The sequence below is a fragment of the Moschus berezovskii genome, chromosome 14 (assembly GCF_049115385.1).
Source record: "Moschus berezovskii isolate FMDL1 chromosome 14, NW_MosBer_1.0, whole genome shotgun sequence".
In the NCBI taxonomy this organism is placed as follows: Eukaryota; Metazoa; Chordata; class Mammalia; order Artiodactyla; family Moschidae; genus Moschus; species Moschus berezovskii.
The window spans coordinates 82,771,078-82,832,025 of record NC_142473.1 but is presented as its reverse complement, the minus strand read 5'-3'; the positions used below and the strand labels follow the sequence as shown (position 1 = coordinate 82,832,025).

The 60,948-nt window shown below is 38.8% G+C and overlaps 3 protein-coding genes and 3 pseudogenes across 3 annotated transcripts; 1 reads left to right on the top strand and 5 right to left on the bottom strand.

Annotated features, from left to right (window-relative positions):
• Nucleotides 1-687: 687 nt before the first annotated feature.
• LOC129554087 (olfactory receptor 5J3-like) lies at nucleotides 688-1,618 on the top strand (annotated as a pseudogene).
• Nucleotides 1,619-7,707: 6,089 nt separating this feature from the next.
• Nucleotides 7,708-8,606, bottom strand: LOC129554086 (olfactory receptor 8K3-like; annotated as a pseudogene).
• Nucleotides 8,607-18,199: 9,593 nt separating this feature from the next.
• On the bottom strand, nucleotides 18,200-19,386 carry LOC148775682 (olfactory receptor 8K3-like). The gene is made up of 2 exons (XM_088843524.1): nucleotides 18,777-19,386; nucleotides 18,200-18,531 (listed from the first exon to the last, which is right to left on the bottom strand). The coding sequence occupies exons 1-2, from the start codon at nucleotides 19,384-19,386 to the stop codon at nucleotides 18,200-18,202; spliced, it is 942 nt and encodes a 313-aa protein (XP_088699650.1).
• Nucleotides 19,387-33,129: 13,743 nt separating this feature from the next.
• On the bottom strand, nucleotides 33,130-34,071 carry LOC129554083 (olfactory receptor 8K3-like). The gene has a single exon (XM_055422728.1). It carries the CDS (start codon nucleotides 34,069-34,071, stop codon nucleotides 33,130-33,132), a length of 942 nt encoding a protein of 313 aa, XP_055278703.1.
• Nucleotides 34,072-42,188: 8,117 nt separating this feature from the next.
• LOC129554082 (olfactory receptor 8K3-like) lies at nucleotides 42,189-43,130 on the bottom strand. The gene has a single exon (XM_055422727.2). The coding sequence runs from the start codon at nucleotides 43,128-43,130 to the stop codon at nucleotides 42,189-42,191; it is 942 nt and encodes a 313-aa protein (XP_055278702.2).
• A 15,050-nt stretch (nucleotides 43,131-58,180) lies between these two features.
• LOC129554081 (olfactory receptor 8K3-like) lies at nucleotides 58,181-59,123 on the bottom strand (annotated as a pseudogene).
• Between the last annotated feature and the right edge of the window lie 1,825 nt (nucleotides 59,124-60,948).

Below are 60,948 nucleotides of genomic sequence, written 5' to 3'. Positions count from 1 at the left end.
TTGTATACAGGGTTATCATTATCATCTTTCTAAATTCCATATATATGCATTAGTATACTGTATTGGTGTTTTTCTTTCTGGCTTACTTCACTCTGTATAGTAGGCTCCAGTTTCATCCACCTCATTAGAACTGATTCCGATGCATTCTTTTTAATGGCTGAGTAATACTCCATGTGTATATGTACCAAAGCTTTCTTATCCATTCATCTGCAGATGGACATTTAGGTTGCTTTGCTTTTATCTGGTTATATCATAGTGCTTTTATAGATTAACAACAGAGCTAATAGTACAGCCGACTAAAGATCTTCTAATTTTCTTCTTCTTCAAAAATGAAGAGTTTTACAAAAGGATTAAGTTTAATTTTGTGAATTCCTTATGTTTTCCATCAGTATACCTCAAGTCAGCATCACTTTCTCATAGAGGCAGGCACTTGGAAACAGAATTAATTATTGAGAGCCAAAATGAATTTTCATATATTTGCTTATGGAGTAGAATTATAACTATCACTAAATGAAAAAATAAATTAAAGTCTAATCAAGCTTGGTTCAGCAAAATAATTTATTTTTCCAAGGACAGAAGCCTATACATATGTTTCTGAGTCTTTAATATTAAACACCAGATTCTCCTGTGTACATTCTTATCCCCACATCTTTTTTACTTACAGATTTCAAGATAAGGAATTAGCAAATGGCTGCAAAGAATTTTCCGGTTGTTACTGAATTTATGCTTTTGGGACTGACAGACAATGCTGAGCTGAAAGTTGTTCTTTTGTATTGTTCCTGGTGATATATGCTATTACTTTGGTGGGGAATCTGGGCATGATCTTCTTAATCCGAACCACCCCCAAGCTCTACACCCCCATGTATTTTCCCTCAGCTGCCTTTCACATGCGGATGTCTGCTCTTCATCTGCTGTTGCACCAGAACTGCGGATCAGCCTCCTAGTTGTGAGCAAACCATCTCCTTCTCCGCCTGCATAGTGCAGCACTTATTTCAGGGGTGTTCATCACCGCAGAAGGCTTCTTGCTGTCTGTGATGGCTTATGACCGTTACGCGGCCATTGTCCACCCTTTGCTTTATGCTGTAGCCGTGTCTAAGACGAAGTGTGTAGGACTGGTCACTGGATCACTCATTGGTGGAACAATTAATGCACTGACCCATACCATAAGCTTTGGGAGATTGTCTTTCTGCAGGTCCAATGTCATCAGTAACTTCTGTGATGTTCCCCCCCTGCTGAAGTTGTCATGTTCTGATACCTCCAAAAACGAGCTGTTGCTCCTAACCTTCTCTGGAGTCATTGCCAGGACACCTTCTTGATTGTGATCATTTCCTACACTTTCATTGCTGTTGCTATCCTGAGGATCCGCTCAGCAGCAGGCAGACAGAAAGCCTTCTCCAGCTGTGCCTCTCACCTGACCGCTGTGACCATATTCTATGGCACCTTGAGTTTTAATTGCGTTCAGCCACGTTCCCAGTATTCTGTAGAACAAGAGAAGGTGGTTTCAGTGTTCTATGCACTAGTGATTCCCGCGTTAAACCCACTGATTTACAGTCTGAGAAACAAAGAGGTAAAGGGTGCTGTGAGAAGGGTCATAGAAATAAAACATCTGTCATGCTAATTTCATGTTATTTAGCCCTATAGCAGTCAGTCAATTCTTCCCTTATCAACATCCACATGACTACAATGAATTCTAGAGATTCTAAGTATAGGACAGATTATTTCATTCTATATAGTCCTTTTCACATGAGAAACTCAGACTAGAAATCAGAAGTGATTTCATGCGTAAGTGAATTTTTAAAAAGCCAAACTAAAAACTCAGGTTATTAATATCTGTACTAATCACTTTTAATAAAATGATTTTAATAAATTTATTTTATCAATTCATAGAACTACATGCAACTTCTCTGAAATTCGGAAAATAAATTTTGTGAATGTGTGTATACTATTGGAGATATAAAGAATTAAATATTTTTATAAAATACTTAAATGTATTGAGTCAGAAAATTAAAATAATTTTATACTTGGCATTTTCTTTTCCTCTTAAAGCTTGTATTAAAATTTTAAATATTGGCTAATCCCTATATTAGCAAAAAAGGAGAATATGATTCCAAATGAGATTTTATAACTAGTAGTGATTTTCTTACTTTTCTTCCTGTTCTTGGACATCCATGACCTCAACAAAAGAGTTAGGTTGTTAGAAAATGACACTATTGTAATTTTCAGTTTGCAGTAATGTTCTCTTCCTAAAAAAAAAGTTTAGTATAAAGATAGATACATATTTGGAATTTGAGAGTAGATATAATTCAACACCCTTTCACCACACCTTTCCCATTCAACTCTGATTTTTAGAACCTACTTCATATTCTTTCAAGATTTAAAAAAAAAATAAGAAAGGAAAAACTCTAGCAATCTTTAAATCACGTGATGGGTGTTACTGCTGGATGAGAGTTTCTATTCTTTAATGATGGTTTACTTGATTATGTAACTTCAAAACTCCCCATCATTTTAGAAAGGATTATCTGTTACCAAAGGTCCTGTGAATAATATTGTAGTTTTTAAAATAAAAATTAGTTACACTATGGACAATTCTCTGTATTTTTAGAGTCTTTATTAGCTACTGATATCAGAAAGATACAGATTGGGATTTTTAAAGCAAATGAGAAAGCGTTTAAAGTAGTTAAACCAGCTTACATTCGCTATTTCATACTTGACAGTGAAGACATAGTCAACCGGCTAGCAAGGACAACAGGACCTAAAACAGGGAAAGCAATTTTTACCCTTCCTATGAAAAATAGTAACGAAATACTGCAAAAGTAGTTGTCTTTGCACATACATTGTGCAGGGGGCATGCCATCCTTCCACTATCAGGGTCTTTTCAAATGAGTCAGCTCTTCACATCTGGATTGATTTCCTTTAGGATTCACTGGTTTGATCTCCTTGCTATCCAAGGAACTCTCACGAGTCTTCTCCAGCAACACCAGTTATTCAGCACCCAGCCTTCTTTATGGTCCAACTCTCACATTTGTACATGACTACTGGAAAAACTGGGAGGGATTGGGGGCTGGAGGAGACGGGGACGACAGAGAAGGAGATGGCTGGATGGCGTCACCGACTCTGTGGACATGAGTTTGAGTGAACTCCAGGAGTTGGTGATGGACAGGGAGGCCTGGTGTGCTGTGATTCATGGGATCGCAAAGAGTCAGTTGACTGAGCGACTGAACTGAACTGAATATGACTTAATGCATATGCTAATTATGTAACATTATATCGTGCAGTTAAATAATAATAAAACCATAAAACTGGGTACTTAAAAATCTTTTACTATCCAGTTAATTCTTTCCACATCTCAATCTGTGTTGGAAACCCATTTTGCCTCATCAAGGGATCTGGAAAGAATTGTACATTTACTGGGGCTTCCCTGATAATTCAGTTGGTAAAGAATCGGCCTGAAATGCAGGAGACTCTGGTTCAATTCCTGGGTGGGGAAGATCCGCTGGAGAAGTGATAGGCTACCCACTCCAGTATGCTTGGGCTTCTGTCGTGGATCAACTGGTAAAGAACCCGCCTGCAATGCGGAAGACCTGGTTTCCATCTCTGGGTTGGGAAGATCCCTTGGCGTAGGGAAAGGCTACCCATTCCAATAGAGTGGCCTGGAGAATTCCATGTCACAAAGAGTCAGACCCAACTGAACAACTTTCACTTTCACTTTGGACCTGAGAGATACCAAGGGAACATTTCATGCAAGGATGGGCACAATGAATGACAAAAATAGTATGGACCTAATGGAAGCAGAAGATATTAAGAAGAGGTGGCAAAAAATACACAGAAAAACCATACCAAAAAAGCGATCTTCATGATCCAGATGGCCACAGTGGTGTGATCACTCACCTAGAGCCAGACATCCTGGAATGTAAAGTCAAGCAGGCCTCAGAAAGCATCACTACGAATAAAACTAATGGTGGTGATGGAATTCCAGTTGAGCTATTTCAAATCCTAAAAGATGATGCTACGAAAGTGCTGAACTCAATATGCCAGCAAATTTGGAAAACTCAGCAGTGGCCATGGGACTGGAAAAGGTCAATTTTCATTCCAATTAATTGCACTCATCTCACAAGGTAGCAAAGTAATACTCAAAATCCTTCAAGTCAGGCTTCAACAGTATGTGAACCATGAATTTCCAGATGTTCAGGCCAGGTTTAGCAAAGGCAGAGGAACCAGAGATCAAATTGTCAACATCCGTTGGATCATAGAAAGAACAAGAGAATTCCAGAAAAACCATCTATTTCTGCTTTATTGATTCATCAAAGACTTTTGACTGAGTAGATCAGAACAAACTGTGGAAAATATCAAGATGGGAGTAGCAGACCACCTGACCTGCTTAGTGAGAAATCTGGATGCAGGTAAAGAAGCAACAATTAGAACTGGACATGAAACAACAGACTGGTTCCAAATCGGGAAAGGAGTATATCACCCTGCTTATTTAACTTATATGCAGAGTACATCATGCAAAATGCCCGGCTGGAAGAAGTACAAGCTGGAATCAAGATGGCCAGGACAAATATTGATAACCTCAGATGCGGAGATGACATGACCCTTATGGCAGAAAGTTTAGAGGAACTAAAGAGCCTCATGATGAAAATGAAAGAGGAGGGTGAAAAAGCTTACTTAAAACTCAACATTCAGAAAACTAAGATCATGGCATCCAGTCCCATCACTCATGGAAAATAGATGGAGAAACAATGGAAACAGTGAGAGACTTTATTTTCTTGGGCTCTAAAGTCACTGCTGATGACGACTGCAGCCAAGAAATTAAAAGACGCTTGCTTCTTTGACGAAAAGCTGTAACCAACCTAGACAGCATATTAAAAAGCAAAGACATTACTTTGCCAACAATGTACTTCTAGTTATACCCATAGTTTTTCCAGTGGTCATGTATGGATGTGAGTGTTGGACTATAAAGAAAACTGAGCACTGAAGAATTCATGTATTTGAACTGTGGTCTTGGAAAAAACTCTTGAAAGTCCATTGAACTGCAAGATCAAACCAGCCAATCTTAAAGGAAATCAATCTTAAATATTCATTGGAAGGACTGATGCTGAAGCTGAAAGTCCAATACTTTGGCCACCTGATGTGAAGAACTGACTCATTGGAAAAGACTGTGATGCTGGGTAAGATTGAAGGCAGGAGGAGAAGGAGACGACAGAAAATGAGATGGTTGGATGGCATCATTGACTCAATGGACATGAGCTTGAGTGAGCTCCAGGAGTTGGTGATGGATAGGGAAGCCTGCTGTGCTGCAGTCCATGGGGTCACAAAGAGCTGGACATGACTGAGTGACTGAACTGAACTGAACTGAACAATCCCTAAGTCCATTCATGTTCCTGCAAATGGCTTTATTTGATCTTTTTAATGACTGAGTAATATTCCATTGCATATATGTGATATATCTTTATTCGTTCCTCTCTTTTTGGACATTTATGTTGCTTCCATGTCCTGACTACTGTAAACAGTGCCACAATGACATTGGTTGTGTATATACTTTGGATCATATTTTTCTCCATATATATGCCCAGGAATGGGATTCTAGGGTCATATGGTAGCTCTGTTCTTATCTTTTATGTAACCTCCATACTGTCCTCCATAGTTTCTGTACCAATTTATATTCCCACCAATATTTTAGGAGGGTTCCTTTCTCTTCACACCCTTTCCAACATTTATTGTTTGTGGATATTTTGAGGATAGCCATTCAGGCTGATGTGAGATAAAATCTCATTGAAGTTTTTATTTGCATTTTTTAATAATCAGCAACACTGAACATATTTTCATGTGTCTCTTGACCATCTGTATGCCTTATTTTGAGAAATGACTAGGTCGTCTGATCATTTTTTTATTGGATTATCTAGACTATGTTTTGATGTCATACAAACTTTTCACTAGCCCTTGGTCTTGGATATAGATTTTCCCTTATTGCTTTATCTGAATGTTTTATGGTTTAGCATTTTACATGTAAGTTTTTTTTTTTTCATTTTGAGTGCATCTTTATAAGGTTCGAGTCAGCATTATTTGTAATTTGTTTATTTTTGCCTCTGTACTCCCAATAATGGCAGCACATGTTTTTAAAAGGCTATCATCCATTTTCTGGATATACCATCTTTTCTAATCTATACGCATATTAAAGGAGATCTTGGTTGTTTTGTGTCATGTTGTTTAAAAATTGTATTCCATTGAAGATTTTTTATTAAAGCTTCAGGGCTAAAAAAATTTTATTGCAAGATACTAAACAAAGCATATACTATAGACTAATAGCCTCAGTAAAGTTGCAGGATTACTAAGTAGGGGAAAAGGTAGCACACGGGAAAATGTAGAAGCCATTTATAAAAAGCAAGATGACTACATCCCTGCCATGCGTCAAGCCTCAGAAATATGGCACAGTGCCACCAGTGAGATTGTTTCCCTTTGCTTCCCACAAGTAGAATCATGAATTGTGTAGTTAAATACTGAAAGTCAGCAAAACCAACCAATATAATATTGTAAAATAATTAGCCTCCAATAAAAAAAAACACTGCATAAACAGTGTTGATAAAAATTGGAAACATAAACCCAAGGAAAGAGAGCCAACACAATTAATTCATCAGTACTTTTCTTAGTCAAGAAAGCAAAAAGTAGAACATTACTTTTAAACATGGATAAATATTTTTATTTAAAAAGAAAAAATTATTTTACTGTCCTTTCAATCAAACTACCAGTTATGAAGAAAGAATTACCACTTGAGAGAACAAGAAGTGCCAATCTGGGAGCTACTGAGGGATCCCAAAGTTTATATTGATTTAAATGTCCTCTGATTTCAACAAAATGTAAGAATTGAGACAAAATCAGGCTTCAGTTGGACCTATGAACTGCTGAATTGCAACATATTTTCAGTTAATAGGTGAATAGATTCTTATAAGGAATTAGAGGAATTGATGATAAAAAATGTGGGATCTCAGTGTAAAGAATAAGGGTATTTTAGAAAACAAATGTGATTGATGACTTCAAATACACAGATGAAACACACTGGGGAAAAGTATGAAGGCAAAAACAAAGGAAAATATAGAACTCACAGACACACACAACATGCCACAATTTTATTCTAAAAGATGAGAACACATTCAGGACCCTGGACAGTCATTTCTTTGTCTATATCCACCTAATACATTCTCCTAACATTTACTTAATTTATATACAAACTTGGTTTTTTGTGCTCAAGGCAATTTTTTTTTTTTTTACTATTTTGTTCTTTCATCTCTTTGCAGCAGTTGGAAGTGCCTAATATATATAATATAATCTAAAAATAATTGTTGAACATATTTATCAGTTCAGTTCAGTTCATTTCAGTTCAGTCGCTCAGTCATGTCCGACTCTCCACGACCCCATGAATCACAGCACGCCAGGCCTCCCTGTCCATCACCAACTCCCGGAGTTCACTCAAACTCATGTCCACAGAGTCGGTGATGCCATCCAGCCATCTCATTCTCTGTCGTCCCCTTCTCCTCCCGCCCCCAACCTTTCCCAGCATCAGAGTCTTTTCCAGTGAGTCAGCTCGTCGCATGAGGTGGCCAAAGTATTATACTCACTACTTAATTTGGAGGCAATACTCACTACTTAATTTGGAGGCACATAGAATAAAATTTAGAGCCTATAACCAGTTTATAGAAATTGTATTGCATGTTAATTAAAAAGGTTGCATGGTTTTTTCCACACCCTATGTAGTGCACATTTTACATCTTTATTCTTTAAGCTATAGATTAAGGGATTCAACATAGGGATAATGAAAGCATAAAATATGGAAGCCACTTTATCAGTGTCAAAGAAATGCCTGGACTCTGTTTGCACATACATAAATAGTAAAGTCCCATAGAACACGGTGACCACAGTCAAGTGGGATCCACAGGTAGAAAAAGCCTTGTGCCTGCCTTCAGCAGAGCTCATCCCGAGAATGGATGCGAGAATAAGAAGGTAAGACACAGAACTATCAGAAGAGAGAAAATCAAATCAAACCCAGCTAAAATCAGAATAACCATTGCCTTTGTCACAGTAGAAATGACTGATGGCTCCGTAGCCACAGAAAGGTAAATTGAATAATTTTATGGTGACGAGAAGAGACACAAATGTGCTGCAGACATAGGGGATTGCTACTAGCACCCAGCACACTCTGTGACGTGATGACTGGGTAGAGCAGAGGGCTACAGATGGCCACATAGCGGTCATAAGACATCGCTGACAGAATAAAAATTTCACTAACAATAAACACAAGAAAGAAAGCTAGCTGTGTGTAGCACAAGAGTAATAGGAGATTATATTTTGATCCTCAACAAAATTTGCTAACATTTTGGGTCCCACAGTTGTTGAATATCCAAGATCTGTAAAAGCGAGGTGTCTGAGAAAGAAGTACATGGGCGTCTGCAGCCTGGAGTCCACCTTGGTGAGGATGACCATGCCCAAGTTGCCCACCACGGAGTCACAGAGATGATGAGGAAGAGCCCAAACAATGGAGCCCACAGCTCAGGGTGGTCCGTGATTCCCATAAGGATGAATTCACTCAGCACTGTCCCATTGTGTGTTTCCATTCAGGTTTATTAAAGAACCTGTTCTGGGTAGAAATGTCAACATAGTCAGTAGGTTCTGTGTGCCATCATCTGGGAGAGTTTCACTATGCAAAGCTAATATAAACAGATTAAACTTTCCAGTTTAGGATATTTGAAAATAAACTCAGTTGGTGGCTCAGATAGTAAAGAATCTGCCTGCAGTTCAGGAGATCTGGGTTCAACCCTGAATCAGGAAAATCCCCTGGAGAAGGGAATAGCAACCCACTCCAGTATTCTGGCCCAGAGAATCCCAAGGACAGAGGATCCTGGCAGGCTACAGTCCATGGGGTTGCAAAGAGTCAAACATGACAAAGCAACTAACACTTTCATTTTCCTACATATAATAAAATATATAAATAGTGATAGAGACAGAGATAGTTGCTGGTTCTCAACTGAAAATTATTTTACCAGCCAAAGGACGTTTGTCAAAATTGAGAAGACATGTTAATTGTTACAGCTGGACTGTAGAAGCTACTGGCATATGATGGGTAGAGGTCAGTGATGCCTCTCAACACCCTATACGCACCATATCTGTCTAAACTCTCCATAGTACCAAGGTTGAAAAGCCAGGATGTTATAGACAGATAGACGATTGATAAATGGGCAGATGCAAATATGCATACATGGAAGCATAGATACAGACAAGAAATACAATAGATACAGACACACATATGACAAGAAAAAACACACACGTTTGAAGGCTACATATATAAACCATCACTGTGCTGTTCTTGCAAACTTTCTATAATGTCTATCTAGTGATTTATATAATTGCAGTTACATAGTGACATGTATAAATTAAATTTAATAATATGACAATACATATGCCAATTATATAATAAATTATGATACAATTAAATACTATCCACATAGGATAAATGCTATCCTATTCCTGCTCAGGAATTATGGAGTAGAGGAAAACAGACAAAACGGTAACAGAAATGGTCTCATTTTGCTTGGGGTTTGCCATTGAGCTCCACTGGAGCTTTGAATATGTCACTGAAACATTGCTGATATTGAAAACAAGGCATCACTTGTAATATCCCGTCACTTTACCTGTAATGAAGCATCTCTCGTGACTCTCACCTGTATTTCTGGCATGGCTAAGTGAGAAGAATTTATGGATTTCTTTCACTTTTTGAGATTCTCCCTAATAACTTTCCTTTTGTAACACACAAGATTCTTGATAAAATCTTTCATCTATAGGGCATCCCCAGCAGAGTCAGTATTTCTACAGGTTCTCCTCAAATGTGTGACTGTGGAGAAATTTTCAACATTGTTATATTACAGTATTTAATATATTTAGGAAGTTAAAATAATACATTATTCTGATATGAAGTGCCACCCCCTTGCTTTGTTGCCCATGTGATTGTTTTTACTTATCTCTCAGAGAAAGAAATTACTTACTGTTATTTCTTATTTCATCATGAATTTCTATCACATGGCTGTTTACACCTTCTGCTTTCTTTTTTCTTTACTGCATAAGCTACCATTTTAGTTATCCCAGTCTGCTTCCCAATTCCAATAAGCACCTGTTTCATCACTTGCTTCCTGTGCCTGACTTTTATAACCCCACCTCTTTCCTCCTCTGCCACCATTCTCAGTCCTCGGCCATCACTAATCTTTTCCATCACTACTCTTTTTCATATAGAGAACAGGGATTGGAATTTTCTCTCAACATAAATCTCTTGAGATTCTTTGGCACTTTTTTGTGTGTAGATCATCTGTTCCCTACATTGCTGAGTAATATTCTATGATATTGATGATAATTTGTTTAAATATTCACTTACTGAGAGATTTGTGGGTTCTCTCCACTTTTCTAGTATGACAAATACAGCTACCATGAACTTTCACTTAAAAGTGATTGCATTTGTGGTGTTGAAAGTTTTCCTCTACTCTTCTAGGTTCTTTTGACCTCAAATGGATGGATATTTCAGCTGTTTCTGGGCTTTGGCCCCCACACATAAAAATAAATAAATCAATAGCTCAAGGGGAAGAAAATGTCTTCTTTAGACACTTAGTGGCTCTTGCTTGGCTTAATAATTAGATTGACATGAGATTAACAGGCCCAAACCATATATATTTTATTGAGTAATTGTACATGTAGATGGGAGTCATCACCAGACTAATTAAGGTCTAAGAAATGGGTAGGCTTACTTACTTATATGGGCTTCTCAGGTGGCTGAGTGGTAAAGAATCTGCCTGCCAGTGCGGAAGACCAAAGAGAACTGGGTTCGATTCCTGGGTCTGAGAGATCCCATGGAGTAGGAAATGGCAACTCACTGCAGTATTCTTTCCTGGAGAATTCCATATATAGAGTAGCCTGGTGGGCTAGTCTTTGGGGTCGCAAAGAGTCAGACACAACTGAGCAACTGATCACACAAATGTTTATATGCTAGGCTGAACCAATAACAACAATTGTAGGCAAATCACTAAATATATATGGGAAGTCTAAAGACAAAGGAACTTAATTCTGAAAATTCATTAAAAGGACTGATGCTGAAGTTGAAGCTCCAATACTTTGGCTACCTGATACAAAGAGCCGACTCATTGGAAAAGATCTTAATGCTGGGAAAGATTAAGGGCAGGAGGAGAAGAGGGTGACAGAGGATGAGATGGTTTGATGGCATCACAGACTCAATGGACATGAACTTGAACAAACTCCAAGAGATAGTGAAGGACAGGGAAGCCTGACGTGCTGTAGTTCACGGGTCACAAAGAGTCAGACATGACTTAGTGACTGAAGAACAACAACATTTAAAATGGAAAAAATTGTTAGCAAACTTTGTAAATCTCTACACATTTTGTTCTCTTTCTGGTTCATCTTTTGAGAAACTATACAATGCACGGCAAGATTTATTTTAGAGATGGGGATATATATAGTCACAATTTATTTATTTATTTATTTTTCCCCAGGCTTTTTTTATTTTTTACTTTACATTACTGTATTGGTTTTGCCATACATTGACATGAATCCACCCTTGGTGTACATGTGTTCCCCATCTTGAACCTCCTCCCATCTCCCTCCGCATCCCATCCCTCTGGTTCATCCCAGTACACCAGCCCTGAGCATCCTGTATCATGCATCGAACCTGGACTGGTGATTCATTTCACATTCTTCTACTTTTTTCTGTTATAAAAGTCACACTTATTCACTGAAAATAATTTAGAAAAGTACAATTCCAAAAATATTAATTTAAACATTTTCATGTTCTCAGAAGCTATCAGTATGTAATCATCTCTACTGTATCTTTGTCCAACATACATTTTCCAAAAACCAAAATTTTTTAGCACTTATATTTGGAATGTTTATATTCAGTACATATTTTTCTTAGTAATTTTAAAAAATCAGCTATATAAATTCCCTACATTTTACCTCACTTGAAAGAGTACTGACAATTATTTTTTATTCCAATAAATTATTTTAATTTGAATTAATTTAATTTGAATTTGATTGACAACATAAAGAATTTAATCTGTGATGGTGAAAAAATATTTAATCTATGATGCAAATAAAGTTTCATGAGTGTTAAAATTACTAAATATACCAAAGAAAGTGGAAATTTAGAAGGGTTAAGAAAGTTCACAAGACATAATATTTATATAATGGTACTTACACATATTACCCCATGAACAGTAACAAAGGGCAAAATGATAGGATACTGAATGAGGAATTCCCCAGGTCAGTAGGTGCCCAGTATGCTACTGGAGCTCAGTGGAGAAATAACTATAGAAGGAATAAAGGGATGGAGCAAAAGCAAAACCAATACCCAGTTGTGGATGTGACCAGTGATAGAAGCAAGGTCTGATGCTGTAAAGAGCAGTATTGCATAGGAACCTGGAATGTTAGGTCCATGAATCAAGGCAAATTGGAAGTGGTCAAACAGGAGATGGCAAGAGTGAACGTAGACATTCTAGGAATCAGTGAACTAAAATGGACTGGAATGGGGGAATTTAACTCAGATGATCATTATATCTACTACTGTGGGCAGGAATCCCTTAGAAGAAATGGAGTAGCCATCATGGTCAACAAAAGAGTCCGAAATGCAGTACTTGGATGCAATCTTAAAAATGACAGGATGATTTCTGTTCATTTCCAAGGCAAACTATTCAATATTACAGTAATCCAGGCCTATGCCCCAACAAGTAATGCTGAAGAAGCCGAAGTTAATCGGTTCTATGAAGACCTACAAGACCTTTTAGAACTAACACCCAAAAAAGATGTCCTTTTCATTATAGGGGACTGGAATACAAAAGTAGGAAGTCAAGAAACACCTGGAGTAACTGGCAAATTTGGCCTTGGAGCACGGAATGAAGCAGGGCAAAGGCTAATAGAGTTTTGTCAAGAGAATGCACTGGTCATAGCAAACACCCTCTTCAAACAGCACAAGAGAAGACTCTACACATGGACATCACCAGATGGTCAACACCGAAATCAGATTGATTATATTCTTTGCAACCAAAGATGGAGAAGCTGTATACAGTTAGCGAAAACAAGACCAGGAGCTGACTGTGGCTCAGATCATGAACTCCTATTGCGAAGTTCAGACTTAAATTGAAGAAAGTAGGGAAAACCACTAGACCATTCAGATATGACCTAAATCAAATCCCTTATGATTATACAGTGGAAGTGAGAAATAGATTTAAGGGACTAGATCTGATTGATAGAGTGCCTGATGAACTCTGGACGGAGGTTCGTGACATTGTACAGGAGACAGGGACCAAGACCATCCCCATGGAAAAGAAATGCAAAAGAGCGAAATGGCTGTCTGAGGAGGCCTTACAAATAGCTGTGAAAAGAAGAGAGGCGAAAAGCAAAGGAGAAAAGGAAAGATATAAGCATCTGAATGCAGAGTTCCAAAGAATAGCAAGGAGAGATAAGAAAGACTTCCTCAGTGATCAATGCAAAGAAATAGAGGAAAACAACAGAATAGGAAAAACAAGAGATCTCTTCAAGAAAATTAGAGATTCCAAGGGAACATTTCATGCAAAGATGGGCTCGATAAAGGACAGAAATGGTATGGACCTAACAGAAGCAGAAGATATTAAGAAGAGGTGGCAGGAATACACAGAAGAACTGTACAAAAAAGATCTTCATGACCAAGATAGTCACGATAACGTGATCACTGACCTAGAGCCAGACATCTTGGAATGTGAAGTCCAGTGGGCCTTAGAAAGCATCACTACGAACAAAGCTAGTGGTGGTGATGGAATTCCAGTTGAGCTATTTCAAGTCTTGAAAGATGATGCTGTGAAAGTGCTGCACTCAATATGCCAGCAGATTTGGAAAACTCAGCAGTGGCCACAGGACTGGAAGAGGTCAGTCTTCATTCCAATCCCAAAGAAAGGCAATGCCAAAGAATGCTCAAACTACCGCACGATTGCACTCATCTCACACGCTAGTAAAGTCATGCTCACAATTCTCCAAGCCAGGCTTCAGCAGTATGTAAACCGTGAACTCCCAGATGTTCAAGCAGGTTTTAGAAAAGGCAGAGGCACCAGAGATCCAATTGCCAACATCCGCTGGATCATGGAGAAAGCAAGAGAGTTTCAGAAAAACATCTATTTCTGCTTTATTGACTATGCCAAAGCCTTTGACTGTGTGGATCACAATAAACTGTGGAACATTCTGAAAGAGATGGGAATCCCAGACCACCTGACCTGCCTCTTGAGAAACCTGTATGCAGGTCAGGAAGCAACAGTTAGAACTGGACATGGAACAACAGACTGGTTCCAAATAGGAAAAGGTGTACGTCAAGGTTGTATATTGTCACCTTGCTTATTTAACTTATATGCAGAGTACATCATGAGGAACGCTGGGCTGGAAGAAGCACAAGCTGGAATCAAGATTGCCGGGAGAAATATCAATAACCTCAGATATGCAGATGAGACTACCCTTATGGCAGAAAGTGAAGAGGAACTCAAAAGCCTCTTGATGAAAGTGAAAGAGGAGAGTGAAAAGATTGGCTTGAAGCTCAACATTCAGAAAACAAAGATCATGGCATCTGGTCCCATCACTTCATGGGAAATAGATGGAAAAACAGTGGAAACAGTGTCAGACTTTGTTTTTTTGGGATCCAAAATCACTGCAGATGCTGATTGCAGCCATGAAATTAAAAGACGCTTGCTCCTTGGAAGGAAAGTTATGACCAACCTTGATAGTATATTAAAAAGCAGAGACATTACTTTGCCAACCAAGGTCCGTCTAGTCAAGGCAATGGTTTTTCCCGTGGTCATGTATGGATGTGAGAGTTGGACTGTGAAGAAGGCTGACCGCCGAAGAATCGATGCTTTTGAACTGTGGTGTTGGAGAAGACTCTTGAGAGTCCCTTATACTGCAAGGAAATCCAACCAGTCCATCCTAAAGGAGATCAATCCTGGATGTTCATTGGAGGGACTGATGCTAAAGCTGAAACTCCAATACTTTGGCCACCTCATGCGACGAGTTGACTCACTGGAAAAGACTCTGATGCTGGGAAAGGTTGGGGGCGGGAGGAGAAGGGGACGACGGAGAATGAGATGGCTGGATGGCATCACCGACTCTGTGGACATGAGTTTGAGTGAACTCCGGGAGTTGGTGATGGACAGGGAGGCCTGGCGTGCTGTGATTCATGGGGTCGCGGAGAGTCGGACACGACTGAGCGACTGAACTGAACTCAACTGAACTGAACACATATTATAGAACAAATCATGGAATTGACTTCTTTTGCTTCTTATAAGAAGAATTTTCAAATTGATCTTAATAAAAATATATCATAAACTCTTATGAACCAATATTGAGAAAAGTCACCCCATGAAAGGGACAGCAAGCCTAATTCAGTATAGAATATACCACTTATGTAAAGATCCACAAATATTAAACAAGAAATATTCTTGATCTTCACAGAGGTCAGCAGAAGTAAAAACCTCATGAAACAAAAGTTCATATAGTCAAAGCTATAGATTTTCCAGTAGTCATGTACGGATGTAAGAGTTGTACCGTAGGAAGGCTTAGCGCTGAAGAATTTATGCTTTCATATGATAGTGCTGGAGAAGACTCGAGAGTCCCTTGCAGTGCCAGGATATCAAACGAGTCAATCCTAAAGGAAGTCAACCCTAAATATTCATTGAAAGGATTGATGCTGAAGCTGAAGCTCCATTACTTTGCCCCCCTAATGGGAAGAGCAATCTCCCTGGAAAAGACCCTGATCCTGGGAAAGATTGACGGCAAGAAGAGAAAGGGGTGGCAGAGAATGAGGTGGTTCAGTTTAGTTCAGTCGCTCAGTCGTGTCTGACTCTCCGCGACCCCATGAATTACAGCATGCCAGGCCTCCCTGTCCATCACCAACTCCCGGAGTTCACTCAAACTCATGTCCACAGAGTCGGTGATGCCATCCAGCCATCTCATTCTCCGTTGTCCCCTTCTCCTCCCGCCCCCAACCTTTCCCAGCATCAGAGTCTTTTCCAGTGAGTCAACTCGTCGCATGAGGTGGCCAAAGTATTGCAGTTTCAGCTTTAGCATCAGTCCCTCCAATGAACATCCAGGATTGATCTCCTTTAGAATGGACTGGTTGGATCTCCTTGCAGTATAAGGGACTCTCAAGAGTCTTCTCCAACACCACAGTTCAAAAGCATCGATTCTTCGGCGATCAGCTTTCTTCACAGTCCAACTCTCACATCCATACATGACCATGGGAAAAACCATTGCCTTGACTAGACGGACCTTGGTTGGCAAAGAACATCAATGACTCAAAGGATATGAGTCTGCTCAAACTCAGGGGGATGGCAAAGGACAGGGAAGCTTGGCATGCAACAGTCCATTGGGTCTCAAAGAGCAGGACATGACTGACCAACTGAACAACAACATTAAACAAAAGAAGCAGTTAGGAATCAAAATCTCTAAAAACCATAAACACAAAATTGAAAGTGTCCATGGGAGACCTCAAGAGATTTATTTTTTCTGCACCACTGAGATATAATTGACTTAGAGTATTGTGTAAGTTTGTGGTGTACAATGTGTTATTTGATACCCTTACACACTGCAGCATGATTACAATTTAACATGAGGTAATACCTCCATCGGTAGAAGGAGAAGGGGGTGGCAGAGGATAAGATGATTAGATAGCATCACTGATTCAATGGGCATGAATTTGAGCAAACTCTGGGATTCCCTGGTGGCTCAGTGGTAAAGAATCTCCCTGCCAATACAGGAGATGCAGCTTCCATCCCTGGGTCAGGAATATCCCCTGGAAAAGGAAGTGGCAACCCACTCCAGTATTCTTGCCTTTAAAATCCCATGGAGTGGAGCCTGGCTGGCCACAGTCCATGGGGTCGCAAATAGTCAGACATGACTTACCAGCTAAACAATAAAGATGGGATATGGTGGTGGACAGAGAAGCCTAGGGTGCTGCGATTTATGGGGTTGCAAAGACTTGAACAAGACTTAGCGATTGAACACCGTGACCAACAATACCTCCATTATATTACCTTTTCTTTTTTAAAAAATTTTATTTATTTTAATTGAATGTGAATTACTTTACATTATTGTATTGGTTTTGCCATACATTGACATGAATCTGCCCCAGGTGTACATGTGTTCCCCATCTTGAACCCCCCTCCCACCTTCCTCCCCATCCCATCCCTCTGGGTCAACCCAGTGCACCAGCCCCGAGCATCCTGTATCATGCATTGAACCTGGACTGGCGATTTGTTTCACATATTACCTTCTTTTGTGATTAAAGCATTTAAATAGCGTTCTCTTAACCTTCAGGTATTCAGTAGAGATTGCTAACTATAATCAAGGAAATTGATCTTAATTGGAATGTCCACTGGTACAGAGAATGAACTGATTGAAATAAAATATTGTGCTGCTTTTTAGGTTACTGAATTGCAAAGTGTGCTGAGTTAATAGGCTTCCTAGGGCTCATGTATGAGAGTGACTTCACTGATGAGTACAGAGCAGGACACTAACCTCCTCCATATGGTGTGGAAGCATCTGGGGAAGTTCAGACATTTGCTGAGGTCAAATCATTACGTTACACTGAGCCTCCTTGAAACCACAATAAGTTTAATTTTTGTGTTGTGTTCTCAGTCATGTCCAATTCTTTGTGACCCCATGGAGTGTAGCCCACAGGGCTCCTCTGTCCATGGAATTTTCTGGGAAGAATACTGGAGTGGGTCGCCATGTCCTTTTCCAGGGAAGTTTAATTTTTCATATGCCTTAGAAGTGTACAGAGGCTCAAACAGACAGATGTTCCTACACAAAAACATATGCACATGCCCACACACACACACAGTCATGGGAAGTTTATTCTAGTAGTTGAGAAAAGCAATAATCACTTAAACTCACCGAATGCTCTGTAGTGTCCTAATCAATTCCCCTGTCTAATAACATTTACTTAATTATATTTATGATTAATCTCTCTTACTCAAAGAACTCAGATATTTTCTTGCTTGGTGTGCTAATGTAAGTACGGGCACATGGAAGGCTGTCTCTAAAAGCATATTGAACTTATTTGTGTTCACTACTCCATTTAAAGACACATAGAGAAATGTTTGAAGCCCAGAATCTGAATGATAGGACCCGTACGTCGGCTTTAAGAGGAAATGTTACAAAGCTTATTCCACACCCTTTGTAGTGCACACTTTACATCTTTGTTCCTCAAACTGTAGATCAAGGGATTCAACATGGGGATCACAAGGGTGTAAAATATAGATGCCATTTTATCAGTGTCAAAGGAGTGTCTGGACTCTGGTTGTGCATACATAAATGTCAAAGCCCCAAAGAACACGGTGACCACTGTCAGGTGGGACCCACAGGTAGAAAAAGCCTTGTGCCTGCCTTCAGCAGAGCTCATCCTGAGAATGGCTACAAGGATGAGCAGATAAGACATAAGAATTATTGGGAAGGAGAAGATCACATTAACACCTGCAAAGATCAGAATGATCAGTTCAATTTCTTGCGTATTTGAACAGAGCAAAGATATCAAAGGGAGACAGTCACAGTAGAAATGTTTGATGACATTGTACCCACAGAAGGACAAATTAAAAATCTTTACAGTGATTGTAAGAGACACGAATGTGCTATAGAGGTAGGGGATTGCCACCGATATCCAACACACCCTTTGTGACATGATGACTGTGTAGAGCAGAAGGAGAAGATCACATTAACACCTGCAAAGATCAGAATGATCAGTTCAATTTCTTGCGTATTTGAACAGAGCAAAGATATCAAAGGGAGACAGTCACAGTAGAAATGTTTGATGACATTGTACCCACAGAAGGACAAATTAAAAATCTTTACAGTGATTGTAAGAGACACGAATGTGCTATAGAGGTAGGGGATTGCCACCGATATCCAACACACCCTTTGTGACATGATGACTGTGTAGAGCAGGGGGTGACAGATGGCCACATAGCGGTCATAGGACATTGCGGCCAGAATAAAAAGCTCACTAATCATGAACACGATGAAGAAAGCCAGCTGCGTGGCACACATATAATAGGAGATTGAATTTTGACTCACAATAAAAGTTGCCAACATTTTGGGTCCTACAGCTGTTGAATAGCCAAGATCAGTAAGAGCCAGGTGTCTGAGAAAGAAGTACATGGGTGTCTGTAGCCTGGAGTCCACCTTGGTGAGGATGACCATGCCCAAGTTGCCCACCGCTGAGATCACGTAGACGATGAGGAAGAGCCCAAACAATGGAGCCTGCAGCTCAGGGCGGTCTGTGATTCCCATGAGGATGAATTCATTTGGCACTGTTAGATTTTGTGTTTTCATGCAGTTTTATCAGGATATGTATTCTGGATGGAGACATCAAGCATAGTAAGCAGATTTCATGAATTATCACCTGGCAGATTTTTCATATGTGAAACTTGTATAAGTAAAATACATCTTTACTTCCCCAAATAGGATCTTTTTAAAAACCCCATATCCTATGTATAATATTATGCATAAATAAAGATAGAGACAAAGTCTGAGCTATTCATTAATTCTCTTTACTTTTTTAAAATTTATTTTAATTGGAGGCTAATTACTTTACATTATTGTATTGGTTTTGCGTTAGTTCTCAAATAGGAGTTATTTTACTAATCAAATAATAACCGTCAGCACCTGAAAGACATATTGGTTATTGCAACTGGAAGGTGAGTGGCACTTGCATCTAATGGTCTGTGGTCAGTTATGTTTCTAAACATCCCATAACACCCCTTATCAGTCCAAAATTTCAGTAGCGCTAAAGCTGAAAAACAAGAAAAGTATAGATGGTATACCTAGACATAAATACAGAGATAGATAAATATCCTCTGTCCATGGGATTCTCCAGACAAGAATACGGAAGTGGACTGCCATGCCCTCTCCAGGGAATCTTCCTGACCCAGGGATTGAACCTGTGTCTCTTATATCTCCTGCCTTGGCAGGCAGATTCTTTACCACTAGGGCCACCTGGGAAGCCCCATATAAACATATAGATACACAAATAGGTGTGGATACCTATAGATACATAGATAAAGATACAGAAATGTATGCATAGAAGTACATTAGAAATGAAATAAAAATTAAAAGTGTGATTCATATAAAATTTATACATGTATAACCTTATATGATACATATTTAAAGTTTTCTACTAGTCATTTATGTAATTGCAATCACATTGTGATATTTATAAATTATACTTGATAATATCACTTAATCATATCACTTAATACATATAAAAATATATGAGAATCATGATAAAAATGTAAAGCCATAAATTCCAAAAATGTACAGAACACACTGGGCTTCCGTGGTGGCTCAGATGGTAAAGATTCTGCCTGCAATGCGGAAGACCGGGATTGATCCCTCGGCTGGGAGGATCCCCTGGAGAAGAGAAGGGCTACCCACTCCCGTATTCTTGCCTGGAGATTTCCATGGACAGAGGAGCCGGGTGGGCTACAGTCCATGGGGTCGCAAAGAGTCGGACACTTGGACTTCACTTTCATAGAACCTGCTACTGCAACGCATAGTCCTCAAAATCCTTTATTCAGGTGATACAGACTGAAACAGTTACCAGACAACAAATATTGGACAGTTGCATAAATAAAAATATAACGGATTGCAGGGAAAATTATCCCTCTATAAACATATGTGAGGCGTGTATGTATACAGATATGCTGCTGCTGCTGAGTCGCATCAGTCGTGTGCGACCCCGTAGACGGCAGCCCACCAGGCTCCCCCTTCCCTGGGATTCTCCAGGTAAGAACACTGGAGTGGGTTGCCATTTCCTTCTCCAGTCCATGAAAGTGAAAAGTGAAAGTGAAGTCGCTCAGTCGTGTCCGACTCTTCACGACCCCATGGACTGCAGCCTACCAGGCTCCTCCATCCATGGGATTTTCCAGTCAAGTGCACTGGAGTGGGTTGCCATTTCCTTCTCCAGTATATAGATATAATCTCTGCTATATATTTTTTTATGTTATATACAGGTGATTACTTTGGACAAATAATTTATCTGAAAATCTTTATTTCCTTATGCAAAACTGATATTTCTTTACAGGGTGGTTGGGAGAGAAAAATGAAGATTAAAGGACTCAATATGTCTAGGCTTACCTGGAAATCAAGTTAAAAGATATATATATATATATTACATGGTGGCAATAACTTAGCTCAAAGAGAGTTTCTTTATATATTTGTGTGTCAGTTCTCTGCACTGTGACATTATCTTCTTTGTGAAGGCGATGATATAATGATCAATAGATTAGGATTAGGTCAAGTAGAATGGAGCACATTTAACTTACTCCAAGTCCTTCGCTATTCCCCTCTGCAAGACTAAACTTGGACCTCTGAAGTCCATAAAGTGGATTCTTTATGTTCTATTTACTATGTCAGCAAAAATGAAAGTTCATTATGATGGAAATTTTTCTAAAATATAATCTTCCCTAGGAGCATTTTTATTGCAATTGGCAAATACTAATTTGTGTATAACAATTCAAATATACGTTGTCATGCAAAAATCCAGGAGAATGTTAGGAGATCTAAGCAAACTGAAAGAAAGAGTAATCATTGGCATTTCTTTTGCATAATGTAGATGCTTTCGGAGAAGGCAATGGCAAGCCACTCCTGTACTCTTGCCTAGAAAATCCCATGGATGGAGGAGCCTGGTAGGCTGCAGTCCATGGGGTTGCTAAGGGTCAGACACGACTGAGCGACTTCACTTTCACTTTCACACACTGGAGAAGGAAATGGCAACCCACTCCAGTGTTCTTGCCTGGAGAATACCAGGGAAGGGGGAGCCTGGTGGGCTTCCGTCTGTGGGGTGACACAGAGTCGGACACGACTGAAGTGACTTAGCAGCAGCAGCAGCAGCAGCAGCAGATGCATTTAAAAAATTCTTTTGGAAAAGAAGATGCTGTGCTTTAAAAAAAAAACAAGTAAGGTTACACATAAGTTACACAATGCTATGCTGTTGTTTAGTCATTAATTCCTTTCTGACTCTTTGTGACCCCATGGACTGTATTCTGCCAGGCTCCTCTGTTCATGGGAATTCCCAGACAAGATTAGTGGAGTGGGTTTGCCATTTCCTCACCCAGGGATCGATCCTGCATCGACAGGTGGATTCTTTACCACTGAACCACCGGGGAAGCCCCACACAATACTGTAGATGTGAATAAAATACATTAAATAGATATACATGGATTCGGGGCGTTACTTAACTTTTTTTGTATTTTAAGGCCACAGAACTCCACCAAATGATAATGTAATACAAAACACAAGTCAACATTTTATAAAATCAAATAAAAGCATATCTGAATATAATAATAATAAACATAGTACAAATATACCAGAATAAGAGGTGGGCTTCTCTGGTGGCTCAGACGATAAAGAATCTGTCTGCAATGCTGCTGCTGCTGCTGCTAAGTCACTTCAGTCGTGTTCGACTCTGTGTGACCCCATAGATGGAAGTCCACCAGGAGACCTGAATTCGATCCCTGGGTTGGGAAGATCCCTTGGAGAATGGAATGGCTACCCACTCCAGTCTTCTTTCCTGGAGAATTTCACGCACAGGAGATCCAGCAGGCTACAGACTATGGGGTCTCAAAGAGTCAGAGACATCTAAGCAACTAACTCACAAGAGTAAGAGGTAAAGGGCAGATCAAGGTAAGAGGATTATTAGGTGCAAAATACTGTCGGCATGAACACCTCCTTTAAAAAATATCAGTAACACTGGTTACAATAAATTTTCAGTGACTGCAGTCTCTGAGTGCTCTGTAAGAAAATTAATTAAAAATTTATAACATTGAATATAAAAGTATTTACATGAAATTAGCATTTTGCTCACTTAAAATATTGTTTACAATTTTAAGACTTCCTAATAGTCTACCTGGACTTGATGCAGACAATTTTCTAATATCAGAAATATGATATGTATATCAGACAACAGTTATTGTAGAGAAGTATCTTTAGTAAATGTAATAAGAAGTAGTATATATCTTGTTTTCTTGTTTTTCTTTTGCAATTATGAAAAGCTAAAAAAAAATCAGACTTTGTAAATTCCAATTTTCCTGTAAAGGTAAGAAATGATAGAAGTGTTTTTGGTTGTTTTGTCACAAGCTTTATCATTCTATGGATGGACCCATAGAATAGACCCTTTATCTATCCTATGGATAGCTAGCTCATAGTTTAATTTTTTTAAACAAAATCCCGATTGTCAATTTTTTAAAGCTGTTCCCTGTGAGATAATTTTATCTAATTTGCAGTCAGATTCTACTTGAAGTTGAAGGACATGCTGAAAATTGCACCATTACCATAAAACTAGGTACTTAGAAGCCTGCTAATAACCAAATAGCACTTTCCACATCTCACTGTAAGGTGGAAATGCTCTTTTATCTCATCAAGGGATTCAGAAATAATCATATTTGTATACTGATGTACATAGTCATTAAATATTAAATAATATTGAAGCCATCACGAAAAAACACCCAGAGCACTAAATGACTAAGAATTCAGAAGAACATTTCAATATGAAACTGAATACTTGAGGTTTCTTAATTCTGCCAGTTTCTAAATATTCACGTATTTTTGGCAGTGGTGGTGTTTCAGTTGCTAAAGCATGTCTGACTCTTGTAACCCCTGGACTATAGCCCCCCAGGCTTATCTGTCCAAGGGGTTTCTCTGGCAAAAGTGCTGCAGTGGGTTCCCATTTCTTTCTCCAGGGGGTCTTCCTGACCCTGGGAAGGAACCAGGGTTATTGCAGGCAGATTCTTTACCAGGTGGGCCATCACGGAAGCCCTCATGCATCTTCAGTTTTGACTTATTTACTCTTAGCTTTGCCTTCCACTGGAGATATCATTATTTACACAAATGGGTATCACGATGATGTTCCAGAAATGCTTTTCATGGCTTAGTCTGCAAATATGTGAATATTTTCAAAAAATTAATATGAAAAGACAAGGAGAGGAGTCCTATTCCTGAGAAAACTGAATCAGAAACAGTTCGTTTTGCTCAGGCATTGCCAGTGAATTAATGTGAGACTTTGAATTTGTCACTGAAACTCTGTCAGCATATTGGAAACAAGGCATCACATGAAATACTCCATCATTTTACCTGTAATGAAGTCTCTGTCATGACTCCCTCATGACTCCCTTACATGGCTAAGTGGAACAATTTATGGATCTCTTCCACCTTTCAATTCTCTCCCTGAGGAGATGTCAAAGAATTTGCTGATCATCCCTAAAGTCTTAGGACCACAACAAAATATCTGGAGATTATCTTTTCAATTTTCTAGGGCAATTCTTTCTTTCCTCTTTATTCTTTCCATTTTTTAAAAAATTATTCTTGGTTAGCGTTCCTTTTGCAGTAAGCAAGTCTCTTAATTAAACCTATCTCTAGGGCAGTCCCATTAAGTCTGCAAGTCCACAGCGGTCTTCTCAAATAAATGATGGTATAGAAATGTTTAAACATTGTCCTATTTCATTATTGAAAAATAGGGAATTAAAGATGGACTTCTTAGGTGGTTCAGTGGTAAAGAATCCGCTTACCTAGCGGGAGACGCAGGTTCTATTCCTGGTTCAGAAAGAGCCCCTGGAGAAGGAAATGATAACCCACTCCAGAATTCTTGCCTGGAAAATCCCATGGACAGAGGAACCTGGTGGGCTACAATCCACGGGGTCTCCAAAAGTTGGACAGAGCTGAGGGCCTGAGCACATACGCATGCTGTGAAGCCTCCGCCTGACCTAGATCCTAGATGTGGATTTTCCCCTATTGTTTCATCTGAATATTTTATTTGTGGCTGTTGTTTAGTTGCTAAGTCGTGTCCGACTCTGTTGTGAACCCATGGACTGTAGCCTACCACTCTTCTCTGTCCATGGAATTCTCCAGCAAGAATACTGAGTGGATTGCCATTTCCTTCCCCAGGGAATCTCCCCAGCCTGGCATCTCCTGCTCCACAGGCAGTTTCTTTACCACTGAGCCACCAGGGAAGCCCTAAATGTTTCATAGTTCAGCATTTTACAGTTAAGTTGTTCTTCATTTTGAGTTAATTATCTTATTAGGTCAACATTATTTATTTGCTTGCTTATATTTTCCTCTATATCCCTAATTACCTCAGCACAATGGTTTTAAAAGGCTATGCACTTTCTTTTGAATTACCTTTGCAACTTTATGAAAAATTAGTTAAACTATTTATAAAAATCTATTTCTGTGTTGTCTATTCTGTTCCATTAATTTATATGTTTGTGTTTTTACCAATATCAAAATCTTGATTATTTGGTTATATAATTAATCCTAACATGACGGAGTGTTTTTTCCTAGCTATACTAAATTTTAAAATGTGTTTTCATCTATGTTATGCCCTTAATCTTTCAATAAAATTCAGTATAAAATCACCTCTGCACTAAATCTTGCTGAGATTTTATTTAGGTTTGCACTAAATCTATGGATCAATTTGGGAAGAATTTTATCTTATGTATACTGATCTGAGCTAAATATATCTATTAAATTATTCAAATCTCCTTTAATTTTTAAAATTTGGATTTGTACTTTTCAGCATACAGATTCTGTGCAGGCTTTGTTAGGTTTTATGTACATTTTCAATAGATATGAAGTGACTGTAAATGGTCTTATTTCATTAATACCTATATAGAGAGATAAAATATATTTATATAATTTTTGTTAATCACATATCTTGTCTCCTTTGTGAACCCATGTTTTCCAGATTGTTTTATTTTCCTGTTTTGTGGAAATTTTCTATTGCATATCTTTTACTAACAGGGATGTTTTCATTTCTTTCTTTGAAATTTCTATGAATTTTATTAGTTCTTTTTTTCTTTTTTTTTATTACACTCATATACTCTGACAGTACTGAAGCAGTTAACAGTTTCACTTTCACTTTTCTGGAAATATAAAAGCAGTAATTTCAATGAACCCAGACTCTTGCACATTTCCATTCATAGAAAGATGCTAATTCTTTAATTTGAGATATCTGCTTTTCTTTAACAATAATCTGGTAATCTGATGATGTTCTAACTACCCATGTTTTGGTTTAAATGTCTAGAATAGGATTTTTTAGAACGTTGACTCTAAATTTGAATGTCATCCAATGAGGTATGTGATTTGTTTGAAACTTCACTGTGTTATCTCATCAATCAATTTTGTACTAAAGCTCATTGCAGGTCAAATGCAATATGAAAGTAACACCTAAAGACAAAGTTAGAGTATTCAAACTCATGTTTTAAAATATATATCGAATTTAGCATAAAAGTGATTACACTCATTGAGTATTTAAGAATCATACTTTCTTTATTCATCCATCCGTTTGTTTAGTCACTAAGTGGTTTCCCACTCTTTGCAACCTCATGGACTGTAGTCTGTCAGACTCCTCTGTCCATGAGATTTTCCAGGCAAGAATACTGGAGTGGGTTGCCATTTTATTCTACAGGGGATCTTCTGGACCCAGAGATCGAACTCAGGTCTCCTGCATTGGCAGGAGGATTCTTTCCCACTAAGGCCCCTGGGAAGACCCACGCCTTTTTATTAACTCAAAACTATTAATAATAGGCCTTTGTATGCCATTATCTATATACTTCCCTGGTGACTCAGTGGTAAAGAACCCACCTGCCAATGGCAAAAGATGCAGGTTCAATCCCTGGGTCAGGAAGATCTCCTGGAGAAAGAAATGGCAACCCACTCCAGTATTCTTGCCTGGGAAATCCTGTTAACAGAAGGAGCCTGGCGGGCTGTAGTCCATTGGTCAGGAAAGAGTTGGACACACTTAGTGGCAATGGCACCCCACTCCAGTACTCTCACCTGGAGAATTCCATGGGCAGAGGAGCCTGATGGGCTGCAGTCCATGGGGACACAAAGAGTTGGATAGGACAGAGTGACTTTACTTTCACTTTTCACTTTCATGCATTGGAGAAGGAAATGGCAACCCACTCCAGTGTTCTTGCCTGGAGAATCCCAGGGACGGGGAAGCCAGGTGGGCTGCCGTCTGTGGGGTCGCATAGAGTTGGACATGACTGAAGTGACTTAGCAGCAGCAGCAGTGGCTAAATAATAATGACATGATTTGTCTATGGAAGCAAGAGACATTCTAAAAGAAGGGCAAAATATGCAGCTTCCTTCCCCAAGGTCCAGAGTTCGTTCCAAAGATAGCCTAGGAAAATAAAGTCCTTTGTGTGCCTATAGCCACAGAACTACAAAGCTGTGACAAGTAGTCAATACTGGGATTGGATTTTTCCAGAAATGGATATGTTTCAGCAATGAAGATAAAAGTGACAAAGTTCCCTTATTGACTGGAACTCATTCTTAAGACTAACTCCCCAAAGAACTGGTGTGGTTGGACAAGGGGATATTGCCTGTCACTTCATGACTCTGGCCCCAGCCAGCTGGGTTACCTTGATGCAAGCCTGACAACCAGCATCCTCAGCCAGCAGAAACTGGAGGGAACGTCCCCTTGGTTACAAGGTCTCAGGGCATAAACAAGATGAAAGGAGAAGTTGAAAAGTCTATCCTTTCTCCACAAAATGGCTTTTTTCTTTTTTTTCTCCTTTGCTTGTGGAACATTTATTGTTCATATACACATGAGTCTATTTCTGATCTACCAATATCTTTTCATTAATATCTATTGCCAATTTTTATATCAGGAGCAGACTTAAAAAAATAATTGTAGCTTTGGAATAAGACTGGATATCATTATAGTTGTCTTAATGTTCATATTACAAGTTTATTCTTCATGTTAAAGTCAGTTCAGCTATTCTAGATTTTTGCTCCATATATTTTGCTTTTACCTCCTTTATGTATTTTGGTTTTAGCTTCTCAATTTCTATCAAAAAAGAATTTCTGCTTAAATTTAAATTGTGTTTGATTTGAGAAATTGTGGTATTTACCTAATATTGAATAAATCAGTAAATAAATATGGTAAAATCTCATTTGTTTATGCCTCCATTAATATCTTTCAGGAATGTTTTCTAATTTTTACCATACAGGCTTGCATATTTTGTATATATCTTTAAGTATTTCATACTTATGATGAATCTATAACAGGTATTTAACAATTTAACAAGGCTATGATCTTTCCAGTAGTCATGTATGGATGTGAGAGTTGGACCATAAAGAAGGCAGCTGCTGCTGCTGCTGCATCACTTCAGTCATGTCCGACTCTGTGTGACCCCATAGACGGAAGCCCACCAGGCTCCCCCCTCCCTGGGATTCTCCAGGCAAGAACACTGGAGTGGGTTGCCATTTCCTTCTCCAATGTGTGAAAGGGAAAAGTGAAAGTGAAGTTGCTCAGTTGTGTCCGACCCTTAGCGACCCCACAGACTGCAGCCTACCAGGCTCCTCCATCCATGGGATTTTCTAGGCAAGAGTACTGGAGTGGCTTGCCATTGCCTTCTCCGATAAAGAAGGCAGAGAGCCTAAGAATTGATGCTTTTGAACTGTGGTGTTAGAGAAGACTCTTGAGAGTCCCTTTGACTGCAAGGAGATCAAATCAGGCAATTCTAAAGGAAATCAACCCTGAATGTTCATTGGAAGGACTGATGCTGAAGATGAAGCTCCAAAACTCTGGCCAGCTGATGCGAAAAGCCGACTCATTGGAAAAGACCCTGATGCTGGGAAAAATTGAGGGCAGAAGAAGAGAGTGACAGAGAATGAGATGGTTGGCTGGCATCACCAGTTCAATGGATATGAACTTCGCAAACTCCAGGAGATGATGAGGGATAGAATGGCCTGGTGTCCTGCCGTCCATAGGGTCGCAAAGAGTCAGACACGACTTGTCGACTGAATGATAACAACAACATTTAACAGTTTCATTTCTCATTTTTCATTTGTAGTACATAGAAATAAAAATTATTGTGTGTACTGATCTTTCCTTGACCATCCTAAATTCACCGGTTAATTCAATGCTTTTTTTTTATAGTTTAGATTTCTACCTGTACAATCTCATCATGTACTAATAAACACAGTTTAAATTCCTTCTTCCAACCTGGACTGTTTATTTTTTTCTTTGCCATATTGAATGTTACCTCCATTAAAATGTCAATATCATGGGAAAGAAGAGTCCTACTTGCCTTTTTCTTGAATTAGTGAAAATGTTTTTGAGGGTTTTTTTAATTTATTCATTTTAATTGGAGGCTAATTACTTTACATTATTGAATTGGTTTTGCCATACATTGACATGGATCCGCCCTGGGTGTACATGTGTTCCCCATCCTGAACCCCTCTCCCACCTCCCTCCCCATCCCATCCCTCTGGGTCATCCCAGTACACCAGCCCTGAGCATCCTGTATCATTCTAAGGATGGTGAACAAAGAATAGTGCAGTCTCTCTATGATGTAAATAGAATTTCTTAAATGTTAAAAATACAAAATTAAACAAAAAACTGACAATTTTGAAGAGGGTGAAAGTGAAGTTACACAGACGTGTTCGACTCTTTGCAACCCCATGGACTGTAACCCACCAGGTTCCTCAGTCCATGAAATTTTCCAGGCAAGAGTACTGGAGTGGGTTGCTATTTCCTTCTCCAGGAGATCTTCCCGACACAGGGATTGAACCCGGGCCTCCCGCGTTGCAGGCAGATGCTTTACCGTCTGAGCCACGAGGGAAGATATTTGTATGCATATCATATATATAACAAATTGTTACATAAGTTATTGCATTATTCCTAGAGATATTGACCAAATCATGGAATTTTGTCTTTTGTTTGCTACAAAGAGATGATCAAACTGTGGAAATCAATCAATAGAATAAAAATTATAGAATATAATAAAATATTTTACAATGAAATATACAATACAGTACACATATATGCTTGCATATGTAGTAAAAGAATTTTTGCACACTCTTATGAACAAATACATAACAAATACATAACATAACAAAGGCACAAAGCTAGTTCAGCATAGAGTAGACCTCTTATGAAAAAGCACAAAAATAATTAGAACACAAATTTTAAATAAGAAATATTTTTGTTTTTCAGACAGATAAGGATACGTAAGTATCTTGTATGATCAAAAAGCAGTAAGGAATCAAGATTCCAATATAATATAAAAATATAACTCAAAATTTCCATGGTAAACTCTCAAGAAATTTAACTTTTTTCCCCTCTGGCTTTATTGTGACATCAGATCAGTTCAGTCGCTCAGTCATGTCCGACTCTTTACGACCCCATGAATCACAGCACGCCAGGCCTCCCTGTCCATCACCAACTCCCGGAGTTCACTCAAACCCTTGTCCATTGAGTCGGTGATGACATCCAGCCATCTCATTCTCTGTCGTCCCCATCTCCTCCTGCCCCCAATCCCTCCCAGCATCAGAGTCTTTCCCAGTGAGTCAACTTTTTGCATGAGGTGGCCAAAGTATTGGAGTTTCAGCTTTAGCATCAGTCCTTCCGATGAACACCCAGGAATGATCTCCTTTAGGATGGACTGGTTGGATCTCCTTGAAGTCCAGGGGACTCTCAAGAGTCTTCTCCAACATCACAGTTCAAAAGCATCAATTCTTCGGCGATCAGCCTTTCTTCACAGTCCAACTCTCACATCCATACATGACCACTGGAGAAACCATAGCCTTGACTAGACAGACCTTGGTTGGCAAAGTAATGTCTCTGCTTTTTAATATGCTATCTAGGTTGGTCATAACTTTCCTTCCAAGGAGTAAGCGTCTTTTAATTTCATGGCTGCAATCAGCATCTGCAGTGATTTTGGAGCCCAAAAAAAAACAAAATCTGACACTGTTTCCACTGCTTCCCTATCTATTTGCCTTGAAGTGATGGGACCAGAGGCAATGATCTTAGTTTTCTGAATGTTGAACTTTAAGCCAACTTTTTCACTCTCCTCTTTTACTTTCATCAAGAGGCTTTTGAGTTCCTCTTCACTTTCTGCCATAAGGGTGGTGTCATCTGCATATCTGAGGTTATTGATATTTCCCCTGGCAATCTTGATTCCAGCTTGTGCTTCTTCCAGCCCAGTGTTCCTCATGATGTACTCTGCATATAAGTTAAATAAGCAGGGTGACAATATACAACCTTGACGTACTCCTTTTCCTATTTGGACCCAGTCTGTTGTTTCATGTACAGTTCTAACTGTTGCTTCCTGGCCTACTCACTATGGCCAAAGCTAGTGGAGGTGATGGAATTCCAGTTGAGCTATTTCAAATCCTGAAAGATGATGCTGTGAAACTGCTGCACTCAATATGCCAGCAAATTTGGAAAACTCAGCAGTTGCCACAGGATTGGAAAATGTCAGTTTTCATTCCAATCCCAAAGAAAGGCAATGCCAAAAAATGGTCAAACTACTGCACAATTGCACTCATCTCACACGCTAGTAAAGTCATGCTCAAAATTCTCCAAGCCAGGCTTTAGCAATACATGAACCATGAACTTCTAGATGTTCAAGCTGGTTTTAGAAAAGGTAGACGAACCAGAAATCAAATTGCCAACATCCACTGGGTCATGGAAAAAGCAAGAGAGTTCCAGAAAAACATCTTTTTCTGCTTTATTGACTATGCCAAAGCCTTTGACTGTGTGGATCACAATAAACTGTGGAACATTCTGAAAGAGATGGGAATACCAGACAACCTGACCTGCCTCTTATTGTGACATAATTGACAGTTAATATGGTGTAAATTTAAAGTCTACAACATGTTGGTTCGATGCATTTATATAGCTCAGTATGGCTACAAGTTAGCACTAGCTAACATTTTCACGTTACATGGTTATCATTCCTTTTTGTCAGATGAAAATATTTAAAGCCCATTCTCTTAGCGACTTTCAAGTACAGAATATTTTTAAAGACAATTAAGAAAATGAATCTGGTTCAGAGAATACTTTGGCCACCTGATGTGAATAACTGACTCATTGGAAAAGACCCTTAAGCTGAGACAGATTGAAGACAGGAGGAAACGGGGACATCAGAGCATGAGGTAGTAGGATGGCATCTCTAGTGTCATAGACATGAGTTTGAGCAATCTCCTGGAGTTGGTGAGGGACAGGGAAGTCTGGTGTGCTGCAGCCCATGAGATAGCAAAGAGTCGGACATGACTGAGTGACTGAACTTGAATTTACAGAGAAACGGTCTGATTTAGATAAATAAGATGTTGTGAGTTACTGAATTGCTAAGTGTGCTGAGTCTAAAGACTTTCTAGGGCTCATATATAAAAGCAACTTCACTGATGAGAATAGAGCAGGGTCATAAAATCTTCCACGTGATAAGTGAGCATCTGAATTAATTCAGATGAATGATGAATTCAAATCATTGTACTACACTGAGCCTCCTAGAATCCACCATAAGTTTAATGTTAATGCATGCCTTAGAGAAGTATAGCAAATAAAAAAGCAGAAGTATGCACTTACATAAAACCACATGTACATGCACAAACACATGGAGACACTAGGAAATTTATTTCAACAGTTGGGAGTGACAATAATCCTTTTAATCCTTTTGTGTATGCTATTCCTCCTCACTCGACTCTCGTTACTTGTCCTTCAGTTCAGTTCAGTTCAGTTCCGTTCAGTCGTGTCCGACTCTCCGCGACCCCATGAATCACAGCACGCCAGGCCTCCCTGTCCATCATCAACTCCCGGAGTTCACCCAAACTCATGTCCACAGAGTCGGTGATGCCATCCAGCCATCTCACTCTCTGTCGTCCCCTTCTCCTCCCGCCCCCAACCTTTCCCAGCATCAGAGTCTTTTCCAGTGAGTCTGCTCGTCGCATGAGGTGGCCAAAGTATTGCAGCTTCAGCTTTAGCATCAGTCCCTCCAATGAACACCCAGGATCGATCTCCTTTAGTCCTTAAAGTGTCCTAACTCGTTCTAAGGCAAGGTGCTATTTACTTAATTATATTTGTAATTCATCTCTTCCTCTCAGGAAAGGCAGATATTTCCCCCCTTTGGGTGCCAATGTATGTATAGCACATAGAAGTATGCCTAGCCCTTAGAAGGCAATTTCTAAACATGTGCTGAACTTTTCCATACTTTTTATTCTTTTCAGAGACACACAGAGAACAGTTTGAAGCACATCACCTAAATTATATGACTCATATTGTACAGAAGCTCTAAGAGAAAGAATTGCATAGTCTTTTCCACGTACTTTGTAGGGCATGTTTTACATCTTTGTTTCTCAAACTGTAGATTAATGGATTTAGCATAGGGATAATGAGAGTGTAAAATATAGATGCCATTTTATCTGTGTCAAATGAATGGTTGGACTCCGGCTGCACATACATGAATATTAAAGCCCCATAGAACACTGTGACCACCGTCAGGTGAGACCCACAAGTCGAAAAAGCCTTGTGCCTGCCTTCAGCAGAGCTCATCCTGAGAATGGATGCAAGAATAAGAAGGTAAGACACAAGAACTATCAGAAGAGAGAAAATCAAATTAAAACCTGCTGAGATAAGAATAATCAGTCCAATTTCATTTGCATTTGAGCAGAGCAAAGATAACAAGGGGAGACTGTCACAGTAGAAATGTCTGATGACATTGTAGCCACAGAATGATGAGTCAAATATCTTTCCAGCGATAAGAAGAGACTCAAACATGCTATAGAGATATGGCATTGCCACCAGCGCCTGACATGCTCTTTGCGACATGACCACTGTGTAGAGCAGGGGGTGACAGATGGCCACATAGCGGTCATAGGACATCGCTGCCAGAATAAAAAGCTCACTAATAATGAACACAAGAAAGAAAGTGAGCTGTGTAGCGCAAAAGTAATAGGAGATTTTATTTTGATCCGCCACAAAATTTACCAGCATTTTGGGGCCCACGGTTGTTGAATAACCAAGATCAGTGAAAGCCAGGTGCCTGAGAAAGAAGTACATGGGTGTCTGAAGCCTGGAGTCCACCTTAGTGAGGATGACCATGCCCAAGTTGCCCACCACGGAGATCACGTAGATGATGAGGAAGAGCCCAAACAATGGAGCCCGCAGCTCAGGGCGGTCTGTGATTCCCATGAGGATGAATTCACTCAGCACTGTTCCATTGTGTGGTTCCATTCAGGTGTATGAGGAAACTTATTCTGGGTAGACACAACAGCAGAGTCGGTAGATTTTGTGTAAAATATCCTCTTCGATGTGTTAGTATGCAGAACTGGTAAGTAAGATAAATTTAAATTTTCAGTTTAGAATATTTAAAAGTAAGTCCATCTGCCACACATTAAAATATACATAAATAGAGACAGAAGGAGATATGAAGGTAGATCAGCTATTCTCAATTAGAGTGATTTTATTTCCCCAAGAATGTTTCTCCACTGTCTGGAGACATTTTGCCTGTCTTAAGTGAGAGTTGAAATGCTATTGGCTTCTAATGTTTATAGGCCAAGTAAAGTGCTCAATATCTTAACATATCAAACATGCAACGGAGTTGGTGATGGACAGGGAGGCCTGGCGTGCTGTGATTTATGGGGTCGCGGAGAGTCAGACACGACTGAGAGACTGAACTGAACTGAACTGAACAATATTGAGCCAGTAGCCACAATAGTATCACAATAGTATAGTTGACAAGCACTATAGTACAGGTATAGAAACATAGACAGTTAGACAGAGATAGGTAAATATAGATAACAAAGCAAAACCGAGAAGCTAAGCAATCATAAAACTTTAGCTATTATGGATAATTATCGTACTATTCCTTAAAGTTCTATTTTTATTCTTTATAAGATATAATCACATAATGGCATTTTAAAAATGCATCGATCATAGGATATAGTTCAGTTCAGTTCAGCTGCTCAGTTGTGTCTGACTCTTTGCGAGCCCATGGACTGCAGCATATCAGGCCTCCCTGTCCATCACCAACACCCGGAGTTCACTCAAACTCATGCCCATCGAGTCGGTGATGCCATCCAGCCGTCTCATCCTCTGTCGTCCCCGGCTCCTCTCACCTTCAGTCTTTCCCAGCATCAGGGTCTTTTCAAATGAGGCAGTTCTTCTCATCAGGTGGCCAAAGTATTGGAGTTTCAGCTCCAACATCAGTCCTTCCAGTGAATATTCAAGAGTGATCTCCTTTAGAATGGACTGGTTGGATCTCCTTGCAGTCCAAGGGACTCTCAAGGGTCTTCTCTGACACCACAGTTCAAGGGATGGGATGGGGAGGAAGGTGGGAGGGGGGTTCAAGATGGGGAACACATGTACACCCGGGGCAGATTCATGTCAATGTATGGCAAAACCAATACAATAATGTAAATAATAATAATAAAATAAATAAATACAAAAAAAGCATCAATCCTTTGGCACTCAGCTTTCTTTATGGTCCAACTCTCACATTCATACAAAACTACTGGAAAAACCATAGCCTTGACTAGATGGACCTTTGTTGGCACAGTAATGTCCCTGCTTTTTTAATATGCTGTCTAGGATATAATGAATATGCTAATGATACAGTAAATTTTCAAACCAAAAATTCACAAAATTCATATAACCCACTACTCAAAACATGTCTATGAAAGATGTTTTTCCTTCAGGTGGTCCTGACTCAAATTTAGCACACCTGACAGGTATGAATAAGTGTATGAATAAGAAATGCATAATGGACCACAGTGGGAATTAAATTTGCTTACATGGTGAGTCGTACCAGGACATGCTTATGTATAGAACATGTATGTCCATGTATAGGACATATATGTCTATAAATGCAGTTTCTGCAGTGCCTTCATTTATGGTGAGGAGAGGGCAGCGGAGGATGAGATAGCTAGATAGCATCACCAACTCAATGAACATGAATCTGAGCAAACTCCAAGAGACAGTGAAGGAAAGGGAAGCTTAGCATGCTGCAGTCCATGAGGTCACAAAGAGTCAGACAGGATTTAGCGACTGAACAGCAACAAAGAGTTAATCTGGGTCAATAGTGTAAATGATCTAAAACTTTTTATTACCACATATAATGGAAAACAGTCTGCATAGTTGTGGGGAAAGACACATGAAGAGTCAAAAATTCAGTGAGTCTGTCTTATCTGGAAATAGTGCTCAAGTGTCAAATACATAGTTTTTGTTTGTTTTTAATGTTTGTTTCTAATAGTGATAGTAACTTACCTGAAAGAGATTTTCTTCTCCATATAAACATATTCTCTGGACTGTGGTTTTATGTCTCTGTCAGGGCTATAGTGATCGGTAAGTGAGGAACTGGTCACGTAGGATGTAATACATGTAATTTATTTCAGTCCCCACCCCCGCCATCCCATAAATGTAGAATCTGTCATAGAATTAAAGTGGAACTTGGCAGATGTCACTGAAATATTGTGGATATTGGCAGCATATTGTACCACATGAAATATTATTTTTACCTGTAATGAAGTTTCTGTGTTGACTCCCTCCTGCATTTCTCACACGGCTGTGAGAATATATGGATTCCCTTACCATTGATACTCTCCCTGAGGAGATGTCTAGCAACTTGTTGATTAGCCCTAATGCCTAAGAGAACACAACAAAATGTCTGGAGGTCTTTCAATAATTGTCAAGGACAATTTATATTCACCAATGAGTAAACTTATTACTTATTTAACACCTATTTTTCACTCTTAGTTAACTTCCCATTGTTAGCACTTGGGACTCTTGATTCAAATGATGTATTAATACATTTAGGAAAGGGCCAATTCTACAATGGTCTTCTCAAAGGAGTGACATGGTAGAGAAATATCAAAATTATTTTTTAATATACCATTTTTTAAAGGAGTTAAAATTACACATTAGGTAAATGTGACCTGTTATTTCGTTGATTTAGTTGGTTTTGCTGTTGCTCATTTTTCTCATTTCATAGTTAGTTGCCATTTTATTTATTTCTTTCTGTCCAATTCCTACTCCAATTTTCTTTTCCATCTATGAATATTTTATACTGTGAGCTCAGTATGTTTTATAATGTGTTCAAATCTTTGATTTCTTTAACCAGTATACTTTTCAACATGCATATTCTGCACATTTTCTGAGTTTATTATTTCATTACACTTTGTATTGTAAATGGTATATGTATATGTGTATATATACACACGTTTACATAATCAGTTGTTTCAGTTGTATGTGCCAATTTTCGACTGTATGAATTGTAGCCCACCTCTGTCCATGGGATTTTCCTGGTGAGGATACAGGAGTGCGTTGCCATTTCCTCCTCCAGGGGATCTTCCCAACCCAGTGATCAAACCCACGTTTCCTGTGTCTCCTGCATTGCAGGCAGATTCTTTACCACTGTACCACCTGGAAAGTCACATATATGCATATTTTTGGTTCTTGCATGTTATGTATATATCTATCTATATATATATATATATATGCATTGACAAGATAATTGCTTGTTGAAAAGACAGCAGATTTCTTTTATCTTTTATTATTCTTTTATTTTGCTGAGCTCACAATTATGAGGGGATTCCTGAACTCACATTTATGACAGGGTTCCTTGAGGTTTTATGTTAGGAAACAGGCCATTTGCAGCTATGAAAGGAGCTAATTTCTTTCTTTTTCCACATTGTATGCCTTGTATGACATTTCTTGTTAATTTCTGAGATTTCTTGTTTGATCTGCTTTGTGCAACTATAAATGAATCTTCATTTTAGAATTTTTTTGCAACTAAATTTTATATTATCTGATCCTCTAAGTCTGGCATCCTTTACTCTGCTTAATAATTTTGAGTCATCATATTTTTGTGTGTATCAACAATTTATTACTCTTTACAACAGTATGGAACTCACTTGTCATGATTTACTTATTCATCCCCAGTGGAGGAACATTTAGATTGTTCCCAAGGTCTGACTAATATAAATAAAGCTTCTATTGACATTTGCATACACAGAAATCTGCTGTCCTTTCTCTTGGGTAAGTACAAGGCAGTGGAATGGATAGATATTATGTTAGAGGTGAGATATGTTTGAAGTTTTAAGACAATACTTTTTTTGTATTTTTATTGAAGCATAATTTACTTACAATGCTGTGTTGGTTTTAGGTATATAGCAAAGTGATTCAATCATATGTAAACATTTTTTTTTTCATCTTCTTTTCCCTTAGAGGCTATTACAAACCATTGAGTATAGTTTTCTGTACTATACAGTAGGTACTTATGGCTATCTACTTTACACGCAGTCATGTGTTTATGTCAGTCCCAGACTCCTAAACTGCCTCCTTTTTCCCCACCCAGGAAACCATTAGTTTCTCTTCTATGTCTGAGGGTCTATCTCCATTCTACATACAGTTTCATCTGCAACACTTTTTTTCAAATTCCACATATAAGTGATATCATACAACATTTGTCTTCCTCAGCCTGGCTTATTTCCTTGAGTATGATTGTCTCTAGATCCATCCATGTTGCTGCAAAAGCCATTATTTCATTCACTGTTGCTCATTTTTATGGCTGAGTACTATTCCATTCTGTAGATATACCACATTTTTATCTGTTAGAGGACAAATACGTTGCCTCCATGTTTTCACTATTGTAGACAGTGCTGCAATGAGCTCTGTGGTGTATCTTATTGAATTATTGTTTTCTCTGGTTATATGGCCAGGAGTGGAATAACAGGATCATATGAAAATTTTCACAGAACTAGAACAAGAGATTTTTAAATTTGTATAACAAAAAAGACCCTGAATAAAGAAAATAACCCTGAGAAAGAAAAAAGGGAACTGAGGGAATCATAGTATCAGCCTTCAGAACAGACCACAAAAACAGCAGTAATAAAAGAATATGGTACAGGCAGAAAACCAGAAATATAGCTCAATGGAACAGGATAGAAAACACAGAAATAAACCCACATAGAATAGGGAGAAAACAGTTTCTTCATTAAATGCTGCTGGGAAAACTGGACAGGTGCATGGAAAAAATGAAAATTAAATTAGAGCATTCTTTAACACAATACACAAAAATAAACTCAAATTGGATTAAACACCTAAATGTAAGGCTGGATACCATACAACCATTAGCGGAAAACATAGGCAGAACACTCATTGACAAAAAACTACAGCGATATATTTTTGGATTCATCTAGATAATGGAAATAAAAATAACAAAAATAAAATGAAGATTAATAAATGGACCTAAAACTTTTAAAAACTTTTGCCCAAAAATGAAACTATAAACCAAACAGAAAGACAACATACAGAATGAGAGAAAATATTTGCAAACAACACAACCAACAAAGGATTAATCTCCAAACCACACAAACAGCTTATAAAATTTGTGTGTGTGTGTGAAGTTGCTTTAGCTGTGTCCAACTCTCTGCAACTCTATGAACTATAGTCCACCAGTTTCCTCTGTCCATAGCATCTCCAGGCAAGAATCCTGGAGTGGATTGAGATATATATGTATATCAGTTCAGTTCAGTCATTCAGTCGTGTCCGACTGTCTGTGACCCCATGGACTGCAGCACACCAGGCCTTCTGTCCATCACCAACTCCCGGAGCTTGCTCAAACGCATGTCCATCAAGTAAGTGGTGCCATCCAACCATCTCATCCTCTGTGATCCCCTTCTCCTCCCGCCTTCAATCTTTCCTAGAATCAGGGTCTTTTCCAAAGAGTCAAATCTTTGCATAAGAGGCCAGAGTACTGAAGCTTCTGTTTCAGCCTCAGTCCTTCCAATGAATATTCAGGACTGATTTTCTAGAGTTTCCCAAGGAAACCAGCTTGGGCTTCCCTTATGGCTCACCTGATAAAGAATCTGCCCGCATTGTAAGAGACCTGTGTTTGATCCCTGGGTTTGGAAGATCCCCTGGAGAAGAGAAAGGCTACCCACTCCAGTTTTCTGGCCTAGAGAAGTCTGTGGACTCTCTCTCTATATATATCCCAATATAAATGGGCAGAAGATCTAAATAGGCATTTCTAGAAAAAGATATACAGATGGCCAATGGACACATACAATCATGTTCAACTTTGCTAATTGTTAGAAAAAAGCAAGGCAAAACTAGAATGAGATACCATCTCACACACAGTCATCATCAAAATATCTACAAACGATAAATGCTGAAGAGGGTGTGGAGAAAAGGGAACCCTTCCACATTATTGATAGTCCAGGTTCAATGCATGATACAGGATGCTCGGGGCTGGTGCACTGGGATGAACCAGAGGGATGGGATGGGGAAGGAGGTGGGAGGGGGGTTCAAGATGGGGAACACGTGTACACCTGGGGTAGATTCATGTCAATGTATGGAAAAACCAATACAATAGTGTAAAGTGATTAGCCTCCAATTAAAATAAATAAATTAAAAAAAAGAGTTCTCTCTTGGGTGGGTTTGGAAGAGGTAGGCATGGACTTCCATATGGCTCATGATTATAGACCTCAGACTGCAATTTTTTATCTCGAATAAAGACATTTTTGCTGGTGAAATAAAAAATAAATGAATAAAAAAATTTAAAAAAAGAAAGAAAGCAAAAAATTTTAAAAAAGAGTCCAAGTTCGATGCATGATGCAGGATGTTCAGGGTTGGTGCACTGGGATGAATCAGAGGGATGGGAAGGGGAGGGAGGTAGGAGAGGGGTTCAAGATGGGAACACATGTACACCCAGGGCAGATTCATGTCAATGTATGGCAAAGCCAATACAATAATGTAAAGTAATTAGCCTCCAATTAAAATAAATAAATTAAAAAAATAAATAAAAACAAAAACAAACAAAAATAACAAAAAGAAAAAAAATGAAATTGGTATGGCCAATATAAAGAACAGTATGGAGGCTCCTCAAAAAACTAAAAATAGAGCTAGTCTATGCTGCTGCAGAAAATAATGAATCTTAAATGGATTTAAAATATTTATACCATTTTATTTTCTACTAACAATGTATATGTTTTTCTGCTGCTGCTGCTAAGTCACTCTAGTCATTTTCGACTCTGCTCGACCCCATAGACGGAAGCCCACCAGGCTCCCCCGTCCCTGGGATTCTCCAGGCAAGAACACTGGAGTGGGTTGCCATTTCCTTCTCCAATGTGTGAAAGTGAAAAGTGAAAGTGAAGTCGCTCAGTCATGTCTGACTTGTAGCGACCCCATGGACTGCAGCCTACCAGGCTCTTCTGTCCATTTAGTTCCCTCCAAATACTCACAAACTACTAGATATTCTAGTTGATATATAGTGTTATCTACTTGAAATCTAAATTGAAAGTATTCAATATGTAATGACACTGAGCTACTTTTTATGGTATGTAGCATTTCTGGATTTTTACATTTTTATATTCTAAGGAAAATAGAATATTTTGTGATATATTATGTATCAACTTAATAATGTGATCAAGTTTTAAATGAGTGAAAAATATCCAAATCTGTAACTCAGTATTTTTTTTTTTTTTGGTTTATAATCTGAGGGATAATCACATGTATTCTAGCATGTATTCTAGGAGTGGGATATCAGGTCCTGTTTATTCACAGTTTACCTTTTCAAATCCATGTGCTGTTAGCATTCCTGTGAATTTCTGCTCATTATACATAATCTCAGATGCATAAATTTTTATGTTTATATATGAATAGATGAGAAATATATATATACATTTATTAATAATTTAAAGTGACATATATAAAATAAAATATAAGTAATAACTATCCTCACTTGACTATTCTTATAAATTATTTTTATTCAAATTTGATTTGTTCATTGATAATTTCCTGATGATGTACATAGAAGACAGTCCATTATCTCTATGATGAAAATAAATCTATTGAATGTTAAAAAGTAATTGAAATAAGCAAAAAAGAAATTAGGAAAGTTAAAGAGAGTTATGTAAGAAGTATGTTCAAAAGACATGACAGATTTATAGATTGCAGAATATTATACTACACATTCACTAGAAATATCACCATTCAAATCATAAACTCATCTCATGCTGCTTTCTCCAAATAAGATCATCAAATGCATATAGTCAAACAATGTCTCTTAATCAAAACACGATACACATTTTAACCAAATTTGTGGCAAGTGAGCCAAATTAAAGAGAGTCAAGACCCTTATTTGTCATAGAGTGGACTTCCTATGTAAGGAGACAAATACAACTAGAGTATGTTCATTTATTACTGTGTTCAGAGCACTCAGTTTAATGGGTGCACAGAAGTCAGTCTCTAAATATATGCTGCAATCATTATCTTTGCATTTCCCTCTGAGAAAACTGATAAAAATTTCAATGTTCATAGCCTCATTCAAGGAACCACATAGCAAAATGAACTTAAGAAAAGATATTACACAGTTTTTTCAATAGTCTATGAACAGCATATTTTACATCTTTGTTCCTCAAGCTGTAGATCAAAGGATTTAACATGGGGATAATCAGCGTGTAAAATATAGATGCCACTTTATCAGCATCAAAGGAATGGCTGGACTCTGGTTGAACATACATAAATATCAAAGTCCCATAGAACACTGTAACCACAGTCAAGTGGGATCCACATGTAGAGAAAGCCCTGTGCCTTCCTTCATCAGAGTTCATCCTGAGAATAACTGTAAGAATAAGCAGGTAAGACACAAGAACTATTAGCAGGGTTGAAATTAAATTAAAACCCGCAAAAATCAGAATAATCAGTTCAATTTCATGTGTATTTGAACAAAGCAAAGATATCAAAGGGAGACAGTCACAGTAGAAATGTCTGATGACATTGTAGCCACAGAAGGATGAATTAAAAATTTTTATAGTGATTAGAAGAGACACAAATGTGCTATAGACATAGGAGATTGCCACCAGCATCCAGCATGCCCTTTTTGACATGATGACTGTGTAGAGCAGAGGCTGACAGATGGCCACATAGCGGTCATAGGACATTGCTGCCAGAATAAAAAGCTCACTAATAATGAACATAATGTAGAAAGCTCCCTGAATGGCACAAAAATTGTAGAAGATTTTATTTTGATCCACAAGAAAATTTACCAACATTTTTGGGCCCACAGTTGTTGAATAACCGAGATCAGTAAGAGCCAGGTGTCTGAGAAAGAAGTACATGGGTGTCTGTAGCCTGGAGTCCACCTTGGTGAGGATGACCATGCCCAAGTTGCCCACCACGGAGATCACGTAGATGATGAGGAAGAGCCCAAACAATGGAGCCTGCAGCTCAGGGCGGTATGTGATTCCCATGAGGATAAATTCACTCAGCACTGTTCGATTGAGCTTTTCCATCAAGGTTTATCAGAAAACCTATTCCAGATAAAGATATCCGCGTAGTCAGTAGCTGTCATATAGTATCATCTGGTAAGGTTTAGTATCCAAAGCCAGTACAAATATGACAAATTTTAATTTCTAAGTCATGGTATTTTAAGATAATCCTAACTGCCACACTAAATATACATCACAATGATAGATAGATGATAGCCAATCAGTGATGATAGAGATAGGGGTGGCAATAGAAATAAATCAGTGGTTTTTCAACTGGTGAAGAGCTGGCTTCCGAATAACCCTGATAATCTTTTGAGAGATTTGGATGCAATAATTGAAAATATTGAAGGGAGGCTACTGCTGGCATGTAATGGTTAGAGTCTAGTGATGCTGCTGGAATGAACCACTCCCCCATCAGCATTAAAAACAAAAATTTACCAAACCCAAAATGTCAATAGGGCCAAGATTCACAAAGACCTTTATAGACAGATATAAATAGATACAAAGATAAAGGAGGTAAAAATGAAAAAAAAGATATTTTATATATTAATTTTACATATGATTATTAACTTTTAGTATAGAAGCAAGGTCCGATGCTGTAAAAAGCAATATTGCATAGGAACATGGAATGTTAGGTCCATGAATCAAGGCAACTGCAAGTGCTCAAACAGGAGATGATAAAAGTCAACGTAGATATTCTAGGAATCAGTGAAAAAAAATGGACTGGAATGGGTGAATTTAACTCAGTTCAGTTAAGTCGCTCACTCGTGTCCAAATCTGCGATGCCATGAATCATAGCAGGCCAGGCCTTCCTGTCCATCACCAGCGCCTGGAGTTTACTCAAACTCATGTCCATCGAGTCGGTGATGCCATCCAGCCATCTCATTCTCTGTCGTCCCCTTCTCCTCCCGCTCGCAATCCCTCCCAGCATCAGAGTCTTTTCCAGTGAGTCAATGCGTCGCATGAGGTGGCCAAAGTATTGGAGTTTCAGCTTTAGCAACAGTCCTTCCAATGAACACCCAGGATTGATCTCCTTTAGAATGGACTGGTTGGATCTCCTTGCAGTCCAAGGGACTCTCAAGAGTCTTCTCCAGCACCACAATTCAAAAGCATCAATTCTTCGGCGATCAGCTTTCTTCACAGTCCAACTCTCACATCCATACATGACCACGGGAAAAACCATAGCCTTGACTAGACGGACCTTGGTTGGCAAAGTAATGTCTCTGCTTTTTAATAGGCTATCTAGGTTGGTCATAACTTTCCTTCCAAGGAGCAAGCGTCTTTTAATTTCATGGCTGCAATCAGCATCCACTGTGATTTTGGAGCCCCCAAAAATAAAGTCTGACACAGTTTCCACTGTTTCCCCATCTATTTGCCATGAAGTGATGGGACCAGATGCCATGATCTTCGTTTTCTGAATGTTGAGCTTCAAGCCAACCTTTTCACTCTCCTCATTCACTTACATCAAGAGGCTTTTGAGTACCTCTTCACTTTCTGCCATAAGGGTGGTGTCATCTGCATATCTGAGGTTATTGATATTTCTCCTGGCAATCTTGATTCCAGCTCGTGCTTCTTCCAGCCCAGCGTTCCTCATGATGTACTCTGCATATAAGTTAAATAAGCAGGGTGACAATATACAGCCTTGACATACTCCTTTTCCTATTTGAAACCAGTCTGTAGTTCCATGTCCAGTTCTGACTGTTGCTTCCTGACCTGCATACAGGTTTCTCAAGAGGTAGGTCAGGTAGTCTGGGATTCCCATCTCTTTCAGAATGTTCCACAGTTTATTGTGATCCACACAGTCAAAGGCTTTGGCATAGTCAATGAAGCAGAAATAGATGCTTTTCTGAAACTCTCTTGCTTTCTCCATGATCCAGCAGATGTTGGCAATTTGATCTCTGGTGCCTCTGCCTTTTCCAAAACCTGCTTGAACATCTGGAAGTTCGTGGTTCACATTTTGCAGAAGCCTGGCTTGGAGATTCTGAGCATGACTTTACTAGCTTGTGAGATGAGTGCAATTGTGCGGTAGTTTGAGCATTCTTTGGCATTGCCTTTCTATGAGATTGGAATGAAGACTGACGTTTTCCAGTCCTGTGGCCACTACTGAGTTTTCCAAATTTGCTGGCATATTGAGTGTAGCACTTTCATAGCATCATCTTTCAGGATTTGAAATAGCTCAACTGGAATTCCATCACCTCCACTAGCTTTGTTCATAGTGATGCTCTCTAAGGCCCACTTGACTTCACATTCCAAGAGGTCTGGCTCTAGGTCAGTAATCACACCATCATGATTATCTTGGTCATGAAAATCTTTTTTGTACAGTACTCCTGTGTATTCTTGCCACCTCTTCTTAATATTCTGCTTCTGTTAGGTCCATACCATTTCTGTCCTTTATCGAGCCCATCTTTGCATTAAATGATCCCTTGATAGCTCTAATTTTCTTGAAAAGATATCTTGTTTTTCCTATTCTGTTGTTTTCCTCTACTTCTTTCAATTAATCACTGAGGAAGGCTTTCTTATCTCTCCTTGCTATTCTTTGGAACTCTGCATTCAGATGCTTATATCTTTCCTTTTCTCCTTTGCTTTTCACTTCTCTTCTTTTCACAGCTATTTGTAAGGACTCCTCAGACAGCCATTTTGCTTTTTTGCATTTCTTTTCCATGGGGATGGTCTTGGTCCCTGTCTCCTGTACAATGTCATGAACCTCCATCCAGAGTTCATCAGGCACTCTATCTATCAGATCTAGTCCCTTAAATTTATTTCTTACTTCCACTGTATAATCATAAGGGATTTGATTTAGGTCATATATGAATGGTCTAGTGCTTTTCCCTACTTTCTTCAATTTAAGTCTGAATTTGGCAATAAGGAGTTCATGATCTGAGCCACAGTCAGCTCCTGGTCTTGTTTTTGCTAACTGTATAGAGCTTCTCCATCTTTGGCTGTTAAGAATATAATCAATCTGATTTCGGTGTTGACCATCTGGTGATGTCCATGTGTAGAGTCTTCTCTTGTGTTGTTGGAATAGGGTGTTTGCCATGACCAGTGTGTTCTCTTGGCAAAACTCTATTAGCTTTTGCCCTGCTTCATTCCGTGCTCCAAGGCCAAATTTGCCTGTTACTCCAGGTGTCTCTTGACTTCCTACTTTTGCATTCCAGTCCCCTATAACGAAAAGGACATCTTTTATGAGTGTTAGTTCTAAAAGATCTTTTAGGTCTTCATAGAACTGTTCAACTTCGGCTTCTTCAGCATTGGTGTTTGGGGCATAGACTTGGATTACTGTAATATTGAATGGTTTGCCTTGGAAACAAACAGAGATCATTCTGCCGTTTTTGAGATTGCATCCAAGTACTGCATTTCAGACTCTTTTGTTGACCATGATGGCTACTCTATTTCTTCTAAGGGATTCCTGCCCACAGTAGTAGATACAATGCTCATCTGAGTTAAATTCACCCATTCCAGTCCATTTTAGTTCACTGATTCCTAGAATGTCTATGTTCACTCTTGTCATCTCCTGTTTGACCACTTCCAATTTGCCTTGATTCATGGACCTAACATTCCAGGTTCCTATGCAATATCGCTCTTTACAGCATCGTACCTTGCTTCTATCACCAGTCACATCCACAACTGGGTATTTGTTTCCCTTTGGCTCTATCCCTTCATTCTTTCTGGAGTTATTTCTCCACTGATCTCCAGTAGCATACTGGGCACCTACCGACCTGGGGAATTCCTCATTCAGTATCCTATCATTTTGCCTTTTGATACTGTTCAAGGGGTTCTCAAGGCAAGTATACTGAAGTGGTTTGCCATTCCCTTCTCCAGTGGACCACATTCTGTCAGACCTCTCCACCATGACCCGTCCGTCTTGGGTGGCCCCACATGGCATGGCTTAGTTTCATTGTGTTAGATAGGGCTGTGGTCCATATGATCAGATCAACTCGGGCAGGAATCCCTTAGAAGAAATGGAGTAGCCATCATAGTCAACAAAAGAGTCCGAAATACAGTACTTGGATACAATCTTAAAAATGACAGAATGCTCTCTGTTCGTTTCCAAGGCAAACCATTCAGTGTTACAGTAATCCAAGTCTATGCCCCAAACAGTAATGCTGAAGAAGCCGAAGTTGAACGGTTCTATGAAGACCTACAAGACCTTTTAGAACTAACACTCATAAAAGATGTCCTTTTCGTTATAGGGGACTGGAATGCAAAAGTAGGAAGTCAAGAGACACCTGGAGTGACAGGAAAATTTGGCCTTGGAGCACTGAATGAAGCAGGGCAAAAGCTAATAGAGTTTTGCCAAGAGAACACACTGGTCATAGCAAACACCCTCTTCCAACAACACAAGAGAAGACTCTACACATGGACATCACCAGATGGTCAACACCGAAATCAGATTGATTATATTCTTAACAGCCAAAGATGGAGAAGGTCTATACAGTTAGCAAAAACAAGACCAGGAGCTGACTATGGCTCAGATCATGAACTCCTTATTGCCAAATTCAGACTTAAATTGAAGAAAGTAGGGAAAACTACTAGACAATTCAGATATGACCTAAATCAAATCCCTTATAATTATACAGTGGAAGTAAGAAATAAATTTAAGGGACTAGATCTGATAGATAGAGTGCCTGATGAACTTTGGATGTATGTTCATGACATTGTACAGGAGACAGGGACCAAGACCATCCCCATGGAAAAGAAATGCAAAAAAGCAAAATGGCTGTCTGAGGAGTCCTTACAAATAGCTGTGAAAAGAAGAGAAGCGAAAAGCAAAGGAGAAAAGGAAAGATATAAGCATCTGAATGCAGAGTTCCAAAGAATAGCAAGGGGAGATAAGAAAGCCTTCTTCAGCATTCAGTGCAAAGAAATAGAGGAAAACAACAGAATAGGAAAAACAAGAGATCTCTTCAGGAAAATTAGAGCTATCAAGGGAACATTTAATGCAAAGATGGGCTCGATAAAGGGCAGAAATGGTATGGACCTAACAGAAGCAGAAGATATTAAGAAGAGGTGGCAAAAATACACAGAAGAACTGTACAAAAAGATCTTCACAACCAAGATAATCACAATGGCGTGATCACTCACCTGGAGTCAGACCTCTTGGAATGTGAAGTCAAGTGGGCCTTAGAGAGCATCACTATGAACAAAGCTAGTGGAGGTGATGGAATTCCAGTTGAGCTATTTTAAATCTTGAAAGATGATGCTGTTAAAGTGCTGCACTCAATATGCCAGCAAATGTGGAAAACTCAGCAGTGGCCACAGGACTGGAAAAGGTCAGTCTTCATTCCAATCCCAAAGAAAGGCAATGCCAAAGAATGCTCAAACTACCGCACAGTTGCACTCATCTCACACGCTAGTAAAGTCATGCTCAGAATTCCCAAGCCAGGCTTCAGCAATATGTGAATCGTGAACTCCCAGATGTTCAAGCAGGTTTTAGAAAAGGCAGAGGCACCAGAGATCAAATTGCCAACATCTGCTGGATCATGGAGAAAGCAAGAGAGTTCCAGAAAAGCATCTATTTCTGCTTCATTGACTATGCCAAAGCCTTTGACTGTGTGGATCACAATAAACTGTGGAAAATTCTGAAAGAGATAGGAATACCGGACCACCTGACCTGCCTCTTGAGAAACCTGTATACAGGTCAGGAAGCAACAGTCAGAACTGGACATGGAACTACAGACTGGTTTCAAATAGGAAAAGGAGTATGTCAAGGCTGTATATTGTCACCCTGCTTATTTAACTTATATGCAGAGTATATCATGAGGAACGCTGGGCTGGAAGAAGCACGAGCTGGAATCTAGATTGCTGGGAGAAATATCAATAACCTTAGATATGTAGATGACACCACCCTTATGGCAGAATGTGAAGAGGTACAAAAGCCTCTTGATGAAAGTGAAAAAGGAGAGTGAAAAAGTTGGCTTGAAGCTCAACATTCAGAAAACGAAGATCATGGCATCTGGTCCCATCACTTCATGGCAAATAGATGGGCAAACAGTGGAAACTGTGTCAGACTTATTTTTTGGGGCTCCAAAATCACTGCAGATGCTGATTGCAGCCATGAAATTAAAAGACGCTTGCTCCTTGGAAGGAAAGTTATGACCAACCTAGATAGTATATTAAAAAGCAGAGACATTACTTTGCCAACAAATGTCCATCTAATCAAGCTATGGTTTTTCCCGTGGTCATGTATGGATGTGAGAGTTGGACTGTGAAGAAACCTGAGCGCCGAAGAATTGATGCTTTTGAAATGTGGTGCTGGAGAAGACTCTTGAGAGTCCCTTGGACTGCAAGGAGATCCAACCAGTCCATTCTAAAGGAGATAAGTCCTGGGTGTTCATTGGAAGGACTGATGCTAAAGCTGAAACTGCAATACTTTGGCCACCTCATGCGATGCATTGACTCACTGGGAAAGTCTCTGATGCTGGGAGGTGTTGGGGCAGGAGGAGACAGGGACGACAGAGAATGAGATGGCTGGATGACATCACCAACTCGATGGACATGTATTTGAGTGAATACCGGGAGTTGGTGATGGACAGGGAGGCCTGGCATGCTGTGATTCATGGGTTCGCAAAGAGTAGGACACGACTGAGAGCCTGAACTGAACTGATGTCATTTATATAATGAAAACTTAATTGGGGCATTCCAGGTGGATCATTTGTAAAGAATCTTTCTGCTAATGCAAGAGATCTAGTTCGATCCTTGGGTTGGAAAGAACTCCTAGGAGAAGAAAATGGCAACCCCCTCTAGTATTCTTGCCTGGTAAATCCGGAGGACAGAGGAGCCTTGTAGGGCTACAGTCCATGGAGTTGTAAGATTCAGACATGACAGTGACTAAAAATCAATAATAACATAATTACATTATCACATAACAGTCACTGATGGCTCGGATGATAAAGAATCTGCCTGCAATGTGGAAGACCTGGGTTCAATCCCTGGGTCAGGAAGATTCCATGGAGAAGGGAATGGTTATTCACTCTAGTGTTCTTGCCTGGAGAATTTCAAGGACAGACTATGGGGCCGCAGAGTCAGACACAACTGAGCAACTAACACTAACTAACTAATATATGTTAGTTACATAATAAAAATTGAACCCAAATTTTAACATTCTATGGAAACATTAAAGCAGTTTATAGTAAAGGTCATGTGAGACCCTTTGTGAATGCAGATGGTGCAGTATGAATCTATTAACACTGTTGATACAGGACATAAGCTTTCTTTTTTTATTTTTTAAAATTTATTTAATTGGAGGCTAATTACTTTACATTATTGTATTGGTTTTGTGATACATTGACATGAATCTGCCCCGGGTGTACATGTGTTTGAGGACATAAGCTTTCAAAAGGAAACTCTAACAGATTGTAGTAGAAACTACTTGTATATATCCTGGGAAATACTTCAGGAAATAGACATGGATAGATAGAGTCAGCTATACATACAATTGTGGTATATGTAAAGGAATGCTTTGAAAAAAGTGATATAACTAATCTTACTCTATTTTTTCATATTGGAAAAATCAACTCTTCGTTTTTAGCAGAGTTTTTGGGAAGATAGATGGGAATTAAATGTTTCAGTGTGTCAGTAGTATTTGGAAATATGCCTCAAATATCATGTATGTAGTGTGTTCTTAATGTGTTTGGGGTTGATTTATTATTTTTAAGACTATCCATTTTGAGAAAAATATATGTATTTGTTTCAGATTCTGCTGGAAACTGAACATGTTATATATCGTACTACCACCATAAACCTGAATACTTAAGAGATTCCTAACCACCAAAAATGTTTTTTCATGTCAATGTAAAGTAGAAATGCCCATCTTTGCTTATTAAAATATCAGAAAAAAAATCAAGTTTACAGATTTTTTAAAATTCGTATTAATTCCCTGGTAGCTCAGCTGGTAAATAATCTGCGTGCAATGTAGGAGTCCCTGGTTTGAATCCTGGGTCAGGAAGATCTGCTGGAGAAGGAGGAGGCTACCCACTCCTGTATTCTTGGGCTTCCCTGTGGCTCAGCTGGTAAAGAATCCACCTGCAATGCAGGAGACTTGCGTTCAATCCCTGGGTTGGGTAGATCCCCTGGAGAAAGGAAAGGCTACCCACTCCAGGACTCCCAAAGAGTCAGACATGACTGAGCGACTTTCACTGTTAATATTTCTGAGAAGAAAATAATTAGCCTCCAATAAAAATTTAAAAAAAAGAAAATGAGAAGAGCACAGAGACAATTACTGAATAAAATTTAGCCACTTTTGCGGCTTCATGATTCTGCATGATTTTCATTTTTATTCTTAACCTGTTACTTAGGCTTCTTGAGTTATACGTGTCCTTTCTTATTTGTATAATTAGGCATTTATAAAAATATAAATATTACATAAATGATATGGCACTGATGTTTCAAAGATGCTCATTAGTGTTTGTGAAATTATTTGTATAGTCTGAAGAAAAAGTATCGATGTCCTATTCTGCTTATATATTAACAATAGTAAGGTGTACACAGAATTAAATCAGAAATCTTCCCTTTTTGCTGTGGTTTATCATAGAATAAAAATATTACCTTGTTAGTATCTTCAGAACTATCTGGATATTGATAAAATATGACAATACATTAGCTATACTGTTTACCTGTCATGAAAACTCTGTCTTGGCTTCCTCATGTGCTTCATGACACATATAGTAAGAACAATTTATGGATTCTGTTCCATCCTCTGGGACTTACCCTGAGGAGATGACAAGCAATTTCTTGCTTGCCCCTGAAGCATTTGAAAACTCAACAGAAACAAGGGAGTGGGTATTTTCATTAGTGATCCAGGACAATTTATACACACAAATGAGTTAGAATATTTCCAGGTATTTTTATGTTCCATTTTACCTTTTACTCTTGATTAATTTTCTTCTTCACATGACACTAAAGTTTATTTTCTGTGTCTATGTGGCTAGACTATGCTACCCAGTTGTTTAATAAAAAAACAAACAAAGTGTCTCTGCAGAGATACATTTTTAGATGTGACAAAATTTCAAATCAGTAGATTTTGAGTACAGCTTATTTCCTTCCAGAATATGGTGAGACTCTTTCAATTAAGAGTGAGGAACCCCAAAGAAAAAGAAATTATTTTTCCAGATTGCCACAAAAAAGTCTGCCTCAGTTTCCTGCATTTGTACTCAGCATCATCTAGTGCTGTCTGCCAGCTTGGCCCACAAATTTCTGCCTTACCAGTCCCCATTATAACATTGTACACTTTCTTAAATAAATCTATTTATCTATCATATATCTATATTATATTCCCTGGAATACCCTAATACAACCATATAGGAATCTGGATTAATATATCTTATCCATAAGACAAGCCTGTCAGTATTCCTCCAGCTCTCCAATAGTCTCTCTGCTGCTGCTGCTGCTCCTAAGTCACTTCAGTCGTGTCCGACTCTGTGCGACCCCATAGACGGAAGCCCACCAGGCTCCCCCGCCCCTGGGATTCTCCAGGCAGGAACACTGGAGTGGGTTGCCATTTCCTTCTCCAATGTGTGAAAGTGAAAAGTGAAAGTGAAGTCGCTCAGTCGTGTCCGACCCTTAGCGACCCCACGGACTGCAGCCTACCAGGCTCCTCCATCCATGGGATTTTCCAGGCAAGAGTACTGGAGTGGGGTGCCATTGCCTTCTCCTGGCAGATGACAAAGTGCTGTGCTGAATTACTGTTCTATGGCATTATTTAACATGTTTAAATTATAAATTGTGTGTATATACATATGAAGATGTTTGCATATATATTCTTTCCTTTTTTTAACTCTCTGCAGCAGTCATGTCTGACTCTTTGTGACCCTAGGGACCTTAGCCAGCTCCATGGAGAATCCATGGGATTCTCCAGGCAAGGATACTGGGGTGGATTTGCCTTTAACACATTTCAATGTTTCTTTCTTTTCCATCATGTCCAACACCCTCTCTACTTCCTCTTGTCCACCTTGACATGTATTCTGATGTGCATCGTATAATCCATATATTCTATAAGAATGCAACTTTCTAATGAACTGTGGATGTGCACTGTTGAATATAATTCAGTAGTTATTTGTGGTTTATCTATGCTGTAACGTTTCACTATTCATTAAACTAAAAATTCATGGATGTTTTCTTTATTGACTTTTTTCTTTATGGCCAATTAGTCTACGACCAAGTAGAAAATAACTGCAATGAAGAAAAGATGGTCCTTCTCTAAATGGCAGTGGGAAAAATGGACAGCTATGTGTAAAAGAATGAAATTAAAACATTCTCTGTCACTATACACAGTAGATTAAAGGTGAAAATGTAAGATCAGCTAGTATAAAACCCTTAGAAGAAAATATAGGCAGAGCACTCTTTGATGTAAACCACAGCATCCATCTCCTAGAGTTATGGAAACATAGACGACTCTTTCTTATCCCACATTGTCCCAGGGAGCCTTAAACTTGATTTTTTTAAAAAATTTATGTTTAAGTAATTATAGGATCACAAGAAGGTTTCAAAAAGAGAATGCAGAGACTTCTGTCCACTTTAGTTTCCTAGCGTAACAACATGCATAAAACAGCACAGTATCATAACCATGAAATTACCTCTGGTACAATCCACTGAATTTGTTCAGACTTCACCAGACTTGCACGCACTACTTTGTGTATCTTCATTTACATAATCGCATGCCCTCCTCAGTGTTATCATGTGTGCACAGTTGTGTAACCACACCATAATCAGCACAGACTGACTTCATCACCACGAATATCGCTCATGTCTTTTCCTCATAGCCACACCCATTCTCTCCTCAAATTCTTATCTTTAACCTAAATACTAAGCAGCTTTTCATCACTATAATTTTAAGAAAGTTTTATAAAGAAAATACCATGTGTAATCTTTCCCAATAGATTGTGCTCATTCAGTATAATTTTCTTTTTTTTAATTTATTTATTTTAATTGGAGGCTAATTACATTATTCTATTGGTTTTGCCATACATTGACACGAATCTGCCCCAGGTGTACATGTGTTCCCCATCTTGAACCCCCCTCCCACCTCCCTCCCCATCCCATCGCTCTGATTCATCCCAGTGCACCAGCCCTGAGCATCCTGTATCATGCTTGACCTGGACTGGTGATTCGTATCACATATGATAATATACATGTTTTGAAGTGCATTCAGGCTTTTTGTATATCAATGCCGGTTCCTATACTGGGGCTGAATATTATTACATGATGATATACCTATTCACTCACTGAAAGATATGCAGGTTGTCTTCAGTATTAAACTATGTGAAGTGAGTAAGTTTACCAACTCAATTTGTCTGTGGTTCTGTTACTCAGCACTTTGTACTTTTCAACATACTGATCTTGTTTATATATTTACTTATTTGTTTGTTTCACCAAAACATTTCATTTTGCTAGGGCAATTTACAAGCCTTCTTAGTTTCTACTCAAAAATTTTTTTAATATTCATTTCAGTCAGTTCAGTCGCTCAGTCGTGTCCGACTGTTTGCGACCCCATGAATCACAGCACGCCAGGCCTCCCTGTCCATCACCAACTCCCGGAGTTCACTCAAACTCATGTCCATCAAGTCGGTGATGCCATCCAGCCATCTCATTCTCTGTCATCCCCTTCTCCTCCTGCCCCCAATCCCTCCCAGAAACAGAGTCTTTTCCAGTGAGTCAACTCGTCGCATGAGGTGGCCAAAGTGTTGGAGTTTCAGCTTTAGCATCAGTCCTTCCAATGAACACCCAGGATTGATCTCCTTTAGAATGGACTGGTTGGATCTCCTTGCAGTCCAAGGGACTCTCAAGAGTCTTCTCCAGCACCACAGTTCAAAAGCATCAATTCTTCGGCGATCAGCTTTCTTCACAGTCCAACTCTCACATCCATACAGGACCACTGGAAAAACCATAGCCTTGACTAGACGGACCTTGGTTGGCAAAGTAATGTCTCTGCTTTTTAATATACTATCTAGGTTGGTCATAACTTTCCTTCCAAGGAGCAAGTGCCTTTTAATTTCATGGCTGCAATCAGCATCTGCAGTGATTTTGGAGCCCAAAAAAATTAAGTCTGACACTGTTTCCACTGTTACCCCATCTATTTCCCATGATGTAATGGGACCAGATGCCATGATCTTTGTTTTCTGAATGTTGAGCTTCAAGTCAACCTTTTCACTCTCCTCTTTCACTTTCATTAAGAGACTTCTGAGTTCCTCTTCACTTTCTGCCATAAGGGTAGTGTCATCTGCATATCTGAGGTTATTGATATTTCTCCCAGCAATCTTGATTCCAGCTTGTGCTTCTTCCAGCCCAGCGTTCCTCATGATGTACTCTGGATAGAAGTTAAATAAGCAGGGTGACAATATACAACCTTGACGTACACCTTTTCCTATTTGGAACCAGTCTGTTGTTCCATGTACAGTTCTGACTGTTGTTTCCTGACCTGCACACAGGTTTCTCAAGAGGCATGTCAGTTGGTCTGGTATTCCCATCTCTTTCAGAATGTTCCACAGTTTATTGTGATCCACACAGTCAAAGGCTTTGGCGTAGTCAATGAAGCAGAAATAGATGCTTTTCTGGAACTCTCTTGCTTTCTCCATGATCCAGCGGATGTTGGCAATTTGATATCTGGTGCCTCTGCCTTTTTTAAAACCTGCTTGAACATCTGGGAGTTCACGGTTCATATATTGCTGAAGCCTGGCTTGGAGAATATTAATATTGGGGAGATTTAAATGGCATGTGTGTAAATTGATTTTTAATGTGAAATATATTCTTTTCTAGTTTATGCTTTATTGTTTCCATATTTTGCTAGATTCAATTTGATACAATTTTGTTTAGAATTTTTGAATATATGTTAATACTGATACTGTTATTTTTTTCTTAACATAACTTCTCTTGCACTTTTATAACAAGAAAGTTTTCCAAGTAGAGTTAGGAAATGTACCATCTCTTTAGTATTCTGAAAGAATTAGAAGCTATTTGTGTACTTCTTAGTCCTAAACATTATGTGGAGTTTTGCAATCAAGGCACCTGAATCAGACTTTGGAGTGGAGTTATTTTAACACAAATTTCTGCTTGAGATCATCTTAATTCTTGATTTTTTTAATAGTGTGTCTTAGTGTCCAAACACATCTATCTATATCTATATATATATATATATATATATATTTAAATTACATCCTTTCATATCATTCTGGCCTTAAGCACAAATTTCTATTTCAAAGAAATATTGGTGTTGGTAAAGTTTCCTTGTACTTTCCTTTTTATCTACTTCTACTTATTTTAAAAAATATTATTGTATTATGCATTAAATTATATTGACATCAAAGATGTCCATTCAAATTATTCATTTGTGTACAAACTGCTATTTTTCAATGTTTGCATTCTATGAAAAATTAGCCAACATTCTTAAATAACTGATATGTCTACTGAATATAACAAAGTAGCATAAAGTAAATGAAATATATGGGATATTATATGTGCTTAGTCACAGTTAATTTTTAAAATTCAGATATTAGAGACTATATCTTTCTTCATTATGAAAGTTATAGTGTTATTTGCTCAGTCCTGTCTGACTCTTTGTGACCCCATGAACCATAACCTTTCAGGCTCCTCCATCCATGAGATTCTCCAGGCAAGAATACTAGAGTGGATTGCCATTCCCTTCTCCAGAGGATCTTCCTGACCAAGGGATTGAACCCAGGTCTCCTGTACTGCAGGCAGATTCTTTACCATCTGAGCTGCAGGGAAGATCATGAAAGTTATAACTATTCATTTAAAATATTTTGGGGAGAATATATAAACAAAAATATAAAATTAAGCGTTTTAATAACCTCAGTAGCGACTACTATCTAATGTTATTTTACTGTATTTCTGTCAGCATAATTTCTTAGAAACAAATATTTTTATTTTACTTATATGTGTATTGTTCATACTTTTTTCTTAATTAAAAATCAACTATAAAAACTTTTAGTAATATTTATTTTATATGTGTGTATGTGTGTGTTATTTGCTTAGTCATGTCTGACTCTTTGCAACCCCATGGACTGTAGCTTACCAGACACCTCCATCCATGGGATTCTCCGGCAAGAACACTGGAGTGGGTTGCCATATCCTTCTCCATATTTTTATATGACATTATACATATTTCCCTGATGCTGGGCACGATTGAAGGCAAAAGGAAAAGAGGATGAGAAAGTAGTAGATGAGATGATTAGGTAGCGTCTCCGATGCAATGGACATGAATTCAAGCAAAATCTGGGAGATAGCAGAGGACATGGGAGCCTGGTGTGCTGTAGTCCATGGGGTTGCAAAGAGTCGGACATGACTTAGCAACTGAACAGCAAAAGCAACATGCACATAATTATTTTATTTCAATGAATGTGATTTATTGAAATTTAATTGACTACATAGAAAATTCTGCTTCTTGGTTGGTGATATAAAGAAAATGTCTTGAATGTTAAAAATACTAAAAGTAAGCAAAAAATGGGGGAATTTAGTGAGGGTTTGGAGGAAGTTAGTCCAGATATCATATGATATATATCAATTGCTACATTTCACATTACACATTCACTATAAATACAGCATAGACAAAATCATGAGACTGCCTCCTTTTTACTTCTTAAAAGAGGAATTGAGTTTGCTTTCAACACACCTTGTGGAAGAACATGAAGACTGAAATGGAGTGAACGTGCTAACACAAAGCACACACATGTACACAAACACAAATAGATACTTTAAGGGTTATTCCAAAGATTATCCTAAAGGTCACTTCATTCTCCTTTTGCACCTCCTGCTTGTCATCCTTCCTACAGAGCTTACTCTCCTTGACTGCTCTCGAGGTCTGTTATGTCCTAACTCACTCCAGTGTACTCTAAAACTGATTTCATATTTTGCTTATGTTTCATCTCTTGTCAAAGATGGCAAATATTTTTCTTGTTTTTTTCCTTACACTAATAAGTTTATAGCACATAGAAGTGTGAATGGCACATAGAAGTTATTCTGTAAATATCTAAACTCTTGTGTTCATTTTCCCCTCTGAAAACACAAAAAACGAGGCATAAAGTCTTTAACCTAATTTGTAGAAATCACATTGTCACTGATCATTAGGAAAAGACGCTACCTAGTTTTCGCCACGTGTTCTGTAGTGCATATTTTACATCTTTGTTTCTTAAGCTATAAATCAAAGGATTCAACATGGGAATAACAAGGGTGTAAAACACAGACGCCACTTTATCAGTGTCAAAGGAATGACTGGACTTGGGTTTCACATACATAAATGTCAAAGTGCCATAGAACACGGTGACCGCTGTCAGGTGGGATCCACAGATAGAAAAAGCCTTCCACCTACCGTCAGCAGATTGCATCCTGAGAATAGATGCAAGGATGCGGAGGTAAGACCCAAGAACTATCGCCAGGGTGAAAATCAAATTAAAAGCTGAGAAAATCATTATCATAAGTTCAATTTCATGTGTGTTTGAGCAAAGCAAAGATAAGAAGGGGAAATTGTCACAGTAGAAATGATTGATGACATTATAGCCACAGAAGACTGAATTAAAAAGCTTTACGGTGATCAACAGAGATACGGATGTGCTATAGAGGTAGGGGACTGCCACCAGCACTTTACACACCCTTTGTGACATGATGACTGTGTAGAGCAGAGCGTTACAAATGGCCACATAACGATCACAGGACATTGTCGCCAGAATAAAAAGTTCATTAATAATGAACATGATGAAAAAACATTATATGTGTAGCACACAAATAATAAGAGATTTTATTCTTATCCACAACAAAATTTACCAACATTTTGGGGCCCACAGCTGTTGAATAACCCAGATCAGTAAGAGCCAGGTGCCTGAGAAAGAAGTACATGGGTGTCTGCAGCCTGGGGTCCATCTTGGTGAGGATGACCATGCCCAAGTTGCTCATGACGGAGATCACGTAGATGATGAGGAAGAGCCCAAACAATGGAGCCTGCAGCTCAGGGCGGTCTGTGATTCCCATGAGGATGAATTCACTCAGCACTGTTCTGTTGTGTTCTTCCATCAGAAAAGATAAGCTGGCTAGAGACCTCAGAATAGTAAATAGTGTTATGTTTTAAATCCTGGTGATTTTTTAGCATTCAAAGTTAATATAAATATAATAAATTGAATTTTAAATTTTAGATTCTATTAAATGACCTATTCCTGGATGGAAAGCATACATTTATAGAAATGGTTACAGAGATAGCAATACAGTTGGAGAGAGGGCTAGGTTTGTCATTTTCCAATGGGAAAAATTAGTTCCCCAAAGAGCATTCAATAATATCTTCAGGCATTTTGATTGTCATCAATGGAGCAAGCGTGCTGCTGGCTTCAAACAGTTATAGTCCAGTGACACTTCTAAATATGATACTGTATTATGGTAGCCCCCAACCAGAAAGAATTATTATGCTTCCCTTGTGGCTCAGATGGTAAAGAATCTGGCAACAATGCAGCAGACCTGGGTTCGATCCCTGAGTCGGGAAGAGCTCCTGGAGAAGGGAATGGCTACCCACTCCAGTATTCTTACCTGGAGAATTCCATAAATGGAGGAGCCTGGTGGTTATAGTCCATGGCGTCACAAAGAGCCCACTGACAAATACTTTCACTTTTACAGGCTTTCCTGGTAGCTCAGATGATAAACGATCTGCCTGCAATGCAGGAGACCCTGGTTCAATTCCTGGATTGGAAAGATCCACTTTTCTTGGGCTTCCCTGGTGGCTCAAATGGTAAAGAATCCACTTGCAATTCAGGAGACCTGGGTTTGATCTTTGGGTTGGGAAGATTCCTTGGAGAAGCAAACAGCTACCCATTCCAATATTTTGGCCTGGAAAATTCCATGAACAGAGGAACCTGGAAAGCTACAGTCCATGGGGTTGGAAAGAGTTGGACACAACTGAGCAACTTTCCCTTCACTCAAATGCCAAACGGCTATTTTTGGCAAACACTGACACATGTGTATAAATAGATTGATATAAAAGTAGATAAAGGAAGCAGAAAGGAAAAGTATTGGCATAACTTTTATTACTTGACAGTTTTTTATTATATATTATATGCTATCAATTCTGTAACTATAAATCTTAATTTGTAAGCTCTCTAAGATGCAAGCGTGTTTTCATATGTACAATTACGTAAGTTAGTTCAGGTGTCTGGCACACATTATAATGCACCTGCATCCATGTAGCTGTGATTTTTTTGTACTTACTGTACAGTAGTTTGTACTGTAATACAGCATCTTTATTTCTATCCCAGGATATCTGGAAGCAAGTATACAAACAATGGTGATGGGTGCTATAAACCTATGACAGCTCAGTACCATATAGTCAATTGCATTAGTTGGAGACCTAGGGTACCTCTGCTGATGAAAAAAGAAAGTGTTAGCTGCTCAGTCCTGTCTGCCTCTTTCTGACCCCGTGGACTGTGGCCCACAGTCTCCTCTGTTCCTGGGATCCTCCAGGCAAGAAGACTGGAATGAATTGCCATTCCCTTCTCCAGGGGGTCTTCCAGACCCAGGGATCGAACCCCAGTCTCCTGCCTTACAGCCAGGTTCTTTACCATCTGAGACACTAGGAATCCTACAGACAAATCAAACTTGCGAACATGCTCTGGGAAGGAAACCCATTGTTACATAGAGGACTTACTGTAGTTATAATTATACTTACATAATTGCAATCATATAGTATAACATAGTCATTTACGAATTACTTAAATTTTTAAAATCTTATTTGCCATTGTGTGTGGACACATTTAGTAGCCCCTGTATTCAAACATATTTATGTGAAAGAACTTATGTCTACTGATAGTACAAGATGAAATGATTAATACTCTTGACTAATATTGGACAGAGGTGC

Excerpts from the sequence above, each read along its gene's own strand:
- LOC148775682 (XM_088843524.1), bottom strand. The coding sequence starts at position 19,386 with ATGAAAACACAAAATCTAACAGTGCCAAATGAATTCATCCTCATGGGA. Across the intron at positions 18,532-18,776 it reads GATCATTCTGATCTTTGCAG|GTGTTAATGTGATCTTCTCC; the intron begins GTGTTAATGTGA and ends TGATCTTTGCAG.
- LOC129554083 (XM_055422728.1), bottom strand. The coding sequence starts at position 34,071 with ATGGAACCACACAATGGAACAGTGCTGAGTGAATTCATCCTCATGGGA.
- LOC129554082 (XM_055422727.2), bottom strand. The coding sequence starts at position 43,130 with ATGGAAAAGCTCAATCGAACAGTGCTGAGTGAATTTATCCTCATGGGA.